Here is a 72,089-nt window from a genome sequence, read left to right on the forward strand (position 1 = left end):
TTGGAATTATTGGTTTCCCACATAGGATTGTATATATGGATCTTCCTATCTCGCCGAGCTGTGTCGATCTAGCTATGTATGTCCGTCCGTCCGTGTGTCCATGTTAATTTGCAATTAAGCTACAGGTCGCAATTATGACCCGATCCTCACAAAATTAAAAATGGAGGTGGGGTCTGAATAGAAACCTATTGTTTTTGAAGATGATTGTAAAATATTAAGGGGTGGAAAATGGAACAAAAAAAGAAACAATTCTTGATTTTGAAGTTACTCTACATGCCACAAATATAGACCAATCGACGCGAAATTTGGCATGGAGTTAGAGTTTAGAGTTGGGCAAAAGCCTACCTATTTGAAAGGTCATCGGACAATATTTAGCGACTAAAATAAACCATAACTTTTATGTAAAAAAATACGAAAATTTTCACTAATCCGCGAATATTTTTAATCACGGAGAAATTACAAATACATTAAAATGTCACTTCTGGCCATTACAGTGATGCTGATAGCCAAGATATCGGATATGTAGCGAAATAGTTACAATCTATATGTACATGAAATTGATATTAGTTATTCCGCTTATAAGTCAATAACTGCTGGAGGAATTTTGATAATTTTCAGCAATCTGCAATGGTCTTTTTCCAGAAAAGTCTACCAAGAAAAATGTGCATATTTTTTATATTTTAGCCACATTTTCTAAGGGATTGGTCTAAAAATCCGCACAAGAAGTTCCTTATGAGTACTTTATCCCTTAGAAGAAAATTATCTATATAAGTCCACGATATCGTATAGCCCCTATATAATGGTACCCCCGATATTCGGTATTTTGATGATTTTACCCACATTTTTCAACGAAATTGTCTAAAAATCCACACAACGAGCACCTTGTGGGTACTTTATACCTCGGAAGAGAATTATCAATATAGGTCCAACATATCGTATAGCCCCCATATAACGGTACCCCCCGATATTCGGTATATTGATGATTTCAGCCACATTTTTCAATGGAATTGTCTGAAATTCCACACGAGGAGTTCATTGTGAGTACTTTACCCCCTGACAGAGAATTCTCTATATAGGTTAACGATATCGTATATCCCCCATATAACGGTATGCCCGATATTCGGTATTTTGATGATTTTAACCATATTTTCCTATGGTATTATCTGAAAATGCACACAAGGACTTCTTGTGAGCACTTTAACCCCTGAAAGGTAATTGTCTACATAAGTCCCCCCATATATCGGCACCTTCCGATATTAGATATTTTAAAGATTTTAACAGAATTTTTAATGGATTTTAATTTTTTGAACATTTTCTAATTCGTTCCAAATGGTGGAGGGTATTCAAATTTCGGTCCGGCCGAACTTACTGCTTTTTTAATTGTTCAATTTAAATTTTGTCTACACCCTGCATCACTATGTGTTGAGGGTATTATATACAGGTTGCAATAATCGTCCGATCCTCACGAAAATTAGCATGGGGTAGGTTTAGGGTCAAAATTAAAGCCTATTTTTATAGAGATGTAAATTTTGATGTTCAAATTAACCAAAACATTAAAATTTTCCTGATTTTGCACTCGCTCTATAGGTCACAATTGAAAACCAATCGAAACGGAATTTTGCATAAGGAGAGAGTTAAGAACAGGGAAGAGGTCGAGCATTTTGGATGACCATTGGATTATATTTAGTTTAAAATGGGCCACAACTTTTGTTGATTTTTTTTCATATCAACACGACGGAGAGCGTAAATTGATTTGGGTATAAGGAGGCTTTCAACGTATTGAAGCGTTGTAGGGTATCATACGGTCGGCCCCGCATGACTATAGCCTTTGCTTACTTGTTTATATTGTATCTTATTGTTTTGCTTGATCATTAAACCAGTGCCTCCATTAGTGACTGTGATTTTCGGTAGGGACTTTAACGAAAATATTAAAAACAAGTAAAGAAGCAGTAAGTTCGACCGGGCCCGAACATTGAATACCAATATGCAATATTTAGAACAAACTTGGACATTTTCCAAAAAATAAAATCCCTTAAAGATTCTGTTAAAATCTTAAAAATACCCAATATAGCGGATATAATGTGGTCGGTACGAAGAGACACATTTTGTCGTAGACCAATACAGTACTTGAAAAAAATTCGGTGAATAATGTAGCTAAAATCATCAAAATACCGAAAATAGGGAGGTGCCATTACATCGGGGCTATACGAAGACCTGGACCTGCATAGATAATTTCTGTGACAAGCTGTAGTACCTTTTAGGAACAAATACGAAATTTGAAACAATTCCGGCGAATATTGAACCTAAAATCATCAAAATATCGAATATAGGGAGGGGCTATACGAGAACGTGAACCTGCATAGACAATTTTCTGTCACAGGCTATAGTACCCATTTGCAACTTCAAATACGAAATATGAAACAATTCCGGTGAATAATGTTGCTAAAATCATCAAAATACGGAATATAGGAAGGCACCCTTATATGGAAGCTATACGAAGACCAGTACCTGCATGGACAATTTCATATCACAGACTGTGGTACCCATTAAGAACTTCAAATATGAAATATGAAACAACTCCGGTGAATAATGTCGGTAAAATCATGAAAATACCGAATATATGGGGGCTATGCGAAATGTGGGCCTACATACGCAAAATTTTGTCATAGACTGTAGTACCCATTACAAACTCTAAATACAAAATTTAAACAACTTCGTCTATATGATATCGTTGACTGATATAGCCCATCTTCGAACTCGATCTTCCTTCAGACAAAATACTACTCTGTGCAAAATGTTGGCTTCCTATCCTTATTCGTTTTGACTCTAGCTTCATTACACCAGACGGACGAACGCACAGGGCTAAATCGTCTTAGAATGTTGCGCTGATCAAGAATTGTTGTTAGGTATAAGATTTTTATTTTGATGAATTAAAAATGAATGACGAACTTAATATACCCTCCATGCTATACATGGTGGAGGGTATAAAAACGTGACAATGAATCTTTACTCTGCTCATTACTAAAGAACAATTTCCCTTTAACATTCCGCCTTGTGCTATAAGTGTTTGCCACTTTCTTTCTATGAAACTGAAGATGTATACACACGATTGTGTGGGAATAAATCTGTGTGCGGCTTTGTTCTGGCAAAGATGAGGGCATTGTTGTTACTTATTTTGGCCATTCTCGCCAGAGCTTATTAAGATTTATTTACTTGTTTTTTTTTTCTTCTACCTTTTGTTTTTCCAATTCCACTATTCAATGTAGATTTATTTCTATGGAAGTGTTAAATGAAATTTCCTGTTCTCACGCTGCTAAAAAGACATAAAGCTCCAAAAAAAAAAAAAATTGTGACCTACTATTCTAGGAAATTTAAACAAAAATATCCTCAAATTTCATTCCTTTTGTTGTAGGGAGATGTGAGTGATATCGAGAATACGAAATGAAATATAATTAGTAGAATTGAAAACATCTGTTTATTATGGGATACTAAGAGACGCTTAATTGAGAAGGTCATTGAAGAATATAAAAACAAATAAAAGATCGAAAAAAAAAATGTTTCTCTAAATCACGTATTCCTGTGTTGTAGTGTATGTGTCTTAAGTCTTTTGATTTGAAAATAATTAGTTTGAGCACTGTTATTCCATTTTTATACCCTACAACACTATGTGTTGGGGGTATTATACGTTTGATTGGGCCAGAATTTATGTAACATCTCGAAATATTGATTACCCATATCTTCCTAGCTCGCCGAGCTGAGTCGATCTAGCTATGTATGTCCGTCCGTTTCTTTTGGAGATGATCGCCAAATGTTTAGGGGTTGAAATGGACCAAATACTGAAAAAATGTCGGATTTTGCAGTAGCTATACAGGTCGCAATTATAGACCAATCGACTCGGAATTTCGCATGTAGCTAGAGTTTAGGGCGGGGAAGAAGCCTACCAATTTGGGTGCTCATCGGATAATATTTAGCGGGTAAAATATACCATATCTTTTTTGTTGAAAAAATTCAAAATTTTTCATTAAACCGCGAATATTTTAAGTCCCGACGAAATCACAAAGCCATGACAAGGTTACTTCTGATCTTTACATTGATGTTAAGATCCAACAAATCGGATATATAGCAAAATATGTGCGATATATATGTCTATCATAGATATGCTTGAAAGATCTCATATATGTCGAGAACGGCTGAACTGATTTCGACAGTTCTCATTAATTCAGAATGACCTCTTGGCAGGAAAGAAAAAACGTCTAAAAGATCGCATAAAAATATCTCTCTAAGATGAAAATATTGATTTTGTAACATTTTCTCATATATTTTCAATTTTGTCATATTTTCGGCATATTTTTTTCATTTTGAATTAAACATTTGGTAATATTTCTACAGCTAACAAAACTAAGTAGTTAGGATATCAGGATATCATATACAGATCGCATTTATGGCCCGATCCTTACGAAATTTTGCATGCTAGCCTACCCTTTGTGGAGATGATCGCCATACATTTAGGGGTTGAAATGGACCAAAAAACTGCAAAATTTGTCAGCAGGTCGTAATTATTGCCCGATCCTCAGGCACATTTGAATGGGGGTTACCGGACATTGCAAAAGCCAAGCAGTTTTGGATGGCCACCCAAAAATTTCCAATGTGTGAAATAGTTTGCCAACTTTTGTAGACAAAATACGAAAATGTCCATTCCAGTGACTTTTTGGAGAATTCACAAATACAGGAAAGACGCACTTCTGACTATTTCGTTAAGGCTGATTTCGTTGAAGAATATAGTCAAATGTCTGTATCTCATATAGCTGCGTTTCAGTCAAAAACCAATAATAAATGCTAATATTTTGCCACTTCTGAGAGATTATAGGTCTTTGGGAAATATTGGTTCCAGATCTAGGAAGACCATTTACGTGCAACATCTACCAATAAATTGGAAATGAGCAAATTCGTTTAAGTTGCTATTATTCGAAAATTAGAGAACGAAACCTGATGGTTTTCTTTTATTATTTGTCACAATATCTTGTGGAATTCTTTCGAGTGTCTCGCCTATATAAACTGTATGGTTTATTATAGTGTTGTAGGGTATTCAAAGGTCGGCCCCGCTCGACTGTAGCCTTTGCTTACTTGTTATTTTAAAGTTAAAGAAAATATTTCAAAATAAATGAATCGGGTTTTGAATAATAGGTCCATTTCCAGGGAAATTTATTAATAAAAATTCTTAAAAACTAAAAATAGGATCGGTCGATTTTGGCGACAGATGCATACTGTCAGGCAATGTTCGATTATTTAAAAATATTTTGACTTCTATTATGATTATTCAAACTCTTGACCCTCTATGGAGTGCGTTTTGAAAGTATGGGCCAATATTGTCCATTTTGTATCGGACCTAAATAAATATGATATAAATATTGCGACGTGCCAGGTTTGGACTAAATTGGTAACTTCCTTCACTTTACATGATATATGTGATAATTTTTTAGAAAATATTAACATGTGCGTGAGGTACCAGATATAGTCGACCGAAGTATTCCATTTCATACTTCATCTAATACAGATAAAAATATTTATATGGCCAAAAATTTAAGAAAATCGAACATTTTTATCCAATTTATGGGAAATAATAAATTCCATATTCATCTTAGGTTTCTGGTAAAGACATATATTTAGATGTAGCAAATTGTAAAGAATCGCTGAGTTGTTCGCAATTTATGACAGATAAAATTATTGAAAATTGTGACCCTTTGTGGTTGAGGTATTAGAAGGGGTTCGCAGATATATAACATCTTCACAAAGGGATTTTGTGTTAGCAAAAATGTTTGTATGTGTGAAATTTGAAGAGAGCTTCCTTTGAGCGTTTTGTTTTTCAAAATCTTTAACCCTATGTGGGGCAGGTAGCAAAAGAAATGGTCCGATCTCTGCCATCTTTATAACAGGTCTTGTGTTGATGGAAATATTGAGTGTACCAAGTCTGGAATGGAATCGGATGCTGATTACGCTTTTTATGAGTATCATAGATATGCAAAATTTCGAGGCTTTGTGGGAGATGTACCAGAAGAAGAGGGGGACCGATATATCCCATCTTCACAAGAGATCTTGTAATAGGTTAAATGTTTGTATATGTGAAATATAAAGATAACCTGATGCTTTTTTCCGATTTAATAAACTTTTTGGTTATTCGAAACTTTGACCATTCGTGGGGGAGGTACCAGAAGGAATAGTCCGATCTCCACCATCTTTATTACACATCCTGTGTTGATAGAAATATTGAGATGTGCTAAGTCTAAATGGAATCGGATGTTAATTTTGCGTTTTATGAGCTTAAACGACCCTTTGTGGGGGAGGTACCAGAAGAAGTGGACCGATATATTCTGTCTTAATATCAGAACTTGGGTTAATATAAAATATTGGGATGTGTGAAATTTGAAGACAATCGGACTCTTACATCACATTTTGTAAGAGTTATAATTATTCAAACGTCCACGTTCTTGTATAGGCCCCATATATCTGTACCTCCCTATATTCGGTATTTTGACCATTTTTGGGTACAATATTCACCGAAATTGTTTGAAATTTCGTATTTGAAGTTCCTAATAGGTACTACAGCCTGCGACAGAAAATTGTCTATGTAGATCCAGGTCTTCGTAAAGCCCAGATAAAACGGTATCTCCCTATATTCGGTATTTTGATGATTTCAGCTACATTATTCATTGGATTTTTTTCAAGTTTCGTACTTGAATATTGTAATGGCTTATGACAAAAGTTGCCTATGCAGATCTACGACTTGCTATAGACCCAAATATAACGGCTTTATTCTGTATTTTTAAGCTTTTAACAGAATTTTAATGGATTTTATTTATTTTTTTTTAATTTCCAAATGGTGGAAGGTATTCAAAGCTTGATCCGGCGGAACATACTGCATTCTAATTGTTTTTTTTTGCTCCATTTTCTGCTGGAGTTATCACGTACTTATTATACCCTCCACCAAAAAAAGTATGGAGGGTATATTAAGTTCGTCATTCCGTTTGTAACCCATCGAAATAATCATTTTAGACCCAACAAAGTATATATATATATATATATATTCTAAGACGATTTAGCCCTGTCCGTCCGTCTGTCCGTCTGTTGTAATCACGCTACAGTCTAAACGAATTAAGATAGGAAGCTAAAATTTTGCACAGATCTCTCTTTTGTCTGCAGGCAGGTCAAGTTCGAAGATGGGCTATATCGGTCCACGATATCGTATAGCCCCCATATAACGGTACCCCCCGATATTCGGTATTTTGATGATTTTAGCCACATTTTTCAATGGAATTGTCTGAAATTCCACAAAAGGAGTCCCTTGTGGACATATTATCCCCTCAAAAAGAATTGTCTATATAGGTCTACGATATCGTATATCCCCCATATAACTGTACCCCCCGATATTCGGTATTTTGATGATTTTACCCACATTTTTCATCGGAATTGTCTGAAAATCCACACAAGTAGTTCCTTGTGGGTACTTTATACCTCGGCAGAGAATTATCTATATAGGTCCACCATATCGTATAGCGCCCATGTAACGGTAACCCCGATATTTGGTATTTTGATGATTTTATCCACATTTTTCAATGGAATTTTCTGAAATTCCACAAAAGGAGTCCCTTGTGGGCATTTTACCCCCTCAAAAAGAATTGTCTATATAGGTCCATGATATCGTTTATCCCCCATATAACTGTACCCCCGATATTCGGTATTTTGATGTTAGCCACACTTTTCAATGGAATTGTCTTAAAATCCACACAAGTAGTTCCTTGTGAGTACTTCACCCCCTGAGAGAGAATTGTCTATACAGGTCCACGATATCGTATATCCCCTATATAACTGTACCCCCCGATATTCGGTATTTTTATGATTTTATCTACATTTTTCATCGGAATTGTCTGAAAATCCACACAAGGAGTTCCTTGTGGGTACTTTATACCTCGGCAGAGAATTATCTATATAGGTCTACGATATCATATAGCCCTCATATAACGGTACCCCCGATATCATCGTATCATATATCCCCTATATAACTGTACCCCCCGATATTCGGTATTTTTATGATTTTATCTACATTTTTCATCGGAATTGTCTGAAAATCCACACAAGGAGTTCCTTGTGGGTACTTTATACCTCGGCAGAGAATTATCTATATAGGTCTACGATATCATATAGCCCTCATATAACGGTACCCCCGATATTCGGTATTTTGATGTTTTTAGCCATATTTTTCAACGGAATGGTCACAAGGGGTTCTTTGTACACAAGGGGTTCTTTGTGAGCACTTTACCCCTCGACAGAGAATTCTCTATATAGGTTAACGATAACGTATAGCTCCCATATAACGATACCCCGCGATATTCGGTATTTTGATGATTTTAGCCACTTTTTCCAATGGAATTATCTGAAAATCCACACAAGGAGTTCCTTGTGAGTACTTTACACGCAGACATAGATTTGTATTTATAGGTCCACAATATCGTATATCCCCATATATCGGCAATATCGTATATCCCCATATATCCTGGTCTTCGTGTAGTCCCCATATATCGGTACCTCCCTATATTCGGTATTTTAATGATTTTAACTACATTATTCACCGGGGTTTTTTCAGGTTTCGCGTTTGAATATTGTAAGGATCTATGACAAAAGTTGACTATGCTATGCAGGTCTTCGTATAGACCCCAATATAACGATGTTTTTCAGATTTTAAAGGTTTTTTAGAACAGTGTTGGCATGTTTGTTCGGGATACCATATTATTTTGTTATTGCAAAATGGTCAGGCTTAATCACATTATAAAAACAACGTTAGTTTATTAGTGCAGAACGATTGTAATGTTTACCAGGGGGTAAGGCAGGGAATACCTAGGTTTCGGAAAGAGCCACCAATCTTCATCGGTTCCCTTCTTTTTGTCTGGGATATTCTCCCCAGAAGTTATTTTAAAACAACAAACAGTTTTTTTTGAAAATTTCCAAATTCGTTTCTAATAGCCCCGCCGAACTTACTGTTTTTTATTTACTTATTAACTTTACTGATATAATCTGCTGGATTTTCTTTCTTTAATTATTGCATTCTGTTAACATCGCTTTAATTGAGAAGCGAGTGAGGCATCTCAAAACAATACATCACAGATTTACATTTCTTTGTTCCTATTTTCAGTTTAAAAAAAATCTTTCTTAGTTGAACACATCTTTAAGTCTATAATTCGATTTTTTTATTCACACTAACTAAATATTCTCCCCTTTCCAAATCTCCTCCTTGATATTCTCACCAAAGGCATGGTTTCTTCAGCGACGTATTAAAATACATTGTACGTTTTAGTTCTACGTGTACCTAGCAATTTCCCCTACACCATAAAGGATAATTTAAAGTTATTTACGTAACTGCTGACCTTTTTGATCCGAAACGATTACAAAATCGAAGAAGAAAAGTTCGCCATGAAAAAAATAATGTTGATGTACAATTTAGTGTTGATATTATTTTGATATGCCTTCATCTTCAATTTCCAATACAATGAAAACAAAGTTCAATATATTTATCTACAATCGCGTTTTCCTGTAGTCATGAAGAAGAAACACAAAATTGCTCAAGTCTTAATATGAGATGAAGATGTACGAGGTTTATGATTCACATATTAAAAAACGAGGATGTTTTTAGAAATTTTAGAAATGAGCCCCGACTACACAAAATATTCACTGCCAATATTCATAGCATATTGTTGGTCTTATCACTTTTTACAAAAATACTATCTTGTTATATAGAAACAAATAATTTAGAAATGGTACAGGTCGGACCATTCCTTCTGGTACCTCCCCCACAAAGGGTCAATATTTTGAATAGCCAAAACTATCATAAAATACGAAATAAACATAAGGTTCTTTTTATATTTCACAGATCCCATTATTTCTACTAACACTGGTACACTTTTATCGGTACACTTTTACTGGTACCTCCCCACACACAGGGTCAAAATTTGAATACCCATGAAGCTCATAAAATGCGAAATTAACATCCAATTCCATTCAGACTTTTTATACCCTCCACCAAAAAAAGTATGGAGGGTATATTAAGTTCGTCATTCCGCTTGTAACTCATCGAAATAATCATTTTAGACCCAACAAAGTATATATATTCTTGATCAGCTTAAAATTCTAAGACGATTTAGCCATGTCCGTCCGTCTGTCCGTCTGTTGTAATCACGCTACAGTCTAAACGAATAAAGATAGGAAGCTAAAATTTTGCACAGATCTTTGCAGGTCAAGTTCGAAGATTGGGTATATCGGTCCACGATATCGTATATCCCCCATATAACTGTACCCCCGATATTCGGTATTTTGATGATGTTAGCTACACTTTTCAATGGAATTGTCTTAAAATCCACACAAGCAGTTCCTTGTGAGTACTTCACCCTCTGAGAGAGAATTGTCTATACAGGTCCACGATATCGTATATCCCCCATATAACGGTACCCCCCGATATTTCGTATTTTTATGATTTTACCCACATTTTTTAACGGAATTGTCTGAAAATCCACACAAGGAGTTCCTTGTGGGTACGTCATTCCTCGACAGAGAATTATCTATATAGGTCCACGATAACGTATAGCCCCCATATAACGGAACTCCGCGATATTCGGTATTTTCATGATTTTAGCCACATTTTCCAATCGTATTGTCTGAAAATCCACACACGGAGTTCTTTGTGAGCACTTTACCCCTGAAACGGAATTGTCTATATAGGTCCACAATATCGTATATCCCCCATATAACGGTACTCCCCTATATTCGGTATTTTGATGATTTTACCCACATTTTTCAACGGAATTGTCTGATAATCCACACAAGGAGTTCTTTGTGAGCACTTTACCCCCTGACATAGAGTTCTCTATATAGGTTAACGATATCGTATAGCCCCCATATAATGGTACCCCCGTTATTCGGTATTTTTATGATTTTAACTATATATTCCAATGGTATTCTCTGAAAATCCACACAAGGATTTCTTTGTGAGCACTTTAACCCCTGAAAGGTATTTGTCTATATAGGTCCACAATATCGTATATCCCCCATATAACGGTACCCCCGATATTCGGGATTTTGATGATTTTAGCCACATTTCCCAATGGAATTATCTGAAAATCCACACAAAGAGTTCCTTGTGAGTACTTTACCCCCAGACATAGATTTGTCTATATAGGTCCACAATAGCGTATATCCCCCTGAAAATACCAGGGATTCGTCGGTTATTTTCCTGTAGGAAATGAAGGCGCTTAGAAACCGAACCAAAGAAATATTGGTGGAAACACAATATTTCTCCCAGATGGATTTCAGGATGTATAGGAAAAAAAAAGAATGAAATAAAAACACAAAAGGATTAGAGTGTTGAATTAAACAATACAGGAATATCCTTTATTGAAAGAAAATTTTTAGGTTTGTTGAAACGAATTCTTACCGCTTGTAACAATGGTTGAATTGTAAGTAAGTAAAAGGAGAAAAAGAAAAAGTCCGTGAAAGCACAGACGACATGTTTCGAAAATGAAAGCAGAACGCATACATATACGGATAAGTAAGCGGCAATGTCAAAGTGTTTGTGAGGAAAATCACTGAAAAAGAATCAGGAAAACCCGAGATGCCAGAAGTTAGGATATTTTCCTTTCACCCACGGTATTGACATTAACATCGCCGCCCACCTTGCAGTTACACTGCAATGAAAGAAATGAGGACAAGTTCATGTCGTGTGTACTTTTCCGGATTACAACGTAATCTGAATGGTAGCTGAAAAGGAAAGTTTGTGTTTCGTTCGCAAGAATAAAAATAAATACAAAATAGTGCAAAATTTTCATCGGAATTCATTACTTTACTTCAGAATAGAACAAAATATTTTATGTTATCAACAAATTTTTACTTCAGGACAGAAATATCGGCTAGAACAAATGTGGTCCATAAATTGCCCAGCCAAATATGGTGTTGAGGGCTGTTGGCAGTCCGGGCCTCGTGATCGAACCGTCGAAAACTATCTTTGTATAGATGTCGGCACCAATGATAATGTCGACTGTGGATCGCTCAAAGAAGTTTGAATCTGCCAAACATAAGTTGATAAAATTCTCCTTGACGTCGGTGGGCAGATTTTTAGAAGGCGTTTTGATGTTCATGCGACTATTCACTCTTAGCATGACGTCGATATGCCGCTCGGCATCGAACCTCGAAGTTAAAGTCAAAGGACATAATGACTCTGGGTCCAAAGTGAGCGTGGTCAGCTTTATAGAGTCGGTAAACCGCTTCGATATTCTGCTGATAGTAGATCCAGAATCTAGGAGGCATCTCGCTGTCGATTGTATCTTTCCATCCGATATATATACGACTATTGTGGGAACTAAGACGACAGTGTTTTGGCGCATAAACGAGGAGAGCGTCTGGTGGGAAATGCTTCGGGAAGTCGATGGCGTAACTTCGGGGCAAGAACGGCCTTCGGATTGGGAACGACCTTCGGGTTGGGAGCGATCTTCGGTTTGAGGGCGTCGTTGACGTTGGGTACGTTCAGCCGACGAGTGGAGCAACGTATGGTGCCGCTTGTGGCACTTCTTGCAACCCTGCGATGAGAAGCAACTGCCGTGAGAATGTTCATGTGCAAGACAGTTCCTGCAGTATTTGTATTTCTCGACAGCGCTGACACGACCCGAGATGCTCATTCCGAGAAATTTTCTGCAGAGGCGTAACGGATGGCGACTTTTACATACATGGCAAGAATATGCCGGACGCTGCTTCTCCACGCTGGAACGAATTACTGATCGTGCACGGGATGGCGATCTGTTGGACATTGTGTTCTACTTGGCGTAGAAGGAACGAATGTAGCGAAATGTTACAGATTAAAAATCAGGAACATATTGGATGGAAGAAAGTATTAGTTTTGGGCGGATAATAAGACGAGTTTCGTGACTGGCCGGGTTATAGTTCCCCGTTGGGTAATTATATCCGCGACTCGTACACGTCCGTCTGAACCCAGATATACTTTCGAAATGCGTCCTAGACGCCACGCGTTCGGTGGAAGATTGTCCTCAATGACAGCTACTAAAGAATCGACGGTGACGTTAGGTTCGGAAGTTTGCCATTTATTGCGTTTCTGAAGCTCACGCAAGTATTCGTTTTTCCATCGTGAACAGAAAGTCTGGTGAATGGCCTTCAACTTTTCCCAACGATTGAGAATGGAAGTGGAAGAAGTATCAATTTGAGGGTCGACGGGAACCAGGATAGGAGTCCCAATAAGGAAATGCCCGGGAGTTAAGGCAGCAAAGTCAGAAGGATCTTGCGAAATGGGTGACAATGGCCTGGAATTAAGGCAAGCTTCTATGCGGGACAACAAAGTGGAAAATTCTTCGAATGTAAACTTCATTGAACCTGCGAACTTACGAAAGTGAGCCTTGAAGCTCTTAACTCCGGCTTCCCACAATCCACCCATATGGGGAGCACCCGGAGGTATAAAATGCCAAGTTAGTCCTTGTAGAGCATAATAGGCGGTGACTCCGTCGCGAGAGGCTTGCAGGAAGTTTCGGGCTAAGATCTTCGAAGCCCCTACGAATGTTGTCCCATTGTCGGAATACAAATGCAACGGGCAACCTCTGCGTGAAACAAAGCGATGAAACGCTGAAAGAAACGTGGATGTGGAAAGATCCGAAGTGAGTTCTAAATGGATAGCCTTCGTTGCGAAACAAACGAAAACGCATACGTATCCTTTAGTGATACGACAGGACCGACCATTATATGTTTTTAAATCGAATGGTCCAGCGAAATCTAGACCAGTTCGTGCGAATGGGCGAGAAAGCTCGGTCCTTTCTGGAGGAAGGGCAGCCATTAGTTGCTTTTGACAACGTTTCTTGTAAAGGATGCAAACTTTACACTTGTTAATAGTGACCTTGATGAGATTTTTCACCTTGGGAATCCAATATTGAGACCGAATTACTCGCAGAACTAGCTGGTTACCACCATGAAGAGTAACAGAATGTACGAAAGAAACCAGCAATTTTGAGAAATGGCAATTGGATGGAAGAATGATTGGATGTTTTTCATTATAAGATAGGCCAGCAGAGGATGAAAGGCGGCCACATGAACGAATTATTCCGTCAGCATCTAGGAAAGGATTTAAATTACCGATACAACTGGAAGCAAGAATTTGACGTTTGGCGGATAGTGCGTTGTATTCATTTGGATAGAAAGCCTTTTGGCACAACTGAATCCAACGATTTCTCACTAGATTCAGCTCATTGCTAGTCAAAGGGCCCGATACGTGAACGGAATTAGTACGAAATCCATGATGCGTGCGAGATATGAATCTATAAACCAGAGCGAGGGCACGAAGAGCTTTACTGAAGCATGAAAACCTTTCTAAGACGTCTTGGAAATCAGAAAAATAGGCAAAGTTGACTTGAATGGACCTCTTTTCAAGACTTGTGTCCGAAATTGAAATAGCGGTTGCACACCACGTGCTCGATGTTTCGCGCAGCCAATGAGGTCCCCGCCACCATAAGTCATTACCGACAAGGTCTGACGGGAAAACGCCTCTGCTTGCCAGGTCTGCTGGATTTGTCTCAGAAGAAACATGACGCCATTTGGATGAATCAACAATTTGAGTAATGTTGGAAACTCTATTTGCCACGAATGTTTTCCAGAAGCAAGGTGGTTTAGCCAACCACGAAAGAACAATTGTGGAGTCCGTCCAGCAGTATATGGAATAGGACGGGACATCCAAAGACGGAAGAATGCTATCGATCATCTCAGCTAGGAGGACAGCACCACATAACTCAAGTCTTGGAATGGACAGGGTTTTTAATGGAGCTACTTTTGTCTTGGAATATAGGAGGTGCGTGGAAATAGATGCGCCAGAGGATATACGAATGTACAAGGCCGCTGCATACGCGCTCTCTGACGCGTCACAGAAGCCATGAAATTGAATATTGCTTGTAGGCGTGAAATCTATCCAGCGCGGAATTCGAATTTTATCAATGGACGGAAAATCATTTTGGAATTGCAACCAATCGGAAACAATATCTTGAGACAATAAATCATCCCATCCGATACCAGAGGCCCAAATCTTCTGCATCATAATTTTTGCCAAAACCACACATGGGGATAACCAACCTGCTGGATCGAACAATTTTGCTATATGCGACAGAAGTACACGTTTGGTATATGTGGACGGATTAGAAAATGGTTTGGCAGTGAAAAAGAAAGAATCTGAATGGGCATCCCATCGTATGCCTAACATTTTGGCCGTACTACTTTCTTCGAACTCAAGAAAGTCCTGTCGAAGGAGATGCTCAGGCGGAATATCGGCCAGAATTGTCTTCAAATTGGATGTCCACTTTCGCAAAGAAAATCCAGCGGACTTCAAAGCTGATTGCAACTCCTGAATAGAACGTAGGGCTAAAGTAATAGAATGAGCCCCACCGAGTACATCGTCAACGTACATGAAATTGCGAAGAATGTCGCTAGCTCTAGGAAGTTCTGAACGAACATCCTCAGCTAACTGATGCAGTACTCGTATCGCCAGATAAGGTGCGGAATTGACCCCAAATGTCACTGTCTGTAATTGAAAGTCTTGAATTTCCTCATCCGGGCTTGAACGATATAAGATCATCTGGAACTTAGCATGATCTGGATGAATTAGTATTTGCCTATACATTTTCTCAATGTCGGCATTGAAAACGAAGCGAAAGAATCTCCACCTCAAAATTAACAAGGTTAGGTCTGATTGCAAAATTGGACCCGTATGTAGAATATCATTGAGACTTAACCCGCTGGAAGTAGGAGAGGAGGCATTAAATACTACCCGGACCTTTGTAGATACGCTCTCAGGTTTGATGACGGCATGGTGAGGTAAATAATAACTAGGACCGGATGAAACGTTAGAATGGGGAATACAGCGCATATGGCCTAGATCACAGTATTCCCGAACGACTCGATCATATTCCTTCTTTAACTCGGGAGTACGCAAGAGTCGAGCTTCGTTCCTATAGAACTGAGCCATAGCACTGGACCTGGAATGTCCTAAACCTTCGCCATTAAAATTAGTCTCCTTAAAAGGCAAACGAACCATGTATTTACCGTCAGTAGTTCTTGTCGTAGTTGATTTGAAAAGATCTTCGCAAAATTTATCGGGTGGGGACAAGAAGTTCTTCCTTGGAAGATTCTCCACCTCCCAAAAGCGTGAAATCTCTTTATGCAAAGAGATTTCGCAAAAATTAGAGATTATGTTGACGACCCTGGACGAATTCTTACCTATGGGGCCCGTCAAGATCCATCCGAAGACTGTCTCTTGGGCCAGAAGGGAGCCGCATATACCTGATCTTGAATTAGAAAGCATTAGGGCTGGCAGCACATCGCTGCCAAAAAGTAGGTCAACTTGTGAGCTCTTGTAGAAGTTAGGGTCAGCCAATGAAATATTTGGAAGATCTTTGAACGAAGCAGTCGGAATAGAATGACTTGGCAGATTCCCCGAAAGTTTAGGAATTACGAAGGCAGTAATTGTTAATTCAAAGTTGTGGTCAAATTGCGAAGAAAGAATGAAAGAGCACTGTTTACGTACGCTGGCAGAATTAGAATCATTCAAACCTGAAATTTGAGCTCTCGTGCGCTTATGAGGCAATTTAAGTTTATTAAACAATGATTCTGAAATAAAAGTTCCCTCGGAACCAGAATCGAAGAGCGCCCGAGCCGAATATGTCACACCATTATGAACAATTTGTACCATCGCCGTACCTAGCAATACCCCCTGAACACTAGCAGAAAAATAATTTTGTACAGTCCCCACTCCGCTACTAGTGGACTGTAATCCGGAATGTGAAAATGGAGCGGAGCTGGGATTGAGGTTTGAATTTGGAGCAGGGCTAGATGTAGATGGTGCTGAGGAGGAAGAAGAATGAACAGAGTTTCTATGCAGAAGAGTATTATGGCGCTTATTGCATGTATAGCAACTATGTTTGCTAGGACAATTTTTCACGGAATGCGTTTTTGAAAAGCAGTTGAGACACAGTCCTTGCCGTTTGATCTCAGAAATGCGCGCATCATAATTCATTTTTAAAAACTTCGGACATTTGCGAATTATGTGAGCCTCGTTTGGACACAACGGACATTTGGGATCAGAGACCTTACTTTGGAACGAACTAAACTTTTTGGAAGCTTTGGACTTTATATCGGACGAACCTTCCTTTTGGCTTGAACCTGAAACACCTTTTCGCATCTCTGAAACAGACTCTAGAGTGCGATATCTATTTGTTAGGAATGTGTCCAATTCCGCCCACCGTGGAATACTGGACTTGTCCGAGAGGGTATGCTCCCAAAGAGTAAGTGTGGAATCAGGTAGACGATTAGAACAGAGATAGACAAAAATGGGATCCCAGCTAGTCACGTCAATATCGTAGGTCTCGAGAACAGAGATGCATGAATTAATGTCTCTTTGGAGGCGTTTTAAACTCTGAGCAGATTCAGAAGGAACGGAAGAAAGGTTGAATAAAACTTTAAGCTGGCCATTTACGAGAATTCGCTTATTTTCGTAGCGATCGCACAGGCTGGACCACGCTTGGCTGAAACCACTATTAGTAAGAGGACTCTTCTGAACTATCTCTTTTGCTTCGCCTTTGGTCTTGTGAACTAAATGAAATAATTTCTCAACTGGACTGAGGCGAGGATTTTTTATGTACACAGCCGTAAACATGTCTCGGAATGTGGGCCATGACATATAATCCCCGGAGAAGACCTCTGTATCACATGGCGGTAAATTGAAAGAATATCCTGCGTTCACCTGCTCAGGATTGGATGTAGGAACTGGACTGGGAGCCACGGGAGACTCCTTTGGAATTGAAGCCGATTGTAGTTCCTCGGATATCTGAGACAACTGGGATATACACTTACAGTAAGTTAGGTACGTCGTCTTATACTTAGCCCGAATTGTCTCTAGTTCAGAAGCTGTGTCTTCATCACCCGACTCTTCGTCTCCATTGCCCTCGGATTCACGATCTCGGATGTATATATCATACTCGGACTTAATTTTGACCCATATGGACTTTATTTCTTCAATGTGGACATTGACAGAATGAATGGAGTTGACTGGAAGGAGATTATCACTAATATCCGAGTCAAATCCTACGATGGTATCGGCAAGACGAATGAATGAGTCGAGAGACATTTTGGAATAAGTTACTTAGAATCAGAAAAGGAAGAAAATTTTTGAAATGAACAATTGCGAATCAAATAGAAAAATCAAAATCGCAAACCCGAATTAAATAAATTGAAACTTTTCTGGAAATATCAAATTTATTATCAAAAAAAAAACCAAAAACAATCCTCGAAAAATGTTCAAAAACGATAGAATGAAGCAAAAAACGTAATTTTAGGGTTAAATCCTCTAAATTATTCAACGACTGGTATTCAAAAAAAAAAGAGGAAATTGTTTATTAATATTTACTTTCAACAGATATATTTATTTCCAAGAAATATATATATAGAAAAAATATTTATTATGATAAAAAAAAAATATATATATACTTGAAATTTAATTATTATTTTTCTAAAAATTAATATAATTATTTTCGCAAGAAATATTTAAAAACGAATTATTATTGATGAAGAAAGAAAAATAAAAATATTCAATGAATGGAACCGGTTACTAGTCGGTTCAACGGATACGAAAAACGAATTGGAGACCCCTATATTTAGTTCAATACTAAGAAGTACTAACGGTCGACTTTCGAATTGGTGAACCCTATGCACATATGGATGAGATGGGATAGGGAGAGCGAAAGAAAACAACAACAATCACTCAATGCAACATCACCAAACACAGCAGCAATGAAAACAATGAGAATACGAAGAAAAATGAATTGTTGTTGTCACTTGATTTTAAAGCACAAAATGATCACAAATACAATTAAGCGCAAACTTTAAATTTGTGTAGCGTTGATCGAAAGAATAATGTAAATAACTCAAATAATGCTCTTAATTCGAAATGAAGTTTTAAGAGGAGTTATTCCTTAAATGAAATTCAAATGCACTGTTCTCTTAAATATTGAATTGTCGCGGACACTCTTCCACCAAAACGCGTATTGAAAAAGAATGATGTTTTGCCGACGGCAAATGCACTTTTTATTTTAGGAAAAATTTGCACTTTTATAATTAAAGGAACGAAAGCACAAACTTACCTCAAGTTTGATGAAAAAGGAAATATAAGTAAAGTTGTTAATCCAAACTGGAACAGAAATTTCGGCTTAAGCTTATCCGGATCGTGAGGACCAAATGAAAATACCAGGGATTCGTCGGTTATTTTCCTGTAGGAAATGAAGGCGCTTAGAAACCGAACCAAAGAAATATTGGTGGAAACACAATATTTCTCCCAGATGGATTTCAGGATGTATAGGAAAAAAAAAGAATGAAATAAAAACACAAAAGGATTAGAGTGTTGAATTAAACAATACAGGAATATCCTTTATTGAAAGAAAATTTTTAGGTTTGTTGAAACGAATTCTTACCGCTTGTAACAATGGTTGAATTGTAAGTAAGTAAAAGGAGAAAAAGAAAAAGTCCGTGAAAGCACAGACGACATGTTTCGAAAATGAAAGCAGAACGCATACATATACGGATAAGTAAGCGGCAATGTCAAAGTGTTTGTGAGGAAAATCACTGAAAAAGAATCAGGAAAACCCGAGATGCCAGAAGTTAGGATATTTTCCTTTCACCCACGGTATTGACATTAACACCCCCCATATATCGGCACCTTCCGATATTAGGTATTTTAAAGACTTTAACTGAATTTTCAATGGATTTTATTTTTTTGAATATTTTCTAATTCGTTCCAAATGGTGGAGGGTACTCAAAGTTCGGCCCGGCCGACCTTACTGCTTTTTTACTTGTTGCATCTCAATATTTCCATCAACACAAGATCAGTTGTAAAGATGGTAGAGATAGGACCATTTCTTCAGGTACCTGTACCACCTAGGGTTCAAGATTTTGAATTATAATAAACATCCGACTCTCTTCAAATCTCACACATACTATCATTTTTACTAACACAAGATCTGCTGTGAAGATGATATATATCTGCGAACGCCTTCTGGTACCTCACCCACAAAGGGTCACAATTTTCAGTACTTGAATCTGTCATAACTGGCAAAACAAGTCAGCAATACTTTACAACTTCCTATATCTATTTTTTTTCTCAACCAGAAATCTAAGACGAATATGGAGTTTATAATTTCGCATAAAATTGGATGCAAATGTTCGATTGTCTTGTAATTTTGCTAATACCAGATGAAGTATGAAAATTGAATATTTCGGTCGTCTATATCTGGTAACTTACGCACATTTTAACATTTTCTAAAAATTATCACATATCTCATATAAAGTGAAGGAAGCAGTCGATATAGTGAAATCCTGTCACATCGCAATATTTATATCATATTTATTTAATTAGGTCCGACAATATTGGCCCAAAGCACAGTATTGGCCAATTTCTTCGGAATCTTCTCCATTGAGGGTCAACCATTTATATAACCATAACATAAGTCAAATTATATTTAAATATTCGAATATTGGCTGAGGGTATATATTTGTTGGTAAAACCGACTTGCACTTTTTAATTTGTTTAAAACTTATTTAACACAGTATTCCATTCAAATTGAATTTTTCTAAGGACACTTGAAATTAGTGAACCTCTCTTTCCCAATCCCTCTTCCGTAATTCTCACCATTCTTGAATGTTTTGCGATCATAATCATAGCGCAAATTCAGACAACTGATTCCAACCGCATCTGCATCATTCATCACAGGGCAAAACTATTCAACCAAAAAAAAAGTGAACAAATCAATTTTATGCATTAAACCGATTTGGCTTGGCAATCAATATCAATTGTATATTCAAAAAGTTCACCTTGAGAGCTAAAGTCAACACCACAGCAAAAGTTATTGCTGCAAGTAAATTGTGAAGCAAGTTATGAAGTTGAAACACTTGGTGGATAATTCAATTGCCTCAAAAGCGGCAAAACAATCTCCACAAAACAGCGGAAAAAAGAGAAAAGGAAATCTTAACTAAAAATCTAGCATCTCTGCATCTGCACAAAAAGTGATGAAGAAGCTCAGATCATAAGAAAATGAAATACGGATCAAAAGGTCGTTCGGAATAGGATTGCCATAGCGGGTAAGTCAGAGCGTTGAAGTTATAATTTGAATTGTAGTGAATGGCATAGACGGACGGACAGGCAGCCAGACAGACAAACAGACGAGGGCTAAGCAATGCAAATAAGATGATTACAAGATCAATATAACGAACAAAAAACCAACAAAAATGAAGAAACGGCATATCGAATACGGAAACTAATGCAAACGACGATGAAATAGCCAAGAGTGACTGAAGATGAAGCGGAGCATCTTCTTTGATTTGCATTGTCGAATATAACCACATTGGGAAGAAAACCTGTGAGTATTGAATAATAAAATTATCATAGCATTCACTTTGACGTTTTAGAAGCCTTATAAAGAATAGGTAAATTTTTATGTCTTCTGGGACCTAATTGTAAGAAAATTCGAAAATGTCCTCTAAACCTCGAATACTTTTAATCCCAATCAAAACACAAATACATTAAAATATAATTTCTGACCATTAAAGTAATGGTGATCGGATATATATAATATATATGTAAAAGAAATAAATTTTATTTATTTTGCTTATGAGTCAAGAACCTCTGGGCCGATTTTCACAATTCCCATTAATTCGGAATGGTCTCTTTCCAGAAAAGGATAAAATCTAAGAAACTCGCGGAAAAATATAATAATAAAAAGTGAATATTTTTTTCTCCATTTTTAAATGTGTGTCATATTTTTTATAGCACACAATACTACCGAGGGTATTACATACATGACGCAATTATCGTCCGATCCTCACTAAATTTTGCATGGGGGTAGGGTTAGGGTTAGAATTAAAGCATGTTGTTTTTAAGATTTTTTAAATTGACTAAAAATATTTAATTTTTTTTTAATTTTGTAGTCGCCCTATAGGCCACAATTAAAATCCAAGGGACTTAAGGACAGGGAAGAAGTCTAGCATTCTGGAGGGCCATTGGATTATATTTACCTGTAAAATGGACCACAGCTTTCGTATGAAACAACACGACGGAGTGCGTAAGTATTGGCCAAGTTCCCCGTGGCAAAAATCTAAGGGTAAAATCTTGGCAAGGCTCTTTGACATTATTTTAAAAACGAAATCTTCCAAAATGGATTTGGATATAAGGGACTTCGAACATATTGTAGTGTTGTAGGGACTATAGCATTTACTTACTTGTTTTTATCTATGACTGATGCAAGCTCCGTCAACAACCCACACACCTCCAGTTAAAATTCTGTTAAAATCTTAAAAATACCGAATATAGGAGGTCACCGGTATACTGGGGCTTATACGAAGACGTGGACATACATAAACAACTTTTGTCATAAGCCATTACAATATTCAAATACGAAACTTGAAAAAAAAATCAGCGAATAATGCAGGTAAAACCATCCAAATGTTGAATATAGGGAGGTACCAATATATGGTGCTTATACGAAAACCTGGACCTGCATAGACAATTTTCTGTCACAGGCTGTAGTACCTATTAGGTACTTCAAATACAAAATTTCAAACAATTTCGATCAACGTTGTGCCTAAAATCACCAAAATACCAAATATAGGGAGGTACTGATATATGGGGTCTATACTATAGACTGTAGTTCCCATTACGAATTCTAAATATGAAATTTGAAACAACTCCGGTGAATGATGTTCCTTAAATCGTCAAAATATCGAATATCGGGGGGTGCCGTTGTATGTGGGCTATACGATATCACATTTCTCTTCCAGGGGGTAAAGTGCTTAGAAAGAACATCTAGTATGGATTTTTAGACAATATAGGGAGGTACCATTATAGGGGGGATATGGGATATCCTGGGCCTATATAGACATTACTCTTCCAGGGAGTAAAATTCACGGACGGAACTCCTTTTATGAATTTTCAGACAATTTCATTGAAAAAATTGGCTACAATCATCAAAATACCGAATATCGGATGGATATGGGGGCTATACGATATCGTGGACCGATATAGCCCATCTTCCAACTTGATCTGCCCGCAGAAAAAAGACTGATCTGTGCAAAATTTTACCTTCCTAAAATATGAACATGTCATTGAATGAAATAGCCAACAATTGTGGTGATTGAATTTTTGAACAGACTTTACTGCTTGAAGTACTCAAGTTTCTTTTGTTTGCCCCTTGTTTTGTAAAATCCATCAGAAGTAGGTGTAATAATAAGTTTCTTTAGAATTGTACCCCAATCTCCATGTAATAACAATATTTCCTCATATTTTCAATTTAGCTCATCATCATCTTACCCCACTGTGTATTTATAATGTAACAATATAAGCAACTTCACATTATTTTTTCTTCGCCAAAAACCACAGACGCCAATGGTCAATATCTGTTGGCCAAAATGATGATCTTTGCCCAAAATGGAATCATTGAATGGTGCACCAGGAACATTACACCAAAAAAAAACATAAAATGCAATCTACAAAAATAAAACAACAACAAGTAGACTTTTAGAATGCAGACTGCCAGCAGAAGATCTCTAAAAGCAGCTAAGCCACCATCAAAGCGATCGTCATCTGTGCAACAAAACAAAAAAGGTACGAGGCAAACGATCGAATGGGAGTCAATTCATCCACATTCAACATAGCCACAGTGTCTGTCGATAGTTACAAAGATCGGACGACTGACTGCAGATCTGCTTGTCTGTCTGTCGGATTGTCTAACTTGCCATAAGACATAACATTCAACATAAATGATCTTGCCGAAAGGTCATTGTGATCATTTCCGCATGATTACAAATCAACAACAGCGACGAAAAAAGCCAGAGCAAAGATGGACGAACGATTGCCAATACATTTTGGAAAGGTTTACATACTGCAGTGGAATACTACTAAAGCAAAAACAAAACCCAATGGTCATTGATGATCTTTGGGAGAGTTACTCAATGCATGGCTGTAAATAATGATCATTTGTGGCTGCTCTACCTTGCCTCAGAGCCAAAAACAATAACAATGCACACACACACACACACTCGCTGATCATAGAATGTACTAAATTTTGCCGAAACATCTGATATGGAGGCCCACTCTTAAAAACGATTACTAATGCAGCACTTAAAACAGAACTACACTTTAATGTTGTTGAATGCGGAGGTGGTCTCCTGATAAGCCACATTTGGTTGCATCTAATATTTTGGCGCACCCACTTCCATCTTAACCAGGAAACAGAAGAAGACACAAGAAGTCTCAATTTTCATTATCAGACATTGGCATCGCTTCTTTTTGCCATTCTTGTTTGCGATGAAATCATCCCACATGATCTTTACTGTTGGCCTGCTAAATGTCGTCTACCTCGTTTGATCACATTCGTGTTAGCTACGACCACAAATCCGTGGTGATCGTCAGTTTTTGGAAAGAGAGCACATATTTATTTTAAGTGAGAATTGCAATAGGTAATTTCTCAGGAGAAAGAGAAGCTAAGCTTAGTCATGGGATTTTATTTTGGGTTTCTCTGAGAGCATAAGCTTCTCTTTTGTTGGAAATAAAATCCCTAACATGGAGATCATTTAAAAGGAGATAAAAATATATTCCTCCGGTATTGGAGAAAATATGGGAAAAATACAAAGAGCCTACTGGAGAAAAATATTAGGACATTTTGAATAAGCATCGGGATCATTTAAGAGGAGATGAAACCTTTTCCCCATTGAATGGAGAAAAATGAATGGAAATTTAGGAGACATGGGGATTAATATAGTGGGGGGATAATATGTTCCTCTTTCTGATGGAGAAACACTGGGAGCAATACAAGGAGAATTCTTACAATGGAGGGGTTTCTTTGGCTCCTCCTCCATGTCTTTGAAGGAGACAAACAGGTACAATATACAGGGAAAAATTTTACAGACTAAAATGAGAAAAATGGGAACTTAAAAACCAAAGGGGAATAGGTTAGGTTGTAAAAAGAGGGGAAAAAATCTCCACATATTCTGGTAGACAGCATAGGCCTATTGTACGCTCTAGACTAAAGTTATTGAAAGAAGGTGGGCAGTTTACAGTTTATTATATTAGAAATTCAATTGTCTTAACAAAATTCCTTAACTCTTTTATTTCATTTACCGTGATCTGATTAAAGTCTGCTATGGAGTTGTTCCCTAAGAATTTGGATTTGATATTTGCAAACGCTGGACATTGACACATAAAATGTCCCAACGTTTCATGGTCTTCTTCGCTTGCCATCCATATGCTATCTAATACAAATGAGTTTGTAGGCCTAGATGACCCGTAAGGATGCCTGTTACCCAATTAATCGCTTTCATTGCAATATAAGATTCTTCGTTTTTACCTCATAAGATTCTGGTGGTTTCCCAGCCCCTTCATTGTTCCATGGGGTAATGCGGACGGTTTTTGCCCACATCGTTAACTTTAAACATTTAACGGCATAATATTGTCCAAGTTTACTGTTGCTTAATCCCTGCCTGTTTTAGCAAGAGTGTTCGCTATCTCGTTTCCTCTGATCCCCGCATGATCTGGTACCATTAAACCTACACCCCAGTTATGTTTTTGACTTTACTGTCTTAGAAGTTATAGTTTTTATTGCGATCTTACCGTCCGTTAGGACATTTACGGTAGCCATTCTAGTGTTTGTATTAAGGCAGTTCAGGCATTTTGCAATTATATGGTTCTTCAATAAAAAGTCCCGCTCTCCCTTCAGCGCAGAGCATATGTGTAACAATACTTTCCAGTAGGCATATGTGTCGATCGATCCTCTGATCAACAAGTCTCTGGTAGGAACTAATGTTGCACATGAGTAAGTTACAATTGCCTCAGGTATCCGGTCCGATACAATGTTTACCATTGACTGTATGTAACACCTCGAAATATTGGTCCTGCACCTCGCCGAGCTGAGTCGATCTAGCTGAGTATGTCCGTCCGTTTGTACATGTTATTGGTAATCACACACGCTACAGATCGCAACTTTGGCTCGATCCTAAAAAAATTGAAAATTAAGGTGGGATTAGGGTCAGTATTAATTTATATTGATAATTTCCTAATTTTGGTGTTGCTATACAGGACAAAATTATAAACCAATTGAATTTTGGAATTGAGTTAGAATTTAGGGCTGGGCAGAAGCCTAAAATTTTTGGCGGTCATCGCACAATATTTAGCCAGTAAAATAAACCATTGACAACAAATACGGATATTTCCACTAAGCCGCGAATATATTTAATCCCGGCCAAATCATAAATATGTTAACAGGTCACTTCTGATTATTACAGTGATGCTGAGAGCCAATATATCGGATATATAGAAAAATAGGTACAAGCCATATGCAAAAGAATAAAATCTTAGATATTCTGCTTATAAGTCAAGAACCGCTGGACTGATTTTTAATATTCTCATCATTTCAAAATGGCCAGAATGATCAGAATTAAAGCCTATTTTTGAAGATGTACATTAAGTGGTTCGAATGGATCAAAAAATTTATAAGGTCAGGTCAAAATGTAAAACCCATCGATACGGAATTTTGCATAGAAGAGCGTTAAGGACAGGGAAAAGTCTAGAATTTCGGAAGACCATTGGATTATATTAAGCTGTAAAAGGGACCACAACTTTCATGTGAAATTGTTTTGAATACCGATTAACACTAGGGATTGAGTAAATAATGGACAGATGCCCCTGGTCAAAAAGTGAAGTTAACATCTGGGCAGCGCTCCATGACATCACTTCAAAAACGAAATCTTCCAAAATGGATTTGGACATAACATAGGTTTGTGGGATATTACATGGTCTGCCCCGCACCACTATAGCTTTTGCTTACTTGTTTTAAATGATCAGTTCGTCCAAAAAAGAATTACACTTAGGGTAACATTTGGATATTTTAAGACCACATTTTAAACTTTAACGGCCAAGAATAATAACAAATCCCAAAGTAAACTAACTATTATTTCCTCCAAATTTTCTTCACTCAGCTTTTCTCCTTAAGGAGTTTAAAATTACATAAAATTGAGTTCGATAAACTACAAATGATTTTTTTCGATCAATATGTTTATAAAGCAGTAGAGAAATAAGAGTAAAGAGAGAAATAAGAATAAGCAGATTTTTTAACATACTCTCTTTATTTCTCTTTATTTTTAAAATGTTTAAATAATAACGGTCAAAATTTGTGGTTTCTTTCGGAGGGGGTAGTGAGAACAATTAATTTTAATCCCCATACAATTGTGGTTATTTGGTAAATAGTGGTTGTTATTGGTTAAGTTCGCCCCATAATTTCCCTGTATCTCCTTAAACGAGGGGTAGTTCTCCATAGAAATAATGCACTCTTTGTTGACATAAAAAAACCCCATAGAATTAATAACATTATCAGGGGTAAATCAGTCTACCCCGACAAGGGGATCTCAAGTGTAAATGGGGTTGACGGATATTTTTAACGGCGAGAGTATTATTGGGATTTTTTCTCTCTTGTGAATATAAAAAGTTGGTATATTTTTATTGAGAGTTTTCTCTCTTGATAAAGAGGGTGAAAATTTGTCAACATAAAATTTGCTCAGAGATCAATTCTCTCATGAGCTCATGGAAAATTCTCATTTAATAGTGTTTGTGGAGTTTTTTTCTTCATTTAATTAAGCTCATTGTGGTTGTTCGTATTGAATGGTCTGCTATTCCATCGAACGAGCATCGAATGTCGTGTCAACAGATCTTTTCACACGTGTTCAGAATTCGTAGCGCTTAATTTGTTTACAGTTAGTCGTTATGCCCTCATGTGCGAATGTTGCTGGTAAGCGTGATGTGTGGGAAGAATGAATAAAGTAAATGATAAATGTAATGGGTTTCCTTCGGGGTAATGGGCAAAGTGTTGTAAAATGCATATTAGAACTAGAACTGGAAAATGAATGAGTCACTACTATGGGTCTTCAAAATAGGAATATTATTAAAAAAAATGAAGACATCAGAAATACGAATATATCATATCTGATTAATAAGTAAGTAGGTTTTCTGAGTAATAGATTTCCTGATCATAGACTTCCATTATGGACTAGATACCTGTTAGTACAAAAACCAGTAAAGAAAGTCTTAAAGTCGGGCGGGGCCGACTTTATGATACCCTACACCACTTTGCTAATTAAGTAGAGCTCCACATAACAATTAAAAGTTTTTATGAGAGAATTCAATCTTATACGCAATGATTATAATTATAATTTAAAGTTCAAAGGACTAAATATGCCGAAGCATTCGTATCTTTTAAATTCGGACTTATATTGCCTATTTGGTGCTCAATTAATTTGAAATCGGATATATATATATGGGAGCTACATCCAAATCTGAACCGATCTCGATAAAATTTAGCAAATATATTTCTGAGCTGTATTTGATATATTTCCCTGAATATCGTTGTTACGGAGTGTATATTACGTCTATGGGTAACAGATATGATAAATCGGATGAACACTATATATAGAAGCTATAGCTATATCTGAACCGATCTTCACCCAAAATTGACATACTAGCTTCTAGACTCAATTCGGTTGTAAGTGCCCAATTTCATCCAATTTGGACAAATATTAGACGTTTGGTGCACAATCAAAGGTAAATCGGACGAAGTTATATATGGGAGCTATATCCAAATCTGAACCAATCTCGATAAAATTTAGCATATGTATTTCTGATCTGTATTTGATATATTTTCCCAAATATTGTTGTTACAGAGTGCATATTACGGCTGCGGAGGACAAAAATAACAAATAGGATGAATAATATATATGGGAGCTATAGCTTTATCTGAACCGATTTCGATCAAATTTGGCATACTTATTTTCAGATCCAGTCTGAGCGTACGTGCAAAATTCCATACTATTCGGACTGATATTACACGTTTGGTGCACAATAAAAGGCAAATCGGACGAAGATATATATGGGAGCTATATCTAAATTTTGACCGATTATCTCCAATTTCAATAGGGTTCGTCCTTGGTCCAAACAAAAGATCTTTGCAAAATTTCATCTGGATCGGGCAATAAATTTGACCTGTACTTTGTTTACAAAAATACATGGGCAGACGGACGGACGGACAGACGGGCGGACATGCATAAATCGACTAAGAATGTGATTCTATGCAGATCATCAAAAGGAACTATGGGTCTATCTCGTTTCCTTCTGCCTGTTACAAACAAATGCACAAAGACATAATACCCTGACCACCTTGTGGTGTAGGGTATAATTACGACATCAGAAATAGGAATATACCATATCAGAGTAAAAAGTAAGTAGGTTGAAGTTGAAGGTTAGGCCTTCACTTTTAATTGAAATATGAATTTTGTTTTTGCATTTCGATTCATTATAAATAAGATAATGTTTCGAAACTTATTCATGCATGTATTTCATCCATTACATGCTCACTTCAGCATTGACCATTGCCTTCTTGCATCTCCCTAACATATTTATTTCTATCATATTTATTATGATTTTGCACGGAGACGATTGCGAGGAAGCTGTCAGTTTTCAATTTTTTTTTTACCTTTCAATGACTTGGAAGATAAAAATAAGACTGAGAAACACGATCACAAGAAAAAAAAAAATTGTAACAAAATTGATGAGTTCAATTAAAGAACATGTTTTCCATCCATCCATTCATCCAGCAAAGAAACAATGAATGTGAACACAGCATGCCACACCAGTGTGTAGAAAATCAAATACTGTGATTTATCTGGAAATGGAAAAACGGATTATGTAGTAAGCAGAAAAATTTTGCAGGGGACAAACTATTTACTTGGAAGTTAAGTCTTTTAAGAAATATGTTCAGTTTTCGGGCAAATTTCAAAAGCGACCGTTACAAAATTAAGACAAACTCGAAACCAAAATTTCGAATATCGGGGGTACTGTTATTTGAGTGAAAAGAGGAGAAGACGAAAATCTAAACTTGTATAGGTAATTTGCCATCAAACTACCCATTACGAACTCCAAATTTCAAACCATCATATTAAAACATGTGGTTAAAATCATCAAAGTACCAAATATCCAATCATGGACCCGTTTCAAAAATTGTCATTTTAGACCCAACAAAGTATATATATTCTTGATCAGCGTAAAATTCTAAGACGTGTCCGATAGCCATGTCCGTCCGTCTATATAGGTCCACGATATCGTATATCCCCCCTATAACGGTACCCCCCGATATTCGGTATTTTGACGATATTAGCCACATTTTTTAACGGAATTGCCTAAAAATCCACACAAGGAGTTCTTTGTGAGTACTTTACCCCCTAAAAGAGAATTGTCTATATAGGTCCACGATATCGTATATCCCCCATATAACGGTACCCCCTATATTCGGTATTTTTATTATTTTAGCCACATTTTTCAACGGAATTGTCTGAAAATCCACACAAGGAGTTCCTTGTGAGTATTTTACCCCCTGAAAGAGAATTGCCTACATTGGTCCACGATATCATATATCCCCCATTTAACGGTACCCCCTATATTCGGTATTTTGATTATTTTAGCCACATTTTTCAACGGAAGTGTCTGAAAATCCACACAAGGAGTTCCTTGTGAATATTTTACCCCCTGAAAGAGAATTGCCTATATTGGTCCACGATATCATATATCCCCCTTTTAACGGTACCCCCCGATATTCGATATTTTGATGATTTTAGCCAGATTTTTCAACGGAATTGCCTGAAATTCTACAAAAGGAGTTCTTTGTGAGCACTTTACACCCTGACAGAAAATTCTCGTTATAGATTAACGATATCGTATATCCCTCATATATCGGCACCTTCCGATATTAGATATTTTAAAGATTTTAACTGAATATTTAATGGATTTTTTTTTTTTTTAAATTTTTGAATTCGTTTCAAATGGTGGAGGGTATCCAAAGTTCGGCCCGGTCGAACTTACTGCTTTTTTACTTGTTCGTCATTGATGTTGGTATCATTATTTACTCCAATAATATAAATTAACGAAAAGTCTTTTGAATTTAATCGAAATACTAGAGGTACCAGTATTATATTAGTATATTGCGAATATACGAAAACACGGCCTGTACAAGCAATTTTGTATCTGGAAATGCGGTAAATATATCAAAAGCCCAATATTATCTCAGCAAAAATCAATTAATAAACCTAAAAACAATCATTCAAATACCGAATTTTAGAGAGTTCTTTGCAAAGATATTTTCTGTCGTGGGTCAAAAGTTTCTTGGCTATAAGTCAATACTCTTCTCACTATAAATGAGGCCGTAGTTCAATGATGTCAACTCAATACTGCCCTCGTCATAGATTGATATTACACTGATCAAGGAAAATGGGAAAAAAATAAATTGATAAAGGGTCAATATCCATATTCCATTGACCATAGGTCAATAGTCCATTGACCTTAGGTCAATAGTCCATTGACCATGGGTCAATAGTCCATTGACCATAGATCAATAGTCCATTGACCATAGGTCAATTGTCCATTGACCATAGGTCAATTGTCCATTGACCATAGGTCAATAATCCATAGGTCAATAGGTCAATTGACCATAGGTCAATAGCCCATTGAATATAGGTTAATAGTCCATTCTGTAGGTGAATAGTCCATTGACCATAGGTCAATAGTCTACCGACCAAGGGTCAATGTTATATTGACCATAGGTCAATAGTCTATTGAAAATAGGTTAATCCTCTATTGACCACATATCAATCCTCCATTGGTCATAGGTCAATACTCTTATGTCCATAGGCCAATACACCATTGACCATAGGTCAATACTCTATTAACCATAGGTCAATAGTCCATTGACCGTAGGTTAATAGTCCATTGACCATTGGTCAATAGTCCATTGACCGTAGGTCAATAGTGCGTAGACCATTGGTCAATAGTACATTGACCATAGGTCAATATTCCATTGACCATGGGTCAATAGTTCATTGACCATGGGTCAACAGTCCATTGGCCATAAGTCAATAGTCCATTGACCGTAGGTCTATAGTCCATTGGTCAATAGTCCATTGACCTTAGGTCAATAGTCCATTGACCATGGGTCAATAGTCCATTGACCATAGATCAATAGTTCATTGACCATGGGTCAACAGTCCATTGACCATAGATCAATAGTTCATTGACCATGGGTCAACAGTCCATTGGCCATAAGTCAATAGTCCATTGACCGTAGGTCTATAGTCCATTGGTCAATAGTCCATTGACCTTAGGTCAATAGTCCATTGACCATGGGTCAATAGTCCATTGACCATAGATCAATAGTTCATTGACCATGGGTCAACAGTCCATTGGCCATAAGTCAATAGTCCATTGACCGTAGGTCTATAGTCCATTTGTCAATAGTCCATTGACCTTAGGTCAACAGTCTATTGACCATAGGTCAACAGTCCATTGACCATTGGTCAACAGTCTATTGACCATAGGTCAACAGTCCATTGACCATTGGTCAACAGTCTATTGACCATAGGTCAACAGTCCATTGACCATAGGTCCAGTGACCATAAGTCAAAAGTATATTGGCCGTAGATGTATAGGCCATTGGCTGTAGGTGAATAGTTCTTTAGACATAGGCCAATCGTACATTCCGATTACCATTGTTCAACAGCCGATTCGCCCATTCGTCAACAATGAGGTATGGAAATTCTTCCGCACCACTGTTCAATTTCACTCCACTCCACACCAGTCCATACCATTTCATTCATCGAACCGAAAGCGATTTGACAACTAAAGAAAGCGAGAATTTTAGTCGTAAATTGAATCACAGCCATAAAATCTTGAGAGACGAATAAAAAGCCGAATACAAGGCTACAAAACTTAAGCATCAGTGGCACTTTGGAAGAAAAAAAAATTAACAACCCTGCTCTGCTCCGCGTTGCCAAAACAGAAGCAGCTGCTGTGAAAGGAAGAAGCTGATGGGTTTTCTTCGGTTTTGGAGTTGGCGGACATGTACGCCGTTTCCCCTCATTTAGTGAAATAATTGATGTTTGCCAAGGTTTTGCAAATTCTTGTTTAGCCGATAGTTGATGGCTTGTTGTTGGTGCTGCTGGTGATGCTTCTGAAGTGGCGAATGTAGAGCTGTTTTTTTTTTTCTTTTTATTTTCGCAACACTGATGATGATGGGTTCCCGTGACCACGGCAGTTTGGGTGTGTCTCTATGTGTGTTCATCGTTGTTAATGCTGTTGGTTTTAGGGTCCCCTTTGCAGTGTCAGTTGATGTTGTGCTAAATTAGGTGATTTTCAAATTGGCAAAACATGTTTAAACATGTCAAAAATCTCAACAAAGTAGATCCATTTCGGTTGGGTTGTTAAGTTTGTGAAGAGGGGGGAGACAAAGATAAAAATGCAAAGATTGCATTTTTACTTCCCATCGCAGATTTGCTTCGACTTTTGAAAATTTTTGACAATTAAAAACCAAAATCCCCGAATTTTTTGCCAAAATGCAGCTGCTGGCCATAATTTGTTACCATAATGCCTGGGCGCAGTAATTTTGAAGTGGCTAAGCATTTGTCGGCAAGTTTCTTCATTGGCTTAATAAATTGCCTCAATAGCCTGCGGAGGACCAATTTTATGGTTTTTAAAAAGGTGTCATTTAAAATTCCATATTTTAAATCAGACTCTTTGTTTCACTTCGTTTATCTAAGAAAATCGCAGACCTTTTTAAAATGATTTTTATGAAGATGGAGAAATGGTTAAAATTTAAAATTTTATGGTGTTTCATTTAGGAAATCACCTTCTTACGGTGACATAATGGACAGATAGTAAATTGGAAATATAATGTCGAAGAGTTCAACATTTTGTTGGGCAACATGGAGGTTTCACAAAAACTCATTTTCAAAAAATATAGATGTTTTGAATCCAGTTCTTAAAAAACCAAGTCGTCGGCTTCATATTCTGTTCAAAAAATGGGATTTTCTAGAAGTTTCCCAATTTTTATTCAATGTATTTTTCTATCCGCATTCCTTAAAATTCACATTCTTCTAATTCCATTTATTTATTCTTCTATCTTAAATTTCACTTCCCAACATATTAAGAATATCTGATCATAGCATGTTCTCACCACCCTGCTCTAATTATTCTTTAAATATTTTCGAATGTCGGGTGAATACCTTCAACAGTTTGATGGACATTCCCATACTCAAGTACCCCACCAACAAGCGACAAGTGGTCTGGCCATCATCGCAATCATCCCACGAATTTCGGGATAGCTTCTCACACAATCATCCGTTCTCATCGGAAATTTGTGGAATCAAAGAAAAATCACACGAGAACCAAAACTTTGGCTGAGAATGTGAACCAAAAAAAGAATGAAAGTGGAATCCACAAACCAAACCAGATGAGTGTTGGACGACTGGCACGCATTAATCCCAAAGCGGCTATCGTGAGAACATGAGGGTGACTTCGTACGCCTGTTGAACAGCGTTCTATAAGAGAATTTGTTTTTTTTTTAACAAAATACTTGTCATTATTACCCATAATAGGGGATAATTTGTGAACTATGGTGGTGGGCCAAGTAGCGAAGGCTTAATGTCTAAATATTGAAAGAGGAACAATTGTCAGTCGCCGCAATAGCCGTACTCCTACATTTGAATGAGAATCACAACATAAACGACAAGAAAAAGAAACATCCATTGCAAATCCTCCAAATGACCTTGGTATAAAAAAATGTAAAAAAATATAATCTACACAGAAAACGACCACAGTGTTTCGAAAGCAACAAGAATTAAAAAGCTTCAGGATGTCTCCCATTTATTTATTTTATATGTTGAAGCTCTTCTATTCGCGTAAACTTCTATCAAGATCTTATATGGATAGATCTCCTTTTGAAGCTTCTGAAGCTCTTCTCGGCAAAAAAAAAAATTATGAAACTCTTCTTTAGAAATAAGAGCAAATATGGCCTTCTGAGGCAAAGAACACCTTCTAAAACTTTTCTTTTGAAATAATTTATGTTCAAGCTCTCTTTATGAAGATTCTTCTCAGACAGAAGTCTATTAAACACTCTTTTTCGGATAGAATACATTCTGAAGAACTTCTGTCTTAAAGTCTTCGAGACATGGAAGTCCTTCTGAATTTCCTTCATGCAAGAAAGACAAGTTGAACCTCTTCTAGGAAGAAAAGTCCATTTCAAGCTCATATATACGAAGAAGACCTTCTAAAAGTTCTTCTATGGTAAAATAAATTATAAAGCTCTTTTAGACCTTCTTAAGCTTTTCCATAGATAGAGGACCTTGCAAGGTTATTCTATGGATAGAAGATCTTGCGAAGCTCTTCTATGGATAGAATACCTTCTGAAGCTCTTCTATGTATAGAAGATCTTGCGAAGCTCTTCCATGGATAGAAGATCTTGCGAAGCTCTTCTATGGATAGAATACCTTCCGAGGCTCTTTTATAAATAGAAAATCTTCCGAAGCTCTTCAAAATATAGAAGGCCTTTCCAAGCTCTTTTAGAACTCTTCTAAGCACAGAGGAGCTTCAAAGCTATTTTAAAGCTCTTATATGAATAGAATGCTTTCCACAGCTCTTCTATTTGTAAAAATCCTTTCGAAGCTCTGTTATAGATATATATCGGCCTTCCAAAGCTTTTCTATAGATAGAAGACATTCCCAAGCTCTTCTATCGATAGAGGACCATTTCAAGGCTCTTCGGTGGATAGAAGCCCAGCGGATTATCATCCGCAGATCTTTTTAAAATATTAGATGTTCAGAAGCTTTGCTGTAACAATTTTCTTTCTTCTGGTAGACGAATTTCTTAATAATACCTTCTGGAGGTATTCTGTAAAAACCCGCCTTACAAAGTTTTTCTTTAAGCCCAAAACCTTCTAGGGTTATTCTTGTCAATTTTTATACCTTCAGCCGTATGGCTACAGAGGGTATATATCTTTTGATATGACCAAAACGTGCCTCATCGAAATAACGATTTTGGATCCCACGTCTCCTTGGACCAAATCCATTTCAGGGCATTTAGAGTCGATCTAGGAATGTCACAAAAGGTCAAAAATTTCAAAATAAAACTAGTAAGGAAAGCTCAAAAGTCGGGCGGGGCCGACTATATGATACCCTACACCACTATGCATATTAAGTAGAGCTCTCGTAAAAGGGTTTATACAGGGCATTTCAGAGCTCTATGAGATATTTGGTACAAAATCAAAATCTATCTAATTCTATCGTGCATTTTACGAACTATAGCTATCTCTGAACCGGGTTTCTCCAAATTTTACGTATTAGCTTCTAGACTGAATTCGGTCTTATGTACAGAATTCAGGTGATTTGGGCTGATATTGACCATTTAGTGCACATTTATCCCGAAATCGGATGAAGATATATATGGGAGCTATATCCAAATCTGAACCGATTTCGATAAAATTTAAAACAGCTATTCCTGTGCTCCAACTAATACATGGTACCAAATATCACGGTTGTGGAGTGAATATTACAAATGTAAGGGACTAAAACACTAAATCGGATGAAACATATATATGGTTGCTATATCTATATCTGAACCGATTTTCACTAAATTTGATATACTTGCTTCTAGGCTGAATTTGGTCCGATGTACTAAAATTCAGTCCATTTGGACTTATATCGGCCATTTGGTGCACAATTAACCCGAAATCGGATGAAGATATATATGGGAGCTATATCTAAATTTGATCCGATTCTCACCAATTTCAATAGGGTTCGTCCTTGGGCCAAAAAAATATTGTTTGGAAAATTTCATCTCAATCGGATAATAAATGCGACCTGCATTTTGTTCACAAGAATACATGGACAGACGGACGGACAGACGGACTGACATGCATAAATCGACTCAGAAAGTGATTCTATGAAGGTTCTCAAAAGTAAGTATGGGTCTATCTCGTTTCCTTCTCCATGTTACAAACAAATGCACAAAGACATAATACCCTTACCACTATGTGGTGTAGGGTGTAAAAATATATATTTTACTGTACAGAAAGAGAAGCATAATCCTATTTTCTTTAACTTTGCAAATCCTAATATTTGCATCAGTGCGAGATCAGGTCACAAAGGGTTTAATTTTTGAATAATTATAACTTTTATAAGATGTGATATAACCCGTTCCTTACGCACATTTTAACATCATCTAAAAATTATGACATGTTTCATACATAGTACAGGAAGTAGCCTTGGCAGGACGCAATATTTATATCATATTTATGAATATAATAATGAACAATATTGGCCTATTCCTTTGGAACCAACCCCATAGAGTATAAACAATTTGAATAATCATTATGCAAGTCAAAATATATTTAAATAATCGAACATTGACTGAGGATATACATCAGTCGGCTAAACCGTATGATACTTTTGAATTTGTTTTCTCTTAATTTCTATCCCATGTCATTAAGTTCCACAACACTGTGCCCTGCTATACCATATATCAGCTAAACATAAAATCAACTAGCTCTCGGCTTCAACTTGAACTTGCATGAAGCAGAAGCCAATTGAAACACTAACGAATAGAGCCGACACCGTCATTCACACACGACCCTTTGAAGAAGACCACAAGTCAAGTGGTCATTGTTTTCAAGGTTCTTTCCTCTTTGCCGTTGTTTTTGCTTTTAGGAAGTGGGAGCCCCACAGTAGCTACCATCAGCCCACATTCCATATTATTACTCTTCAATGTCATTCAACGTTCACACACACACGCACACACACACATACGTTGTAGATGGTGAGTCTTGAGGTTCGCATAGTTTTGAGGGAAAAGCATTTCTGAAATACTTTTCACACGCCTTCGTTGGTGGGAATATGCGAAATGTGTGTGACTGGGAAATTTCTTTGGTCTCATCGTGAAATGAGTTCGAAATAAACGTCCGATCGTCGGCTTGTTTTCATGTCATTGTTTTGGTTGCTTTCGTTGTGCCGATTATAATATGGTTTTTGGGGAAGTCGAAATGTGATTTCATTTTAGGATTTGGTATGTGAATTAAATGATAAGCAGAGGCGTCTTTATAGAAATTAAAGAGGGTATAACATAATTTCAGAAATCGTGCAAATTATTCGGGTCTTAAAACGATTCATAATGAAGTTAGGAAGACTAAAAATTTGCCGCAAGTCGGAAATCACCATTCAAGTAAGTTCCCAAAATTTAGAAATGTGATGTTTTTTTTTTGTCCATCTGCACCCATGCAGCTACGCCCATGCTACAAAACAAAAAAAAAAAACCAACATGAAATAAAGCAATGATCTCCCATAATTGTCGTAAAGATTAATATGATAAAGACCTTGTTCGTATCATGCCGGTCAAAATTATTGCTCTTATTATGGGAAATATTCCTTCATATCTGGATTGCTTAAAACATCTGCTTAAGCCATCCAAATGCAATCTCATAACTGGCATTCTACTGAGTAATGTTCACAACTTAACATTAAGAAAAATGGATGAGAAACAAATCATTCAATCTAAAGTAACTGCCCACGTTTTTTTTTTAGTTGGAAGCACTAAATCGTATCGGCTGACTGAAAAATTGACGACGGAAGAGTAGGAGGAGGGAAAAAAGAAAATCGTGCAGATTTCACTAATTATGACGAGTCATGTATATGCCGTGCATTGGGATGAAAAAACTCACTTTTGAAATGGCTTATATTTAAGGATTAATTGAACAAAATCTTCTCACATAGGTCTTTACAGGATTAAAACGAAGTTATGCTTATAAAAGACATACAAATCTATCTGGTACAGAGCGATTACTGAACAGAAGACATAAAAAAAGAAAATCATTTTGTCAGTATAACTGAAGGTTTTTTCTAGTAGGGCAGATGACCTTCATCTAAAAGAGCATCATCTTTTCATAGAAGTGATGGTTTTCTCCTACAAGAGTGGAAGGATTTTTCTTGCAGAAGAGGAGGCCCTCTACTAGAAGAGCAGGAGGCCTTCTCCTAGAAGAACGACAGGTCTTCACCTTAAAGAACAAAAGGCCTTCTCCTTGAATAGCAGTAGTTCTTCTTCTAGAAGAGAAGGAGGCATTTTCCTAAAAGAGCAGCAGACCTTCTCCTAGAATAGCAGGATACATTCTCCTAGAAGAACAAGATGCCTTTCCTAAAGGACCTGGAGGCATTCTCCTGGAAGAGCACGAGGTATTTTCATAAACGAGCAAGAGGCCTTCACCTAGAAGAGCAGGAGGTATTCTACTAGAAGAGAAGGATGTCTTCTCCTAAAAGAGCAGTAGGCCTTCTCCTTAAAGAGCAGTAGGCCTTCTCCTATATGAAGAGCAGCAGACCTTCTCCTAGAAGAGCAGCAGACCTTCTTCTAGAAGAGCAGCAGACCTTCTCCCACAATAACAGGAAACATTCTCCTAGAGGAACATGACGCCTTCCCCTAGAGGATCTGGAGGCATTCTCCTGGAAAATCACGAGGTCTTTTCCTAAACGAGCAGGAGGCCTTCACCTGGAAGAACAGGAGGTATTCTACTAGAAGCGAAGGAGGCTTTCTCCTATTAGAGCAGCAGGCCTTCTCCTAGAAGAGACACAGGCCTCTCCTAAATAAACAGGAGGCCTTCTCGTAGAAGGGCAAGAGGTCTTCACCTTTAAGATCAAAATACCTTCTCCTATTACAGCAGGAGATCTTCTTTTAGAAGAGAAGGATGTCTTCTTCTATTAGAGCAGCCGACCTCCTATAAGAGTAGCTTCTCCTAGAAGAGCAGCAGACCTTCTCCTAGAATAACAGGATACATTCCCCTAGAGGATCTGGAGGCATTCTTCTGGAAGATCACGAGGTCTTTTCCTAAACGAGCAGGAAGCCTTCACCTAGAAGAACAGTAGGTATTCTCCTATAAGAGAAGGAGGTCTTCTTCTATTAGAGCAGCAGGCTTTCTCCTAGAAGAGCAGCAGGCCTTCTCCTAAAGGAACAGGAGGTCTTCTCGTAGAAGGGCAACAGGTCTTCACCTTAAAGATCAAAAGGCCTACTCCTATTACAGCAGGAGATCTTCTGTTAGAAGAGCAGACCTTCTCCTAGAGGAGCAGCAGACCTTCTTCTAGAATAGCAAGATATATTCTCCTAGAAGAACAAGATGTCTTCTCCCAGAAGAGTTGGAGGCATTCTTCTCGAAGAGCACGAGGTCTTTTCCTCAACGAGCATGGGGCCTTCACCTAGAAGAGCAGGAGGTTTTCTCTTAGAAGAGCAACAGGCCTTTTCCTGGAAAAACAGAAAGTCTTCTCCTGGAAGAGCAGAAGATATTGCAAAAAAAAAAAGACGGATATCATTGAAGGAGAAAAAGTCTTCTCAAAAATGCGACAGGAGCTTAGAACAGGGCCAAGATGTTTTCACAAATATTGGTGATCTTCTTGAAGGCGTTAAGGTCTTCTCAAAAATTCCAAAGGAGATTGGAACAGGGTCAAAGTGTTTTCACAAAGAAGGTCAGAATGTCGACTTAAAGAAAGCTGGATAGTCGTCACAAAAAAGAGCACAAAAAATGTTTAATGGAGCGGATTTATGATAGAAATTATGGACTTGTTTTAGAATGTCTGAGGTTCTTCTCATAGAAAATCGAAAATATAATCAGAAGACTTTCTTAGAGAAAACCAAACTTTGTTCTCATATACTGTTTTGTAATCGATAATGTTCGGTGCTGAGAAAATTGGTCTTTTTTAAGAGTTGATATTTAAAAAACTGCCCGTCGACACTACTTGTTCCCAATACCTTATTTACTCTTAACCAATCTGACTTTTTGACACGTGCCTCAACAATTATTCAAATTTCAAACGCAAAAGTGATAAGAAAACATCTGTCATTGTTCCTGTGAGAACTCTAATTTAGAACAAATACTGACACACGTTACAACTACAACCCTTCAAATCCATAAAAAAATGGATATGTCTATCCTTTCCGGATTACATTAGTTCAGATCGTATTTTGTGGGTGAGAATAGCTAGTAATAGCTAGTAGAAATGCATTATTTCCACACAAACACACACATTTTGCGACTGACGGGCGGCCTCAAACGGGCGAGTGTGACATACTAAAGGAGACAACAAACAAAATTTCAACCCTTAATTCGCTTAAACCTCAGCATACGTAAGTTCCAGGAAAACTATATATTTCATGCAATCGATTATCAAAGGGTCAGGGGTGATGAGCGAGGGAAAATGAAAACAACATTAAAAGGTATTCCGATCGGGTCGCACCGTTTGGTGTATTTAAAAGACATTCAAAGGTAAACAATATCTTTGACGACCTTCTAGCGTTCTTTAAGATGATGTTTGGTCGCACATAATAATACCTTATGGGCATCTCAAAGCAGACCTTCAGGTCTCATGGTCTAGCTCATGTCTTCAATAAGAAGATCTTCAGGTATTCAATAAAAGCGCCTTTAGGTCATTTAACATTTCTGATCTTCAATAAGAAAAGCTGATCTGACCTTTTATAAGAAGAAATTCTCTGGTCTCCTATAGGAAGACTTATTTTGGTCTTCTATACGAAGACCTTCACTGGTCTCCTCGAAGAAGATCTTCTGGGTTTATCATACAGGGTTGCCCATATTCGACGGACCCATCTGGCAACGCCATAACTTTTGACAGAGATATCACATCGCTTAATAACATACCGCGTTTAAAGCGTCAGTCCAAGCAGATTTTTACCATGAACACGCCACGCGAGCGCTCTGAAATAGTTGAAATTTACAGTCAGCAGAAGAAGTCAATTGTGAAAACTCAACGTGCTTTTAAAACATTAAAAAATGTGAGAAGTGGGCCTTCTAAGAACACCATTAAGCGTTTATACGAAAAATTTTCGACTGGTAAGGCTCTTTCTAATCCGAAGAAGCCATATAACAGTCGATCAAGGCGATCGGCCGAGAATATCGCTGCCGTACGAGCCAGTGTTGAGAGGTCCCCAAGAACATCCCAAAAACGCAGTTCTTCGCATTGATTTGCATTTGTTCCCGTACAAAATTCAATTGACGCAAAGAATGCTGCCTGCGGACAAGCCTCGTCGATTGGAATGGGCCCAAAGAGTCATCGAAATGGGCGAAGATGACGAGCAATTTTGGAACAAAATTATCATGTCCGATGAAGCCCATTTCACATTGAATGGGACCGTAAATAAGCAAAATTGCCGTTTTTACGCAGGAGATTCAAGAAGTGCCTCTTCATGACGAAAAAGTCACAGTTTGGTGCCGTGTTAGTGCGAAAACGGTCATTGGGCCGTTTTTCTTCCAAAATGAAAATGGCCATGCTGTTACCATCAATCAGGAGCGTTATCGCGACATGATGACCAATTTTGTGATGCCAATTATTCGTCGAAAGCGTATGAGGCGCTCCACCGCACACAAGTCGCATAACAATCGATTTTCTGAAGAATTTGTTTCCGTGCCGTTTGATGTCGAAAAGTGGTGGTTTGAACTGGCCACCGCGTTCGCCCGATTTGACGCCGCCTGACTTCTTCTTGTGGGGATATTTGAAGTCAAAGGTTTACGTTAACAAGCCAAGGACCGTAGAAGAGCTCAAGGACAACATTCGTGAAGAAATAGCCGCTATTCCGGTCGTTTTTCTATAGTTTTCTATACGAAGACCTTCGGTTCTTCTCAAAGAAGACTTCTAGTTTTCTCAAAGAAGATTTCTGGTCTTCTCGAAGAAGATTTCTGGTCTTCACAAAGAGGATTTCTGGTCTTTTCAAAGAAGATTTCTGGTATTTTCAAAGAAGACTTCTAGTCTTTTCGAAGAAAAATTCTAGTCTTCGCCAAGAACACTTTTAGTCTTCTCTAAGAAGACTTCCAGTCTTCTTCAAGAAGTCTTCTAGTTTTCAATGCGGAAACCTTGTGGTCTACGATACGAAGACCTTGTGATCTTGATACGAGAACCTTTTGGACTTCGATATGAAGACCTTCTGGAATTCTATACGGAAAACTTCTGGACTTCGATGCGAAGACCTTCTGATCTACTATACGACGTCCTTCTGGTCTCCTGTACGAAAAATTTCTGGTCATCTATTCCGCTTATCTGACCTTCTATATGAAGACCATCTCCCGTCTTTTATAATAAGATTTTTTCTGGATTTCTATAAGAATACATAAAATCTATAAAAATTGCATCTGGTCCTTTATAAGTAGACGTTTCTTGAATTCACCTAGCATGTCTTCTAAAAGGAAAGTGAATTTACTTTATATAGAAATATTTCCTTAATAGAGAAAGAACTGTGTTCTTTGAAGAAAATACCTCTAATTCTTATATAAGTGCGACATTTTCTTGTCAATTTTAGCACCTGCATCCCCGATATACGATGCTTTCAATGTTCGCTCCGCACAACAACAAATCAATCTGCCATTATCGCTGCAATGCGACAATGCCTTAAAATCAGGTATTCAACTAAAGTGGCCTCACAACAGGATAGACAGGATGCAAAGGAGTTTTCACAGCAATTCTCTCATTAGGAATTTGCAATGCAGTGATAATTATTGAAAAGATCAATTTCCGCTTGAGTTGCTGCAACCCACTTGGGTTTTGTGGTTTGCTATATTTGTTTCTGGCTGGCCGGCCGGCCAAAGCTGACTGGGCAATGTAACACCTGTCGCACTAATGTAGCAGCCATCAACCTGCAATTATCTATTTGCAACCCAATTGGAAACCCCCTAGCCTTCTATTTTCAAAGACATCATGTATGGGAGAGCGGACACAAAGACCACTTGTGTGGGGTGACTTGAAAATCTCTCGAACAGTGAATAGATTTTCAAAATCTCCCAAAGACAACTTTTGCAGATGTTTTATTTATTGGTGGCCAACAGTCGGTGGACGGACGATGATTGGGCAAGGCTCAATGTTGGCTTGGATTGAATGTGGTAACACTTTAGAGACAGATGTTTAGAGTCGCAGTGGTGTTGGTTGGTGGGTTTGCCAGTTTCCTTGCCATCCTTGCCAAAGGAAACAACAACTATTATAAATGAGACCCCCTTTTCAGTACTCCTTTTTCCACTGCCATCTGCTTGAAATATAAATTTCAAAAAAACGAGGGGATACCATTCCCTCCTCCCCTGGAACAAAGTTGTAATAGGTTTTCCTAGATAACAAAAACAACAAGGACTAACCGGCCTCAATGATTTAATAAGGAATCCATATAAATTAGGAAACCACCAACCAAGTGGTTCAGCAAACTCCTTGTAGTTAGTAAATTGGGGAGGGAAACAGTCGCCACCACCAGAGAGTCTCTTATGTTTTTCAGTTTGTTGGTCGTGCACTTATTCGATGTTGTCGTAGTTGTTGGTTTAACAAGTGTCTGTCTGTCTGTCTGTCCGTCCATCTGTATGTCGGCTATTTGCAATTATATTTGTGTTGTGGCAATTGGGTGCATTTGTGGCGACAGGTGCAAATAGTGTTGTTGTGTGGTAGTAGTTAGGAGGTATCAACTGACAGTGATTTTGTTGTTTATCATAAATTCACATGTCTCGAGATGTGGACTCAGCTAACAATTCACTTGCCAAGCGGTGACTTGGCTCATTGAAAGACTGGTAATGGTTAGCTGCCATGAGAAGAGTAAGGACTGTCCGGGGAAAATTTGATTAGACATGTGCAAAGCGTAGGAGAATTGGGGATCTTCTGTGAGAAGACACTCTGATCTTCTATAAGTAGACTCTTTGGTGTATAAGAAGACCATCTTCTGTGAGAAGACACTGTAATCTTCTATAAGAAGACATTCCGATCTTCTATAAGAAGACCAGCTGGTCTATAAGATGACCACCTGGTCCTCTATGAGAAGACCATCTGGTCTTCCATGAGAGGACCATCTGGTCTTCTATGAGAAGAAGACCTTCTGGTCTTCTATGAGAAGAAGTCCATCTGGTCTTCCATGAGAGGACCACCTGGTCTTCTATGAGAAGAAGACCTTCTGGTCTTCTATGAGAAGAAGACCTTCTGGTCTTCTATGAGAAGAAGACCTTCTGGTCTTCTATGAGAAGAAGACCTTCTGGTCTTCTATGAGAAGAAGACCTTCTGGTCTTCTATGAGAAGAAGACCTTCTGGTCTTCTATGAGAAGAAGACCTTCTGGTCTTCTATGAGAAGAAGACCTTCTGGTCTTCTATGAGAAGAAGACCTTCTGGTCTTCTATGAGAAGAAGACCTTCTGGTCTTCTATGAGAAGAAGACCTTCTGGTCTTCTATGAGAAGAAGACCTTCTGGTCTTCTATGAGAAGAAGACCTTCTGGTCTTCTATGAGAAGAAGACCTTCTGGTCTTCTATGAGAAGAAGACCTTCTGGTCTTCTATGAGAAGAAGACCTTCTGGTCTTCTATGAGAAGACCTTCTGGTCTTCTATGAGAAGACCTTCTGGTCTTCTATGAGAAGACCTTCTGGTCTTCTATAAGAAGACCTTCTGGTCTTCTATGAGAAGACCTTCTGCTCTTCTATGAGAAGATCTTCTGGTCTTCTATGAGAAGACCTTACTGATCTTCTATGAGATGACCTACTGGTCTTCTATGAGAAGACCTTCTGGTCTTCCATGCGAGGACAATCTGGTCTTCCATGCGAGGACCATCTGGTCTTCTAAGAGAAGACCATCTGGTCTTCTATGAGAAGACCTTCTGGTCTTCTATGAGAAGACCTTCTGGTCTTCTATGAGAAGACCTTCTGGTCTTCTGTGAGAAGACCTTCTGGTCTTCTGTGAGAAGACCTTCTGGTCTTCTGTGAGAAGACCTTCTGGTCTTCTGTGAGAAGACCTTTTGGTCTTCTATGAGAAGACCTTCTGTTCTTCTACGGGAAGACCTTCTGTTCTTCTACGAGAAGACCTTCTGTTCTTCTACGAGAAGACCTTTTGGTCTTCTATGGGAAGACATTCTGGTCTTCTATGAGAAGACCTTCTGGGCTACTATGAGGATACCTTCTGGTCTTCCATGAGACCATGGTCTTCTATTAGAGAACCATCTTGTCTTCTATGAGAAGACCTTCCGGTCGTCTATGAGAAGACCTTCCGGTCGTCTATGAGAAGACCTTCTGGTCTTCTATGAGAAGACCTTCTATGAGAAGACCCTTTATGAGAAGACCTTCTATGAGAAGACCTTCCGGTCGTCTATGAGATGACCTACCGGTCGTCTAAGAGAAGACCTTCCGGTCGTCTCTTCTGTTCTGACGTCTAAGAAGACGTTTTCGTATTCTCGTAATAGACATTCTCATCTTCTATACGAATACTTTCTGCTCTTTTTTGGGAAGTTTTCCTTTCTTCTTCCATCTAGTTTTCCTTGAGAAGACACTCCTATCTTCTATACTTAAATACTCTTTGAATATTAATCCGCTTTCATAATATACTAAAACAGTCCTTATATATATGCAGACATTGTCCAGCACGTGAAAAAAATAATATTATTATCAAATGCAACATATGTATGTAGAGCGTTTTTTTTTTTTTGCTTTTTGTTTCGATTTTCTTAGGTGGGGAAACTAACAAAAGCAAATGCCACCAAGAAGGAAAAAAAGCGTCAGAAAACGGCAAGACAGGAGGTAAGGCGTAACGACTAACTACTTTACTCGACTAAGTGTATGTAGTTAGGTATGATCACATGTAGACTACTTTATTTATTTGCCGGCACTATCGATCGCATCGCAACGGATCGGTAAATCCAGTGCAGCAAGTTCGTGTTGCAGTTGCAGCTGCATTAGTTGCCAATTTATCAATTGATGCTAGTTGTTTGGTAGGGTACAAAAAAAAACCAAAACAAACAACAACCTCCCTGCCGCCGCATATCAAATGAATTATTGAAAACTACGACTAGAGTGAACTAAAACGCACATGTTTGTCCAATCGTCGTCTGTGTTGTCGGCCGAACTGACCGTAGATTTGTAGCGAAATGTTTCAGAGACACCAGAAACCTACTAACTTTACAAATCATGACAGTATCACCGGCACCACCGGCTCGAAGAAAAATAAGTTTCAAATATAAGTATATCATCCAATCAGCCATACATACACGCGTACACACTTACTCCAACAAGTGGCACCACAAAATTTATTCATTGATGGTCTAGTTGAGGAAAATATGGAATAGGAGGTGAGGGTAAAAAAAATGTTGGCAAATTGTTAAATTCCGAACGCAAACATTTTCGCCACCACAAAAATGTCTTCCATCTGCTATAAACAGAAGACGACTCAATGTTTCAAAAATATAGAAGGTTTTACATAGAATAGAAAACATCATCTTCTAATATAGAAAATGCCTTCGATGCGATAGAAACGTTTTTCTATCCCAAACTTAGAGCCATCTAGGTTTGAAGAAGATCCATCGTTCTTCCCTACGATAGAAGAAGATCCAACATTCTTCCAAAGGATAAAAGAAGAACCGCTTTTCTCCAAAGTCTAGAAAAAGACCTACCATTTTTCTTTCGGGTGGGAGAAGGCCCCCCCTTCTTCTCTACTATAGAAGAAAGTCCACCTTCTTCCAAGGATAGAACAAGGATCACTTCTCTAGGATAGAAGAACAATTAAAATTCTTCCATAGAGTAAAGGAAGAGTCTACATTCTACTCTACGATAGAAGAAGGACCTCTTCTTCCTAAGGACAGAAAAAGGACCGCCTTCTTTTATAACGGAAAGATTACCCCTTAATTCAAAGAAGAGAACAAGGACCAATAAGAAGAAGATCAAACTTTCTTCTCTAAGATAGCAGATATACCTCTTTCTTTCTAAGGTTTTAAGAAGACCCACCCAATTTCTCTCGGACCTCTTCTCTAGGATACAAGAAAAACCAAAAGTCCCTTATAGGATGGAAAAAGAGCTAACATTTTTAAATAAAAGTACAGCGTTGCCCATATTCGACGGACCCATCTGGCAACGCCATAACTTTCGACAGAGATGTCACATCGCTTAATGACATACCGCGTTTGAAGCGTCAGTCCAAGCAGATTTTTACCATGAGCCAATACACGCCACGCGAGCGCTCTGAAATAGTTGAAATTTACAAGAAGTCAATTGTAAAAACTCAACGTGCTTTTAAAACGTTAAAAAATGTGAGAAGTGCGCCTTCTAAGAACACCATTAAGCGTTTATACGAAAAATTTTCGACTGGTAAGGCTCTTTCTAATCCGAAGAGGCCATATAAAAGTCGACCAAGGCGATCGGCCGAGAATATCGCTGCCGTACGAGCCAGTGTTGAGAGGTCCCCAAGAACATCCCAAAAACGCCGTTCTCAGCAGTTGGGCATGGCTTGGTCCACTTTACAACGGATTATTCGCATTGATTTGCATTTGTTCCCGTACAAAATTCAATTGACGCAAAGAATGTTGCCTGCGGACAAGCCTCGTCGATTGGAATAAGCCCAAAGGGCCCAAAGGTCCGTCGAATATGGGCTACCCTGTATTACTCCTTTCTTTGAAGGAGAGAAGAAGTAAGGAGTAAATTCTTCTTCCATAGGATGGAAGGAGGTCCACATATTTCCATAGGATTGGAGGAGGATCTCTTTATTTCATAGGATAGAATGTGGAATTTCTTCTTTCATAAGACTATCCTACTCCCATACGATTGAAAAAACGACCTCCTTTTTCATAAGAAGGACAGTGGACAGTTTGAAGAAATTTGCACATTTCCCCCAATTACCATGTCACCCCTCGTTGAAATCAGCACAGTAATTACACATTTGTGCAGCCGTTAATATACAAATGTGATTTATTTGCCAAGGAGGGGAGTGAAAACTGGTCGCATACTTAGACGTACAGGTGCAATTTTGAACACACACACACTTTATGATGTGTCCCCGACGCATAACCACCAATCTTACGCTCAAATCACGCTGGACATATTTTGTCACACAAAAAAAAAAGACCAAGTTGAAGAAAAAACCAGTAAGGAAAGCTCAAAAGTCGGGCGGGGCCGACTATATGATACCCTACACCACTATGCATATTTAGTAGAGCTCTCGTAAAAAGGTTTATACAGGGCATTACAGAGCTCTATGAGATATTTGGTACAAAATCAAAATCTATCTAATTCTATCGTGCATTTTACGAACTATAGCTATATCTGAACCGATTTTCACCAAGTTTGATGTATTTGATTCTAGGCTGAATTCGGTCAGATTTGCCAAAACCCAGGACATTTGGGCTGATATTGGACATTTGGTGCGCAATCAACACGAAATTGGATGAATATATATATAGGAGGTATATCCAAATCTGAACCGATATTTGTAAAACGGAAAAAGAAGATATTTCTTGGCTGCATCTGATACCAAATATTATTCTTGTATCGTACATTTTTCGAATTTGAGGGACTTAAAGTACAAATCGGATGAAAGGTATATATAGGAGCTATAGCTGTATCCGACCGATTTTCACTAAATTTGATGTACCAATATTAGCCATTTGCTGCACATTTAATCCGAAATCGGATGAAGATATATTTGGGAGCTATAGCTATATCTGAAACGACTTTTACTAAAATTGGTGTCCTTGCTTCTAGGCTGAATTTGGCCAGATATGCCAAAATTCATGCCATTTCGGTTGATATTGGCCATTTGTTGCACAATTAACTCGAAATCGAATGAAGATACATATGGGTGCTATATCCAAATCTGAACAGATTTTGAGAAAATTAAAAGCGACTACTTTAGGGCTTTATCTGATATCTGGTACCAAATATCATTCCTGTGAAGAGTATGCTATGCTATACTATATCCAAATCTGAACAGATTTTTATAAAATCAAAATCGACTATTTTTGGGCTTTATCTGATATCTGGTACCAAATATCATTCCTGTGAAGAGTATATTACGAATGTAAGGGACTTAAAGAGCAAATCGGATGAAACATATATACGGAGCTAGATCTATATCTGAACCGATTTTTACTAAAATGTGTGTACTTGCTTATATTCTGGTTTCGGTCGGATTTGCCAAAATTCATGCCATTTGGGCTGATATTGGCCATTTGATGCACAATTAACACGAAATCGGATGAAGATATATATGGGAGGCATATCCAAATCGGAACAGATTTTAATAAAATTAAAATCAACTATTTTTGGGCTTTATCTGATAACTGGTACCAAATATCATTTCTGTGGAGTGCATATTACGAATGTGAGGGATTTAAAGACGAAATCGGATGAAACATATATATGGGAGCTATAGCTATATCTGAACCGATTTTTACTAAAATTGGTGTACTTGCTTCTATGCTGGTTTCGGTCGGATTTGCCAAAATTGATGCTATTACGGCCATTTGGTGGTCAATAACCCGAAATCGGATGAAGATATATGGGAGCTATATCCAAATCTGAACCGATTTCGATAAAATTTAAAACAGCTATTCCTGTGCTCCATCTAATACCTGGTACCAAATATCACGGTTGTGGAGTGAACATTACGAATGTAAGGGACTAAAACACTAAATCGGATGAAACATATATATGGTTGCTATATCTGTATTTGAACCGATTTTCACTAAATTTGATATACTTGCTTCTAGGCTGAATTTGGTCCGATGTACTAAAATTCAGTCCATTTGGACTTATATCGGCCATTTGATGCACAATTAACCCGAAATCGGATGAAGATATATATGGGAGCTATATCCAAATCTGAACCGATTTCGATAACATTACAAACAGCTATTTCTGGGCTGTACCTTATATCTGGTACCAAATATCACGGTTGTGGAGTGAACATTACGAATGTAAGGGACTAAAACACTAAATCGGATGAAACATATATATGCTTGCTATATCTATATCTGAACCGATTTTCACTAAATTTGATATACTTGCTTCTAGGCTGAATTTGGTCCGATGTACTAAAATTCAGTCCATTTGGGCTTATATCGGCCATTTGGAGCACAATTAACCCGAAATCGGATGAAGATATATATGGGAGCTATATCCAAATCTGAACCGATTTCGATAAAATTTAAAACAGCTATTTCTGTGCTCCACCTAATACCTGGTACCAAATATCACGGTTGTGGAGTGCATAGTAGGAATGTGAGGGACTTAAAGATCAAATCGGATGAAAGATATATATGGGAGCTATAGCTATATCTGAACCGATTTTCTCCAAATTTGATATACTTGCTTCTAGGCCGAACCCGGTTGGGTGTGCCAAAATTCAGGTAATTTGGACTGATAGTGGACATTTGGTGCTCATTTAACCCGAAATCGGATGAAGATATATATGGGAGCTATATCTAAATTTGATCCGATTCTCACCAATTTCAATAGGGTTCGTCCTTGGGCCAAAAAAATATTGTTTGGAAAATTTCATCTCAATCGGATAATAAATGCGACCTGCATTTTGTTCACAAGAATACATGGACAGACGGACGGACGGACGGACGGACGGACGGACAGACGGACGGACATGCATAAATCGACTCAGAAAGTGATTCTATGAAGGTTCTCAAAAGTAACTATGGGTCTATCTCGTTTCCTTCTCCATGTTACAAACAAATGCACAAAGACATAATACCCTTACCACTATGTGGTGTAGGGTATAATTAACAAAATAGAAGCAAAGTTTAGAGTGGGGACAGCGATTTGAATTTGAACCAGAGCTACAGGTTTATGACAGCCGCCCCAGATGGGTGTCTATCAAATGGCACGCATTGATCGACATAAGGCAGCAAGCAGCTGTTGTGGTAGTGTTGGTGGTCAAGCGGCCAGTGGCCAGCGCAATGTGTGATCAGGTCTATTGCACCACTCTCTATTGGCGGCGTTGGGGACTACTTACATGCGTGATGGACAGATGGGTGAATGTTTGCGATCGGTGTGTAATGGTGATGGTAGTATTGATGCTGATACTTAACCAAACAGTCGAATACCTGTTAGCTTTAGCCTGGCTAATAATCTAGTAGCTGCGTTGCGACTATTTACGAGGCAGTCGGTTAACTAAACATCCGGTGCGATATAATTTTTAATGCGAAATCAATTGCTCCTAATGAGGAGCAAAGAAATGGCTGCAACAAAAACAGCATAATTTTCGAAATTACAAAATTATACAAATTTAATTGGTAAGACTATTATTTTGGTTTTTTTTTCAGCTAGGAGGTAAGTTTCGCATGAAACTGGTTGTGTGGGGTACAAGGATTGGAAACAACACTAAGCAAATTGCTAATAAATACAGAGATTGGTATCACCTATGTGGCACACAATTTATGGTTTATGTAAATTATAACCAGTAAAGAAAGTCTTAAATTCGTCGGGCGGGGCCGACTTTATGATACCCTACACCACTTTGCTAATTAAGTAGAGCTCCACATAACAATTAAAAGATTTTATGGGAGAATTCAATCATACACGCTATGATTATAATTATAATTTAAAGTTCAAAGGACTAAATATGCCGAAGCATTTGAATCTTTTAAATTCGGAATTGTATTGCCCATTTGGTACACAATTAATTTGAAATCGGATAAAGATATATATGGGAGCTATATCCAAATCTGAACCGATCTCGATAAAATTTGGCAAAGATATTTCTGAGCAGTATTGGATATATTTCCCTAAATATCGTTGTTACGGAGTGCATATTTCGGCTGTGGGTAACAAATATGACAAATCGGATGAATCGTATGTATGGGAGCTATAGCTATATCTGAACCGATCTTCACCGAATTTGACATACTAGCTTCTAGACTCAATTCGGTCGTAAGTGCCAAATTTCATCCAATTTGGGCAAATATTAGACCTTTGGTGCACAATCGAAGGTAAATCGGACGAAGATATATATGGGAGCTATATCCAAATCTGAACCGATTTCGATAAAGTTTAGCAAGTGTATTTCTGAGCTGCATTTGATATATTTCCCCAAATATTGTTGTTGCAGGGTGCATATTACGGCGGCGGTGGACAAAAATAACAAATCGGATGAACAATATATATGGGAGCTATAGCTATATCTCAACCGATTTCGATCAAATTTGGCATACTTTTTTTCAGGCCTAATTTGGTTGTTTGTGCAAAATTCCATACAATTCGGGCTGATATTACACGTTTGGTGCACAATAAAAGGCAAATCGGACGAAGATATATATGGGAGCTATATCTAAATTTTGACCGATTATCTCCAATTTCAATATGGGTCGTTCTTGGGCCAAACAAAAGATTTGTGCAAAATTTTATCTGGATATGGCAATAAATGCGAACTGTACTTTGTTTACAAAAATACATAGACAGACGGACGGGCGGACATTCATAAATCGACTCAGAATGTGATTCCATGCAGATCATCAAAAGGAACTATGGGTCTATCTCGTTTCCTTCTGCCTGTTACAAACAAATGCACAAAGACATAATACCCTGACCACCTTGTGGTGTAGGGTATAAAAATAGTTTGAAGAAGAAAAACAACTAAAGACGTTTGAAACACCCTTCGATTACATAGGAATGGGCTTACAAACTTTAAGATGGGAGCAAAGTGGAAAAAAATCTTCCTGGCTTACCTTAAAGAAGGATTTTTGGTATTTTACGCACTATTTTTACAGAAAAAAATGCAATTTTTAAATTACCGATTTTTCATTGCCTGCCAGAAAAATAATTTTTAATTTTTATACCCTCTTTAGTCTTATTGCACCAAAAGTCCTCTGTTAATTGATGTATAATTTGATATATTAATAATTTGATACGGCCAAAATAATGGTTTCATACTCCATGTTTCATTGGATGAAATCCATCCAATTTCGATCAAAATAATTTTAAATGTCAGGATTCTAGCTCTATACATTCACAAAATACAAAATTTTATAACATTTAGTAATTTTTTAACAATTATAGTACACATTTTCAAAACCACCTCAATATCTTAACCATAAACACCAACAGTGACATCGATATCAAATTTAAGGATTCCAGCTCTTCTCCTTCACCCAATATCAAATATATTACCATTTAGTGCTTTTTGTTCAATAATAGTACACACTTCGAAAACCACCTCCACATCTCAATCTCAGATACCAACATAGACCTCAATATCAATTTTGAGGATTCCAATTTTGAGGATTACCACTTAGTACACTTCTATGTCTTAACCACAGACACCAACAGTGACATCGATATCAAATTTAAGGATTCCAGCTCTTCTCCTTCACCCAATGTCAAATTCATTACCATTTAGTACTTTTTGTTCAATAATAGTACACACTTCGAAAACCACCTCCATATCTCAATCTCAGATACCAACATAGACCTCAATATCAATTTTGAGGATTCCAGCTCTTTTCCTTCTCCCAATTCCCAATTTAGTACCAATTAGTACACTTCTATGTCTTAACCACAGAAACCAACAGTGACATCGATATCAAGTTTTAGGATTCCAGCTCTTCTCCTTCACCCAATATCAAATTCATTACCATTTAGTATTTTTCGTACAATTATAGTACACACTCCATCTCAATCCCACATAACTACGGAGTTCTCAATATTAAATTTGAGGATTCTAGCTCTTTTTCTTCACTCAATGCAGAATTTAGTACCACTTAGTACTTTTCGTACAATTATAGTACACAATCCATCTCAATCCCACATAACAACGGAGTTCTCAATATTAAATTTGAGGATTCTAGCTATTTTCCTTCACCCAATGCAGAATTTAGTACCACTTAGTACATTTCGAAAAACTACAGCTTTCCAAAACCACTTTCATATCTTAATTACAGACACCAACAGTGACATCCACATCAATTTTCAGGATTTCAGATCTTCACCTTCACCCAGTACCACTCAATACTGAATTCCAGATACCAACATCCACATCAACTTTCAGGATTTCCGATCTTTCCTTAACCAAAGGCCAATTCCAGATACCAACACCCATTTTTTATACCCTCCACCTTGGCAAGGAGGGTATATTAACTTTGTCATTCCGTTTGTAACATCCTTAAATATTCGTCGTAGACCCCTAAAGTATATATATTCATAATCAGCATAAAATTCTAAGTCGATTTTACGTCTGTCTGGTATTTGTTGGTCATAACGGGTCCCTGTGCGTGTGGCAAAACATTGCATGTATGGGTTCACGTTTTGGTATAGCCCCCATATAAAGGTACCTCCCGATATTCGGTATTTTAGTTTTTTTTTGCCACATTTTTTCACGGATTTGTCTATAAATTGATTTTCGTTGGTCATAATGGGTTCCAGCTCCGGTGGCGAAACATTGCATGTATGGGATAGCCCCCATATAACGGTACCTCCCGATATTCGGTATTTTGATGGTTTTTGCCACATTTTTTCACGGATTTGTCTAAAAATTGGTATTTGTGGGTCATAATGGGTCCTAGTTCGTGTGGCGAAACATTGTATGTATAGGTCCACGCTTTGATAAAGTCCCCATATAACGGTACCTTCCAACATTCGGTATTTTGATGACTATTGACAGTTTTGTTTTCAAGAATTTCTCTGAAAATTGGTAGTTGTAGATCATAATGGGTCCTAGTTCGTGTGGCGAATCATTGTATTTGGGTCCACGTTTTGGTATAGACCCATATAACGGAACCTCCCGATATTCAGTATTTTGATGATTTATGCCACATTTTTTTCACGGATTTGTCTGAAAGTTGGCATTTGTAGGTCATAATGGGTTTTAGCTCCTTTGGCGAAACATTGTATGTGTAGGTCCACGATTTGGTATAGCCCCAATATAACGGTACCTGCCGATATTCGGCATTTTAATGGTTTTTGCCACATTTCTTCTAATGTTTACTTTATCCTAAGGTGAAGGGTATTAAAAGTTTGGCCCGACCGAACATAATGTTTTTTTACTTGTTTTACTTTTACTTTTTGTAAAATTATGGCTCCCATTTCTAAACCCACTGACCATAGAACAGCGACCCTTATACCAAATTTAAGATTTCAAGCAATATATGTTCACCCAATACCAAACCCAATTGTATTTTGTACTGTGCGTGCACTTGTAGTACACATTTCCTAATTTATCACCTATGTATCAAAAGGCTACCACCAAGGGGGAACCCAATACAAAATTTAAAAATTCCAGCTTCATCCATTCATCCTAAACTAAACTTTTCCAAATTTAGTACCTTTTAGTACATTTCGCACACACAGTACTCATTTCCAAAACCACCTTCATAAATCAAATAACTTTCCAACCCTGGTTCTCATACCAAAATTTAAGTACTATTTTAGAACTTTTCGTTACCTATTATTAAAAAAATCATATGCGTCATAAAAATTGAAAAGAGTACAAAATTTAGTTGAAATTTAGATTTCAGTCATTTAATTGACTATATTTCGCCTTTGAATTAAGCGTTATTGCGTCCTCCTTTTGTAGAGTTCCTGTATGGATACATTAGTGTGGATATTTGCTTAGGCCCGAACTTAGATTAAGAGGTGAGGAAGTAATCCTCTGAAAGTATATGTGGTTTCAAATAATTACTTCCATATAACGAACATAAAATGCCAAATTTTAAACGATTCCGAACATCGATCGTTACATTCTAGTCACAATGCAAACTATTATGAGAAATTTCCCAACTCTACTTTTAATAATATAGGCTGAAACCTGATTTCAATACCATGTTTAAATCGACTTCGAATTTTATGCTGATCAAGTACATCTTTATAAATCTATATAATATTTTAGTGTGTTTGCAAATGGAATGATAAAACAAGATACCTTCTACCTTCTAAAAATCGAATATGTTTATCTAAAGACCAACTATTTTGCCTTTCGTTTCGTTTTATCTTTAAGCGCAGATACAATATGAATAATTCTACAAAAAAAAAACGGAGCACCATCTACATATGACACCATATAAATAAGATAAAACATCTTTCAATGAAATTTGGAGAATGCGATCTTTAAACACCTCTAGAGGGATAACAGTTATCAAAATTACTTAGTATTAAAAGGGGGTTAATCTTTATGGAAATGTCTTCGCTACATTTGGGGTTTAAATCTTCGCTAATTAAAATAGGAATATTGTATAACAGTTATTTCATTATTAGATAAACAAATTTATATATCAGTTGCTAAACAGATCCTATGAGATAAGGAATATATTTTTCGAGTGTCTTGACTAACAGATCAATTGAACTTGTCTTATGTCAATGCTATTTGTTAGCTAATATCCCATAACTGTTCGAATGTTATATGTAATAGGGATGGTATACAAGTTAGTGTCTTGGCTATAGCATAGACAAAAGAAAATAAAGACAACGAAATGATCTCACTGTTTAACTTCGAAAAAACCGAATCATCAGAGGTCGCCTATATCGTTTCAGGGGTGTGAGTGAAAATATTGAAATCATCAATTCCAAAATGTTAAAAATAACAAAACTAAGATATTTGTCAATTACAAACTGTTCCATAATCACTTTTTGAAGCATAAATTATTAAATATTTTAAAATGGCCATAACTCCTTAAATATCAACATTTCGGGGTTTTTAGCTATTATTTGTGATCAGTTATTAAAGAAGAAAAATAGCATATTGTAAAATGGCCATAACTCCTTAAATATCAACATTTCGGGGTTTTTAGCTATTATTTGTGATCAGTTTATTAAAGAAGAAAAATAGCATATTTTAAAATGGCCATAACTCCTTAAATATCAACATTTCGGGGTTTTTAGCTATTATTTGTGATCAGTTTATTAAAGAAAAAAATAGCATATTTTAAAATGGCCATAACTCCTTAAATATCAACATTTCGGGGTTTTTAGCTATTATTTGTGATCAGTTTATTAAAGAAAAAAAAGCATATTTTAAAATGGCCATAACTCCTTAAATATCAACATTTCGGGGTTTTTAGCTATTATTTGTGATCAGTTTTTTAAAGAAGAAAAATAGCATATTTTAAAATGGCCATAACTCCTTAAATATCAACATTTCGGGGTTTTTAACTATTATTTGTGATCAGTTTTTTAAAGAGGAAAAGTAGCATATTTTAAAATGGCCATAACTCCTTAAATATCAACATTTCGGGGTTTTTAGCTATTATTTGTGATCAGTTTATTAAAGAAGAAAAATAGCATATTTTAAAATGGCCATAACTCCTTAAATATCAACATTTCGGGGTTTTTAGCTATTATTTGTGATCAGTTATTAAAGAAGAAAAATAGCATATTGTAAAATGGCCATAACTCCTTAAATATCAACATTTCGGGGTTTTTAGCTATTATTTGTGATCAGTTTTTTAAAGGAAAAAAATAGCATATTTTAAAATGGCCATAACTCCTTAAATATCAACATTTCGGGGTTTTTAGCTATTATTTGTGATCAGTTTATTAAAGAAGAAAAATAGCATATTTTAAAATGGCCATAACTCCTTAAATATCAACATTTCGTGGTTTTTAGCTATTATTTGTGATCAGTTTATTAAAGAAAAAAATAGCATATTTTAAAATGGCCATAACTCCTTAAATATCAACATTTCGGGGTTTTTAGCTATTATTTGTGATCAGTTTATTAAAGAAAAAATAGCATATTTTAAAATGGCCATAACTCCTTAAATATCAACATTTCGGGGTTTTTAGCTATTATTTGTGATCAGTTTTTTAAAGGAAAAAAATAGCATATTTTAAAATGGCCATAACTCCTTAAATATCAACATTTCGGGGTTTTTAGCTATTATTTGTGATCAGTTTATTAAAGAAGAAAAATAGCATATTTTAAAATGGCCATAACTCCTTAAATATCAACATTTCGGAGTTTTTAGCTATTATTTGTGATCAGTTTACTAAAGAAGAAAAATAGCATATTTTAAAATGGCCATAACTCCTTAAATATCAACATTTCGGGGTTTTTAGCTATTATTTGTGATCAGTTTTTTAAAGAGGAAAAATAGCATATTTTAAAATGGCCATAACTCCTTAAATATCAACATTTCGGGGTTTTTAGCTATTATTTGTGATCAGTTTATTAAAGAAGAAAAATAGCATATTTTAAAATGGCCATAACTCCTTAAATATCAACATTTCAGAGTTTTTAGCTATTATTTGTGATCAGTTTTTTAAAGAGGAAAAATAGCATATTTTAAAATGGCCATAACTCCTTAAATATCAACATTTCGGGGTTTTTAGCTATTATTTGTGATCAGTTTATTAAAGAAGAAAAATAGCATATTTTAAAATGGCCATAACTCCTTAAATATCAACATTTCGGAGTTTTTAGCTATTATTTGTGATCAGTTTATTAAAGAAGAAAAATAGCATATTTTAAAATGCCCATAACTCCTTAAATATCAACATTTCGGAGTTTTTAGCTATTATTTGTGATCAGTTTACTAAAGAAGAAAAATAGCATATTTTAAAATGGCCATAACTCCTTAAATATCAACATTTCGGGGTTTTTAGCTATTATTTGTGATCAGTTTTTTAAAGAGGAAAAATAACATATTTTAAAATGGCCATAACTCCTTAAATATCAACATTTCGGGGTTTTTAGCTATTATTTGTGATCAGTTTATTAAAGAAGAAAAATAGCATTTTTTAAAATGGCCATAACTCATTAAATATCAACATTTCAGAGTTTTTAGCTATTATTTGTGATCAGTTTTTTAAAGAGGAAAAATAACATATTTTAAAATGGCCATAACTCCTTAAATATCAACATTTCGGGGTTTTTAGCTATTATTTGTGATCAGTTTATTAAAGTAGAAAAATAGCATATTTTAAAATGCCCATAACTCCTTAAATATCAACATTTCGGAGTTTTTAGCTATTATTTGTGATCAGTTTACTAAAGAAGAAAAATAGCATATTTTAAAATGGCCATAACTCCTTAAATATCAACATTTCGGGGTTTTTAGCTATTATTTGTGATCAGTTTATTAAAGAAGAAAAATAGCATTTTTTAAAATGGCCATAACTCATTAAATATCAACATTTCAGAGTTTTTAGCTATTATTTGTGATCAGTTTTTTAAAGAGGAAAAATAGCATATTTTAAAATGGCCATAACTCCTTAAATATCAACATTTCGGGGTTTTTAGCTATTATTTGTGATCAGTTTATTAAAGAAGAAAAATAGCATATTTTAAAATGCCCATAACTCCTTAAATATCAACATTTCGGAGATTTTAGCTATTATTTGTGATCAGTTTACTAAAGAAGAAAAATAGCATATTTTAAAATGGCCATAACTCCTTAAATATCAACATTTCGGGGTTTTTAGCTATTATTTGTGATCAGTTTTTTAAAGAGGAAAAATAACATATTTTAAAATGGCCATAACTCCTTAAATATCAACATTTCGGGGTTTTTAGCTATTATTTGTGATCAGTTTATTAAAGAAGAAAAATAGCATATTTTAAAATGCCCATAACTCCTTAAATATCAACATTTCGGAGATTTTAGCTATTATTTGTGATCAGTTTACTAAAGAAGAAAATAGCATATTTTAAAATGCCCATAACTCCTTAAATATCAACATTTCGGGGTTTTTAGCTATTATTTGTGATCAGTTTACTAAAGAAGAAAAATAGCATATTTTAAAATGGCCATAACTCCTTAAATATCAACATTTCAGAGTTTTTAGCTATTATTTGTGATCAGTTTTTTAAGGAGGAAAAATAGCATATTTTAAAATGGCCATAACTCCTTAAATATCAACATTTCGGGGTTTTTAGCTATTATTTGTGATCAGTTTTTTAAAGAGGAAAAATAACATATTTTAAAATGGCCATAACTCCTTAAATATCAACATTTCGGGGTTTTTAGCTATTATTTGTGATCAGTTTATTAAAGAAGAAAAATAGCATATTTTAAAATGCCCATAACTCCTTAAATATCAACATTTCGGAGATTTTAGCTATTATTTGTGATCAGTTTACTAAAGAAGAAAAATAGCATATTTTAAAATGCCCATAACTCCTTAAATATCAACATTTCGGGGTTTTTAGCTATTATTTGTGATCAGTTTACTAAAGAAGAAAAATAGCATATTTTAAAATGGCCATAACTCCTTAAATATCAACATTTCGGGGTTTTTAGCTATTATTTGTGATCAGTTTATTAAAGAAGAAAAATAGCATATTTTAAAATGGCCATAACTCCTTAAATATCAACATTTCGGAGTTTTTAGCTATTATTTGTGATCAGTTTATTAAAGAAGAAAAATATCATATTTTAAAATGCCCATAACTCCTTAAATATCAACATTTCGGAGTTTTTAGCTATTATTTGTGATCAGTTTTTTAAAGAGGAAAAATAACATATTTTAAAATGGCCATAACTCCTTAAATATCAACATTTCGGGGTTTTTAGCTATTATTTGTGATCAGTTTATTAAAGAAGAAAAATAGCATATTTTAAAATGGCCATAACTCCTTAAATATCAATATTTCGGAGTTTTTAGCTATTATTTGTGATCAGTTTATTAAAGAAGAAAAATAGCATATTTTAAAATGGCCATAACTCCTTAAATATCAACATTTCGGAGTTTTTAGCTATTATTTGTGATCAGTTTATTAAAGAAGAAAAATAGCATATTTTAAAATGGCCATAACTCCTTAAATATCAACATTTCGGGGTTTTTAGCTATTATTTGTGATCAGTTTATTAAAGAAGAAAAATAGCATTTTTTAAAATGGCCATAACTCATTAAATATCAACATTTCAGAGTTTTTAGCTATTATTTGTGATCAGTTTATTAAAGAAGAAAAATAGCGTATTTTAAAATGGCCATAACTCCTTAAATATCAACATTTCGGGGTTTTTAGCTATTATTTGTGATCAGTTTATTAAAGAAGAAAAATAGCATATTTTAAAATGGCCATAACTCCTTAAATATCAACATTTCGGGGTTTTTAGCTATTATTTGTGATCAGTTTATTAAAGAAGAAAAATAACATATTTTAAAATGGCCATAACTCCTTAAATATCAATATTTCGGAGTTTTTAGCTATTATTTGTGATCAGTTTATTAAAGAAGAAAAATAGCATATTTTAAAATGGCCATAACTCCTTAAATATCAACATTTCGGAGTTTTTAGCTATTATTTGTGATCAGTTTATTAAAGAAGAAAAATAGCATATTTTAAAATGGCCATAACTCCTTAAATATCAACATTTCGGGGTTTTTAGCTATTATTTGTGATCAGTTTATTAAAGAAGAAAAATAGCATTTTTTAAAATGGCCATAACTCATTAAATATCAACATTTCAGAGTATTTAGCTATTATTTGTGATCAGTTTATTAAAGAAGAAAAATAGCATATTTTAAAATGGCCATAACTCCTTAAATATCAACATTTCGGGGTTTTTAGCTATTATTTGTGATCAGTTTATTAAAGAAGAAAAATAGCATATTTTAAAATGGCCATAACTCCTTAAATATCAACATTTCGGGGTTTTTAGCTATTATTTGTGATCAGTTTATTAAAGAAGAAAAATAGCATATTTTAAAATGGCCATAACTCCTTAAATATCAACATTTCGGAGTTTTTAGCTATTATTTGTGATCAGTTTATTAAAGAAGAAAAATAGCATATTTTAAAATGGCCATAACTCCTTAAATATCAACATTTCGGAGTTTTTAGCTATTATTTGTGATCAGTTTATTAAAGAAGAAAAATAGCATATTTTAAAATGGCCATAACTCCTTAAATATCAACATTTCGGGGTTTTTAGCTATTATTTGTGATCAGTTTTTTACAGAGGAAAAATAGCATATTTTAAAATGGCCATAACTCCTTAAATATCAACATTTCGGTGTTTTTCGCTATTATTTGTGATCAGTTTTTTAAAGAGGAAGAAACAGCATATTTTAAAATGGCCATAACTCCTTAAATATCAACATTTCGGGGTTTTTAGCTATTATTTGTGATCAGTTTTTTAAAGAAGAAATATAGCATATTTTAAAATGGCCATAACTCCTTAGATATCAACATTTCGGGGTTTTTAGCTATTATTTGTGATCAGTTTTTTAAAGAGGAAAAATAGCATATTTTAAAATGGCCATAACTCCTTAAATATCAACATTTCGGGGTTTTTAGCTGTTATTTGTGATCAGTTTTTTAAAGAAGAAAAATAGCATATTTTAAAATGGCCATAACTCCTTAAATATCAACATTTCGAAGTTTTTAGCTATTATTTATGATCAGTTTATTAAAGAAGAAAAATAGCATATTTTAAAATGGCCATAACTCCTTAAATATCAACATTTCGGGGTTTTTAGCTTTTATTTGTGATCAGTTTATTAAAGAAGAAAAATAGCATATTTTAAAATGACCATAACTCCTTAAATATCAACATTTCGGGGTTTTTAGCTATTATTTGTGATCAGTTTATTAAAGAAGAAAAATAGCATATTTTAAAAATGACCATAACTCCTTAAATATCAACATTTCGGGGTTTTTAGCTATTATTTGTGATCAGTTTATTAAAGAAGAAAAATAGCATATTTTAAAATGGCCATAACTCCTTAAGTATTAACATTTCGGGGTTTTTAGCTATTATTTGTGATCAGTTTTTTAAAAAGGAAAAACTGCATATTTTAAAATGGCCATAACTCCTTAAATATCAACATTTCGGGGTTTTTAGCTATTATTTGTGATCAGTTTTTTAAAGAAGAAAAATAGCATATTTTAAAATGGCCATAACTCCTTAAATATCAACATTTCGGGGTTTTTAGCTATTATTTGTGATCAGTTTTTTAAAGAGGAAAAATAGCATATTTTAAAATGGCCATAACTCCTTAAATATCAACATTTCGGGGTTTTTAGCTATTATTTGTGATCAGTTTTTTAAAGAGGAAAAATAACATATTTTAAAATGGCTATAACTCCTTAAATATCAACATTTCGGAGTTATTAGCTATTATTTGTGATCAGTTTTTTAAAGAGGAAAATAGCATATTTTAAAATGGCCATAACTCCTTAAATATCAACATTTCGGGGTTTTTAGCTATTATTTGTGATCAGTTTTTTAAAGAGGAAAAATAGCATATTTTAAAATGGCCATAACTCCTTAAATATCAACATTTCGGGGTTTTTAGCTATTATTTGTGATCAGTTTTTTAAAGGGAAAAAATAGCATATTTTAAAATGGCCATAACTCCTTAAATATCAACATTTCGGGGTTTTTAGCTATTATTTGTGATCAGTTTTTTAAAGAGGAAAAATAGCATATTTTAAAATGGCCATAACTCCTTAAATATCAACATTTCGGGGTTTTTAGCTATTATTTGTGATCAGTTTTTAAAGGGAAAAAATAGCATACTTTAAAATGGCCATAACTCCTTAAATATCAACATTTCGGGGTTTTTAGCTATTATTTGTGATCAGTTTTTTAAAGGGAAAAATAGCATATTTTAAAATGGCCATAACTCCTTAAATATCAACATTTCGGGGTTTTTAGCTATTATTTGTGATCAGTTTTTTAAAGGGAAAAAATTTTAGCTATTATTTGTGATCAGTTTATTAAAGAAGAAAAATAGCATATTTTAAAATGGCCATAACTCCTTAAATATCAACATTTCGGGGTTTTTAGCTATTATTTGTGATCAGTTTTTTAAAGGGAAAAAATAGCATATTTTAAAATGGCCATAACTCCTTAAATATCAACATTTCGGGGTTTTTAGCTATTATTTGTGATCAGTTTTTAAAGGGAAAAAATAGCATACTTTAAAATGGCCATAACTCCTTAAATATCAACATTTCGGGGGTTTTAGCTATTATTTGTGATCAGTTTTTTAAAGGGAAAAAATAGCATATTTTAAAATGGCCATAACTCCTTAAATATCAACATTTCGGGGTTTTTAGCTATTATTTGTGATCAGTTTTTTAAAGGGAAAAAATTTTAGCTATTATTTGTGATCAGTTTATTAAAGAAGAAAAATAGCATATTTTAAAATGGCCATAACTCCTTAAATATCAACATTTCGGGGTTTTTAGCTATTATTTGTGATCAGTTTTTTAAAGAGGAAAAATAGCATATTTTAAAATGGCCATAACTCCTTAAATATCAACATTTCGGGGTTTTTAGCTATTATTTGTGATCAGTTTTTAAAGGGAAAAAATAGCATACTTTAAAATGGCCATAACTCCTTAAATATCAACATTTCGGGGTTTTTAGCTATTATTTGTGATCAGTTTTTTAAAGGGAAAAAATAGCATATTTTAAAATGGCCATAACTCCTTAAATATCAACATTTCGGGGTTTTTAGCTATTATTTGTGATCAGTTTTTTAAAGGGAAAAAATTTTAGCTATTATTTGTGATCAGTTTATTAAAGAAGAAAAATAGCATATTTTAAAATGGCCATAACTCCTTAAATATCAACATTTCGGGGTTTTTAGCTATTATTTGTGATCAGTTTTTAAAGGGAAAAAATAGCATATTTTAAAATGGCCATAACTCCTTAAATATCAACATTTCGGGGTTTTTAGCTATTATTTGTGATCAGTTTTTAAAGGGAAAAAATAGCATACTTTAAAATGGCCATAACTCCTTAAATATCAACATTTCGGGGTTTTTAGCTATTATTTGTGATCAGTTTTTTAAAGGGAAAAAATAGCATATTTTAAAATGGCCATAACTCCTTAAATATCAACATTTCGGGGTTTTTAGCTATTATTTGTGATCAGTTTTTTAAAGGGAAAAAATTTTAGCTATTATTTGTGATCAGTTTATTAAAGAAGAAAAATAGCATATTTTAAAATGGCCATAACTCCTTAAATATCAACATTTCGGGGTTTTTAGCTATTATTTGTGATCAGTTTTTTAAAGAGGAAAAATAGCATATTTTAAAATGGCCATAACTCCTTAAATATCAACATTTCGGGGTTTTTAGCTATTATTTGTGATCAGTTTTTAAAGGGAAAAAATAGCATACTTTAAAATGGCCATAACTCCTTAAATATCAACATTTCGGGGTTTTTAGCTATTATTTGTGATCAGTTTTTTAAAGGGAAAAAATAGCATATTTTAAAATGGCCATAACTCCTTAAATATCAACATTTCGGGGTTTTTAGCTATTATTTGTGATCAGTTTTTTAAAGGGAAAAAATTTTAGCTATTATTTGTGATCAGTTTATTAAAGAAGAAAAATAGCATATTTTAAAATGGCCATAACTCCTTAAATATCAACATTTCGGGGTTTTTAGCTATTATTTGTGATCAGTTTTTTAAAGAGGAAAAATAGCATATTTTAAAATGGCCATAACTCCTTAAATATCAACATTTCGGGGTTTTTAGCTATTATTTGTGATCAGTTTTTAAAGGGAAAAAATAGCATACTTTAAAATGGCCATAACTCCTTAAATATCAACATTTCGGGGTTTTTAGCTATTATTTGTGATCAGTTTTTTAAAGGGAAAAAATAGCATATTTTAAAATGGCCATAACTCCTTAAATATCAACATTTCGGGGTTTTTAGCTATTATTTGTGATCAGTTTTTTAAAGGGAAAAAATTTTAGCTATTATTTGTGATCAGTTTATTAAAGAAGAAAAATAGCATATTTTAAAATGGCCATAACTCCTTAAATATCAACATTTCGGGGTTTTTAGCTATTATTTGTGATCAGTTTTTTAAAGAGGAAAAATAGCATATTTTAAAATGGCCATAACTCCTTAAATATCAACATTTCGGGGTTTTTAGCTATTATTTGTGATCAGTTTTTAAAGGGAAAAAATAGCATACTTTAAAATGGCCATAACTCCTTAAATATCAACATTTCGGGGTTTTTAGCTATTATTTGTGATCAGTTTTTTAAAGGGAAAAATAGCATATTTTAAAATGGCCATAACTCCTTAAATATCAACATTTTGGGGTTTTTAGCTATTATTTGTGATCAGTTTTTAAAGGGAAAAAATAGCATATTTTAAAATGGCCATAACTCCTTAAATATCAACATTTCGGGGTTTTTAGCTATTATTTGTGATCAGTTTTTTAAAGGGAAAAAATAGCATATTTTAAAATGGCCATAACTCCTTAAATATCAACATTTCGGGGTTTTTAGCTATTATTTGTGATCAGTTTATTAAAGAAGAAAAATAGCATATTTTAAAATGGCCATAACTCCTTAAATATCAACATTTCGGGGTTTTTAGCTATTATTTGTGATCAGTTTATTAAAGAAGAAAAATAGCATATTTTAAAATGGCCATAACTCCTTAAATATCAACATTTCGGTATTTTAAGAAAAAATAGCATATTTTAAAATGGCCATAACTCCTTAAATATCAACATTTCGGGGTTTTTAGCTATTATTTGTGATCAGTTTTTTAAAGAGGAAAAATAGCATATTTTAAAATGGCCATAACTCCTTAAATATCAACATTTCGGGGTTTTTAGCTATTATTTGTGATCAGTTTTTTAAAGAGGAAAAATAGCATATTTTAAAATGGCCATAACTCCTTAAATATCAACATTTCGGGGTTTTTAGCTATTATTTGTGATCAGTTTTTAAAGGGAAAAAATAGCATACTTTAAAATGGCCATAACTCCTTAAATATCAACATTTCGGGGTTTTTAGCTATTATTTGTGATCAGTTTTTTAAAGGGAAAAAATAGCATATTTTAAAATGGCCATAACTCCTTAAATATCAACATTTCGGGGTTTTTAGCTATTATTTGTGATCAGTTTTTTAAAGGGAAAAAATTTTAGCTATTATTTGTGATCAGTTTATTAAAGAAGAAAAATAGCATATTTTAAAATGGCCATAACTCCTTAAATATCAACATTTCGGGGTTTTTAGCTATTATTTGTGATCAGTTTTTTAAAGAGGAAAAATAGCATATTTTAAAATGGCCATAACTCCTTAAATATCAACATTTCGGGGTTTTTAGCTATTATTTGTGATCAGTTTTAAAGGGAAAAAATAGCATACTTTAAAATGGCCATAACTCCTTAAATATCAACATTTCGGGGTTTTTAGCTATTATTTGTGATCAGTTTTTTAAAGGGAAAAAATAGCATATTTTAAAATGGCCATAACTCCTTAAATATCAACATTTCGGGGTTTTTAGCTATTATTTGTGATCAGTTTTTTAAAGGGAAAAAATTTTAGCTATTATTTGTGATCAGTTTATTAAAGAAGAAAAATAGCATATTTTAAAATGGCCATAACTCCTTAAATATCAACATTTCGGGGTTTTTAGCTATTATTTGTGATCAGTTTTTTAAAGAGGAAAAATAGCATATTTTAAAATGGCCATAACTCCTTAAATATCAACATTTCGGGTTTTTAGCTATTATTTGTGATCAGTTTTTTAAAGGGAAAAAATAGCATACTTTAAAATGGCCATAACTCCTTAAATATCAACATTTCGGGGTTTTTAGCTATTATTTGTGATCAGTTTTTTAAAGGGAAAAAATAGCATATTTTAAAATGGCCATAACTCCTTAAATATCAACATTTTGGGGTTTTTAGCTATTATTTGTGATCAGTTTTTTAAAGGGAAAAAATAGCATATTTTAAAATGGCCATAACTCCTTAAATATCAACATTTCGGGGTTTTTAGCTATTATTTGTGATCAGTTTTTTAAAGGGAAAAAATAGCATATTTTAAAATGGCCATAACTCCTTAAATATCAACATTTCGGGGTTTTTAGCTATTATTTGTGATCAGTTTATTAAAGAAGAAAAATAGCATATTTTAATATGGCCATAACTCCTTAAATATCAACATTTCGGGGTTTTTAGCTATTATTTGTGATCAGTTTATTAAAGAAGAAAAATAGCATATTTTAAAATGGCCATAACTCCTTAAATATCAACATTTCGGTATTTTAAGAAAAAATAGCATATTTTAAAATGGCCATAACTCCTTAAATATCAACATTTCGGGGTTTTTAGCTATTATTTGTGATCAGTTTTTTAAAGAGGAAAAATAGCATATTTTAAAATGGGCATAACTCCTTAAATATCAACATTTCGGGGTTTTTAGCTATTATTTGTGATCAGTTTATTAAAGAAGAAAAATAGCATATTTTAATATGGCCATAACTCCTTAAATATCAACATTTCGGGGTTTTAGCTATTATTTGTGATCAGTTTATTAAAGAAGAAAAATAGCATATTTTAAAATGGCCATAACTCCTTAAATATCAACATTTCGGGGTTTTTAGCTATTATTTGTGATCAGTGTTTTAAAGAGGAAAAATAGCATATTTTAAAATGGCCATAACTCCTTAAATATCAACATTTCGGGGTTTTTAGCTATTATTTGTGATCAGTTTATTAAAGAAGAAAAATAGCATATTTTAAAATGGCCATAACTCCTTAAATATCAACATTTCGGTATTTTAAGCTTTATTTGTGATCAGTTTTTTAAAGGGAAAAAATAGCATATTTTAAAATGGCCATAACTCCTTAAATATCAACATTTCGAGGTTTTTAGCTATTATTTGTGATCAGTTTTTTAAAGAGGAAAAATAGCATATTTTAAAATGAGCATAACTCCTTAAATATCAACATTTCGGGGTTTTTAGCTATTATTTGTGATCAGTTTATTAAAGAAGAAAAATAGCATATTTTAATATGGCCATAACTCCTTAAATATCAACATTTCGGGGTTTTTAGCTATTATTTGTGATCAGTTTATTAAAGAAGAAAAATAGCATATTTTAAAATGGCCATAACTCCTTAAATATCAACATTTCGGGGTTTTTAGCTATTATTTGTGATCAGTTTTTTAAAGAGGAAAAATAGCATATTTTAAAATGGCCATAACTCCTTAAATATCAACATTTCGGGGTTTTTAGCTATTATTTGTGATCAGTTTATTAAAGAAGAAAAATAGCATATTTTAAAATGGCCATAACTCCTTAAATATCAACATTTCGGTATTTTAAGCTTTTATTTGTGATCAGTTTTTTAAAGGGAAAAAATAGCATATTTTAAAATGGCCATAACTCCTTAAATATCAACATTTCGGGGTTTTTAGCTATTATTTGTGATCAGTTTTTTAAAGAGGAAAAATAGCATATTTTAAAATGGGCATAACTCCTTAAATATCAACATTTCGGGGTTTTTAGCTATTATTTGTGATCAGTTTATTAAAGAAGAAAAATAGCATATTTAATATGGCCATAACTCCTTAATATCAACATTTCGGGGTTTTTAGCTATTATTTGTGATCAGTTTATTAAAGAAGAAAAATAGCATATTTTAAAATGGCCATAACTCCTTAAATATCAACATTTCGGGGTTTTTAGCTATTATTTGTGATCAGTGTTTTAAAGAGGAAAAATAGCATATTTTAAAATGGCCATAACTCCTTAAATATCAACATTTCGGGTATTTAGCTATTATTTGTGATCAGTTTATTAAAGAAGAAAATAGCATATTTTAAAATGGCCATAACTCCTTAACTATCAACATTTCGGGGTTTTAGCTATTATTGTGATCAGTGTTTAAAGAGGAAAAATAGCATATTTTAAAATGGCCATAACTCCTTAAATATCAACATTTCGGGGTTTTTAGCTATTATTTGTGATCAGTTTTTTAAAGGGAAAAAATAGCATATTTTAAAATGGCCATAACTCCTTAAATATCAACATTTCGCGGTTTTTAGCTATTATTTGTGATCAGTTTATTAAAGGGAAAAATAGCATATTTTAAAATGGTCATAACTCCTTAAATATCAACATTTCGGAGTTTTAGCTATTATTTGTGATCAGTTTATTAAGAAGAAAAATAGCATATTTTAAAATGGCCATAACTCCTTAAATATCAACATTTCGGAGTTTTTAGCTATTATTTGTGATCAGTTTATTAAAGAGGAAAAATAGCATATTTTAAAATGGCCATAACTCCTTAAATATCAACATTTCGGGGTTTTTAGCTATTATTTGTGATCAGTTTTTTAAAGAGGAAAAATAGCATATTTTAAAATGGCCATAACTCCTTAAATATCAACATTTCGGGGTTTTTAGCTATTATTTGTGATCAGTTTTTTAAAGAGGAAAAATAGCATATTTTAAAATGGCCATAACTCCTTAAATATCAACATTTCGGGGTTTTTAGCTATTATTTGTGATCAGTTTTTTAAAGAGGAAAAATAGCATATTTTAAAATGGCCATAACTCCTTAAATATCAACATTTCGGGGTTTTTAGCTATTATTTGTGATCAGTTTATTAAAGAGGAAAAATAGCATATTTTAAAATGGCCATAACTCCTTAAATATCAACATTTCGGGGTTTTTAGCTATTATTTGTGATCAGTTTTTTAAAGAGGAAAAATAGCATATTTTAAAACTGGCCATAACTCCTTAAATATCAACATTTCGGGGTTTTTAGCTATTATTTGTGATCAGTTTATTAAAGAGAAAAATAGCATATTTTAAAATGGCCATAACTCCTTAAATATCAACATTTCGGGGTTTTTAGCTATTATTTGTGATCAGTTTTTTAAAGAGGAAAAATAGCATATTTTAAAATGGCCATAACTCCTTAAATATCAACATTTCGGGGTTTTTAGCTATTATTTGTGATCAGTTTTCTACAGAGGAAAAATAGCATATTTTAAAATGGCCATAACTCCTTAAATATCAACATTTCGGGGTTTTTAGCTATTATTTGTGATCAGTTTTTTAAAGAGGAAAAATAGCATATTTTTAAAATGGCCATAACTCCTTAAATATCAACATTTCGGGGTTTTTAGCTATTATTTGTGATCAGTTTTTTAAAGAGGAAAAATAGCATATTTTAAAATGGCCATAACTCCTTAAATATCAACATTTCGGGGTTTTTAGCTATTATTTGTGATCAGTTTTTTAAAGAGGAAAAATAGCATATTTTAAAATGGCCATAACTCCTTAAATATCAACATTTCGGGGTTTTTAGCTATTATTTGTGATCAGTTTTTTAAAGAGGAAAAATAGCATATTTTAAAATGGCCATAACTCCTTAAATATCAACATTTCGGGGTTTTTAGCTATTATTTGTGATCAGTTTTTTAAAGAGAAAAATAGCATATTTTAAATGGCCATAACTCCTTAAATATCAACATTTCGGGGTTTTTAGCTATTATTTGTGATCAGTTTTTTAAAGAGGAAAATAGCATATTTTAAAATGGCCATAACTCCTTAAATATCAACATTTCGGGGTTTTTAGCTATTATTTGTGATCAGTTTTTTAAAGAGGAAAATAGCATATTTTAAAATGGCC

General features: G+C 35.3%; 1 protein-coding gene across 2 annotated transcripts; it reads right to left on the bottom strand.

Moving 5' to 3' along the window:
- Positions 1-11,280: 11,280 nt before the first annotated feature.
- On the bottom strand, positions 11,281-19,724 carry LOC131805792 (uncharacterized). Of its 2 annotated transcripts, XM_059129416.1 has the most exons (3): positions 19,542-19,724; positions 19,215-19,340; positions 11,281-12,848 (listed from the first exon to the last, which is right to left on the bottom strand). In XM_059129416.1, exon 3 carries the CDS (start codon positions 12,840-12,842, stop codon positions 11,949-11,951), a length of 894 nt encoding a protein of 297 aa, XP_058985399.1. In that variant the 5' UTR covers positions 12,843-12,848; positions 19,215-19,340; positions 19,542-19,724; the 3' UTR covers positions 11,281-11,948. The 2 variants fall into 2 exon arrangements, with proteins under 2 accessions (XP_058985399.1, XP_058985398.1); XM_059129415.1 differs by having other exon boundaries at positions 19,215-19,724.
- Positions 19,725-72,089: the final 52,365 nt, after the last annotated feature.

Source organism: Musca domestica, unplaced genomic scaffold (genome assembly GCF_030504385.1).
Source record: "Musca domestica strain aabys unplaced genomic scaffold, Musca_domestica.polishedcontigs.V.1.1 606, whole genome shotgun sequence".
Lineage (NCBI taxonomy): Eukaryota > Metazoa > Arthropoda > Insecta > Diptera > Muscidae > Musca > Musca domestica.

Coding starts and splice junctions, on each gene's coding strand:
- LOC131805792 (XM_059129416.1), bottom strand. CDS start 12,842: ATGTCCAACAGATCGCCATCCCGTGCACGATCAGTAATTCGTTCCAGC.